Source organism: Rutilus rutilus (assembly GCF_951802725.1).
Source record: "Rutilus rutilus genome assembly, chromosome: 5".
Taxonomy (NCBI): domain Eukaryota; kingdom Metazoa; phylum Chordata; class Actinopteri; order Cypriniformes; family Leuciscidae; genus Rutilus; species Rutilus rutilus.
In genome coordinates, this window is record NC_140213.1 from 10,742,336 (window position 1) to 10,802,034 (window position 59,699).

The 59,699-nt window shown below is 37.9% G+C and overlaps 1 protein-coding gene and 2 long non-coding RNA genes across 4 annotated transcripts in view; 1 reads left to right on the forward strand and 2 right to left on the reverse strand.

The window, feature by feature from the left end:
- The window catches only part of arpp19a (cAMP-regulated phosphoprotein 19a), a 13,336-nt gene extending 12,720 nt beyond the window's left edge, over positions 1–616 (reverse strand). The window contains exon 1 of the mRNA XM_084408544.1: positions 437–616. Coding sequence (XP_084264670.1) covers positions 437–481 — 45 coding nt within the window. The 5' untranslated portion in view covers positions 482–616. The remainder of the gene's footprint in view (positions 1–436) is intronic.
- Positions 617–7,000: 6,384 nt separating this feature from the next.
- LOC311291225 lies at positions 7,001–11,608 on the reverse strand. 2 transcript variants are annotated; one of them, XR_014627519.1, is made up of 5 exons: positions 10,126–11,608; positions 9,738–9,876; positions 9,588–9,633; positions 8,860–8,928; positions 7,002–7,205 (listed from the first exon to the last, which is right to left on the reverse strand). It is a non-coding gene; the product is annotated as an uncharacterized lncRNA (long non-coding RNA). The 2 variants fall into 2 exon arrangements; XR_014627518.1 differs by having other exon boundaries at positions 7,001–7,205; positions 9,588–9,876.
- An 18,757-nt stretch (positions 11,609–30,365) lies between these two features.
- Positions 30,366–35,051, forward strand: LOC311290535. Its single transcript, XR_014627405.1, has 3 exons — positions 30,366–30,498; positions 32,744–32,826; positions 32,955–35,051. It is a non-coding gene; the product is annotated as an uncharacterized lncRNA (long non-coding RNA).
- Positions 35,052–59,699: the final 24,648 nt, after the last annotated feature.

Genomic DNA, 59,699 nt, shown 5'->3' on the forward strand with positions numbered 1-59,699 from the left:
GTTAACTTAGCTTCACATGCTAACCGCTAGCTAACATCATCACAACTCAATCTAGAACAAAACAAACCAACTGCAGCTTTATTATGAATCACATCTCGACATATATATGTATATTTATCTATCGGGTGGTTTAATACCGCTAGTCATTTCAAAGATTCAATCAGAATGTTGGTATTTAATCTTAGAAGGCCTTTATACATCAGTGGAGAGCAGCAGGCTTTAAACAATGTTCAAATACACTAGCTGCTAGCCAGACAGAAAATAAAGCAATCACCACATCTATCAACGATATCACAGTAGGTTTTATGCGCAAATCGCCTTTTATTCGATGTCTCTTTGATTCTACAGGACTCATAGTCTGTAAATACTGTTATTGGAAAGGCTTAAATCTGACTGACTGCAGCGGTTAGATTTCACAATCTTCAAATATACTTACTTTCTGCTCCTCCACATTCGTTTCCTCAGGCTTTGTGTCCTCCATTTACTCTGATATGATCGGTCTGTGATGTTTAAAAATCACAATCTGAGCTCCTGATCTGCGGAGTACTCTAGTGTAGCCCGCTCACGAATGTACCAATCCTACAAAATTGAAGGCGGGATCATGAATATTAACCACGCAACGTGACGTTCGCAAGTTGAAGGCTTATGAATAGTAATTACGTAACGTACAGTTTGCTGGACGAACACACGTGATACAATTGCACAGGAAAGCTGAAAAATTGGTGTTTTAGGCATCCTACAAAATGTAGCTAATGTAGAAATGTAAATATAAATAACTTTGATTTAACCTGCACTGCAGTAAACATGTAATTATTTTGATACAGTGTTGAAACAACATTTCATGTACATTACAACATAGTAAACATCGGATTTCACAGGGCGTTTCTAAGTGTTTTTTTTTCTTTTCTTTTTTTCCTTATACATTTAAGATACAATGTTACATAACATAAAATTATCATTAAAACTGTTCATAGAAAACACAACTTCAAATAATAAGACATATACTTACAAGTTGTGATCCACAAACAACAGATTGTCTCAACAAAGTGGAAACTGCCCCATTTCAGGTGAAGCTGTTGTGCGTATGGCCTTGTATTCTGGTTCTGGAAGCTGTTTTCTGTAAAATGTGCTGCGCACAGATAAACACTGGGATTATAATGTTTAGAAACAGTAATTAAAATAAATTTAAACCACTCTTTTCACTCAAGTTTATCAGCCTTAGGAAGGTCAAACAAATTAGTTTGGGAAAAGGGGTGGACAAAACAGCATCTCTTTGACATAACGACAACACTGTCTTCTTTAATTCAGCTCAACCAGGCCTCACACTTTTTTTTGCGTATTCCGTGTGTGTAATTCATCATTTAAATCAATAACATTGTGACTTAATAAGATCTGGAAAAAAACGTGTTGTAGTTCTTAAAAAGTGAATTCTGTTAAATAAAATATCTCCCTTTGGAGTGGACTTTGAGCTTTGTAACTTTGCAGATCACGTCAAAAAAGTGCAGATATACATTTAGTGGGGGAGGCTGCAGACCTGGAGCTGGTAGATATGCCCCAGGCAGTTTTACGCCCCTGTTGTTCCTGATGCGTCCAGTGGGGGGAGGCTGTACAGCGACACGAATTGAGGTATGCATGTTAAATAATCTGCTAAAGTTGTTGTTTAGCAATGATGCAACATTTATTATTTATAAACGATTAGCTAGATGAAGCTAGGGTAGGCAGATATATCAATTCATTTCTATATCAGTGGATGGGTCTATAATATTTTTCATGAGACAAAAAGTTCTTGACGGTCAGGCTGATTTTCTGTCTGGCTCAAACTTAGCTGACCATGTGTAGGTTTAGCTGTCCCTAGTCTTCTCTACTCACTTTCTAAACTAATTTTCTTTTTAATTTTCTTTTGTTGCCTGTCTTTAGCTTGCGTGAGATGGCCTCTTCTAGTAAGACCCTGTTTATTCCTTGCATTAAAACATACTCCACATGCATGGTTTCTGGGGCAACATTACAGTAGATATTGGAAATATGTTTTGTTTTTTTTCTACGGTGTGAACAAACAAAAGACACATTTATAATAGGCATATATGTATGTAAATCTCTCTCTCTCTGAGTTTAACTGCACACTCACTCAAATATCTGTATTATTTCCAACATCATACATGATAAAACCCACATTAAAAACTTTTCCCATATGGTTTGAATGTAGATTCTGGTTTGAGTTGTTTCTTGCAGATTTATATCTTAATATACATTTTCTTAAAAAAACTTACTGATCTAGACTAAAATGTAGGGTTTTTAATGTGGGTTTTATCATACTCTGTATTTACCAAATTCTCTTTAACTTGCATCTCATAAATGTGTGTGTTTGCTTTAGCTACTTAAGGAAATAACAATCTCTCTCTCTCTCTCTCTCTCTCTCTCTCTCTCTAAACTTATATAAACTTGACATACATGGACATGTGTTTAATGTCATTTTCAATTTTCTCTGCATAGTCATAGTCATCATCAGTGGCCAAAAGAAATCAAAGTGGCTTGACATTTTTTCCAAAAGTGTTCCACCAACAAGTACCTGTGCAGTTGTACTTTGAAGATCAGGAGCAAATTGAGGCAATCCACACTCACCTGACATCGATTCTGGGCAGCACACCCACGCAAACACATAGTGAAAAGATCAAATTCACCATGAATGTCCTTTTTAATTTTTTTAATGTTTAATTTTTTTAGCAGTGAGCATGAGCACTTTGACCGGAGGATAAACAGTTAAACAGTTAGAAAAACAGTTAAAGAAGTGTGGCACGCCATAGGGGAGTCATCTACGGGAGTCATCATAATTTATAAATAGTGTTACTAAATCATTTTTATGTAAAATCATTTTGTGAACAACAAATATTGTCTCTTCTAAATGGCCCTTGGAATTTTAGAAAAAGATAAATTGTGTTTGTCTTCATAAAATGCTATGTAGGACATTGTTTTGTAGCTGTACGACCAATAGAGAATAGTACAGAAGATATTTCATAGAGGATCCATATGATTACACGGTACTATATGTCTAATGGGCTAAATATGGTCGATATCTAAATGTAACTTTATATAAATTCATAACAACATATTTCACTCAGTCTCCTGTATAACCTACGTTGAATATAACTATTCTACAGTAGGTCATATATCATTACTTGTCATCTGATCCAACTATGTATTATACATTTTTTAATTCACAAAAACAAATAGTCTTCTGTAGGCTGAGTGAAGAGAGTGAAGCCCAACTGAATTTCTACAGAATTTTAATCCGTAGCGCAGATCTACACTATAACGTGTATATTTAAATGAACAAAAAACACAAACTTGGTCAAAGTCTATGGACAGGACGGTTATTAATGTGTGCGTTTCGGGCGTCGATTTAATTATGTTATTTCGCAGTACATCCCCCTAATGGACGCATCACGAACAACAGGGGCGTAAAAAATGCCTGTGCCGTATATCTTCCTGCTCCAGGTCTGCAGCCTCCCCATATAGGATACATTGGATGGGTTTAATAAGTGAGACACTCGTGTTCGCTCTGTTAGCTACTCACATGCTTTCTTTCATGACACATCAGCACAGCTAAAAGTATTCGTAATATGTAGGACCTTTTATTGAAAGTAACCTACATTTACCTGTTGAGACATGCCTTCACTATGGAAAGCCAAACAGGTCATATTTCAACATTAACCCAATGCCTGGTGTCCAGAAAATGTTTTACTGTGTTTTAGATGAAAAAAAACCCTAAAAAAATGGCATTCTGTAGGCAATCGTATTGACCGGCGACAACCTATGACGTCACTACTAGTGCGACCCGGAAGAATATAAGGGGCACCTAGAGAGCATGTCATCCACTTTTTCATCATCAGGGACTGTTTTGTCTTTACGTGTCAACCTGAAAACTTCAAAAGGTAATCATGGCTTGTGAAAAACGCTTCAGGAAGTGTGTGGATTCGTGTCTTAGATTTTTTACACCTGATGACACACACAACTTGTGCAAATACAGTTTGGGCTAAGAGCACGCACGATCTACCCTGGTAATCCAGAGTTCTCGCGAGAGCACAAATTGAATTTGCTAAGCGAGTTACTCTGGTGTCGAGCAATGGAGCTCATTAAATATGTCCCTCGATCTGAGCTGCACCAATCACATCGGGTGATTGGTATATAGGTGGGCCAGAGGCGAGCTAAACAGATGGCGACAGCGCTGTGACGTAGAAGTCATTAGTAAACATTGCAAGATGCCTATGGATGAATACCAGTTGTTTGAAACGGCTTTGGCCGCTACAATGAACGAGTTAGACTTGGCTTTTAAAAAAAGAGGAACAGAAGACGGCGCTCGAATCCTTCCTTTGCAAGAAGGACGTTTTGGCTGTTTTGCCGACCGGATACGGTAAGAGTCTAATCTACCAGTTAGCTCCGCTGGTAGCGTATGGGGTTTATTGTTGTGATTGGTTGTAGTGTTATCCAATTGCGTGCAGTGAGATCTTCAAATGCATGCTTGGTGCCGCCCCTTGAGCTGGGTGATTTTCATTAGTCGACGCCAGACCATTAATCTTTTAGATTTAGGTCTGGATTTCCAGGCTACACACGATCAGTCCTTGAGGGAGCTGCTAGTGCCAACTGTGATATTGTCCTTTGAGAAAACTCCGCTCTTGTCTGGCCCTCTTCTCGAGGGAAGAGGGGCAGGCATCTGTGCCAAGTGGTTCAGGTCCCGCTCGCGCCGAGGCAGAACGGAGACTAGAATCGTGGGGTTCTCAGAGGAAGCTCGCTGGGGAGTTTGAGAGAGCTGTTAATCTCTCACGCCCCTCGGAGGCTTGCGAGACTGAGCTGCCGGATGAGAATGTGTTGTCACTAACATCCTCTGATGCGAGAGCTCTGCTGCCCAGCCCAAGAAAGCAGGAGATGGCTGATGGAGGTGAAGAGGATATACAACCTGAACCCTCACAGTGACCCTGCCCCGCGTATGTTGAGTTGTTGAGTGTTATGGAACGCTCTTCAGCGAGGCTGAACACAATGGCTGTGTTGCAAGCATACTAGGCTGATCTGCTGGAAGGTTTGGACCAAGGTCAGGGTCTTTTCCCCTGACACAGTGGACGAGCTGCGCTGCACCACAGATTTAGCTCTCCGGGGCACCAAACAAACAGCAGACGCTCGATGGCGGCCAGGAAGAGGCATCTGTCATTGAACTTGGCTGACATGGGGAGAAAGAAAAAGCTTTTCTTCCCGTTGCACCAGTGTCACCTTTTGAACTGTTCGGCACCTCCGTCAAGGCGGTGGTGGGAAAGTTCAGAGAGGTGAAGGAGCGCTCGGCTGCATTTAAATCTTGCATAACGCTGCGGTCCGAATCTGCGCCTCCCCCACTTCCTGGAAGAAAGAAGAAGCAATCAATTCAATCAAAATCAATTTGGAACCCTTCTGTAAGTCTGGCATCGGGTTTGGTAGTAAGTGCGCTCTTTCAAGCTCTTAATGGTAATGGGCCTCCATTAATGGTAATGGGCCTTCCATCGCTCTATGGGCAGCAGGTTGAGCTCTGTAGGTCTCCTCTCTTTATGAGAGTTTTAGTAAGGTTGAACAGTAGACCTCGGTTCCCTGTTGGGTTGGGTTTTTATAGGATGGTGAAAATAGGGCCCTGAAGTTCCCATATATAGGTAAGCTATGCATACCCTTCCCATAGGCCTCCTCTTATGTTAGAGTCATCGGGCTTATGTAGTGGGTAGTGCCAATCTGTGGTAGTGAACAGATTGGCTTTATTATATGGTAGGGCTGGGCAATATATCGCATGACATTGTTACATCTCCATCTGACAGTGCTTTCAGATGGAGCGGCATTTACAACACAGAGCCGTAGTTAACTGACAAGCTGAGCCATATCGCATTAATTATCGCAGGCGATACGGCCGCGATAATTAATGCGATATGGCTCAGCTTGTTATTATTATTGTTATTTTGGTATCTGTGATCAGGTTAGTGTTTAAATTGCTGAGGCTAAATGCCTAGTAGTGTTAAGGGATGCAAGGGATTAAGTCGGAGGGATGCAAGTCACGGTGGAAACGAAGAGATACCTCCTGAAGATCCGGGTCAAAACCCCAAAAGGCACCTTGAGATCCCATCAACTTGTGTGCTATGGGCACAATTAAGGTATATCAATGCATGTTTCCCACCAGTCCTGTGTAAACTACAACGGCACGCAAGTTTAAAAAAAAAGAACAACGGAGTCTGAAGTACACTGTAAAAAAAAAAATCGTAAAATAACGGTAAAAAGTCTGGCAGCAAAGTTGCCAACCACTTACCGTAAAATTAAAGTAAAATATCTTAATTCCAATAAAGTGCAAAAACTATAATTTTACAGAATTTTTCATTAAAAGTTTTAGAAAAAAATACTGTTATTTTACAGATTCTTCCTTGTTTGAATTAAGGTATTTTACCTTAATTTGACGGTAAGTGGTTGGCAACTTTGCTGCCAGACTTTTTACCGTTATTTTACGATTATTTTTTTACAGTGTAAAACTTTTATTTTATGTTTTTTTCCAATATTATAATGACCAAACACCTTTAATAAAGTTATGGCACTAAAAGTTCTACTGAGAAACACTGTTATTTTACAGGTATTTCCTAAATTATTACAATCAAACTCCTTTAATAAAGTGACGGCACTAAAAGTTCTACTGAGAAACACTGTTATTTTACAGGTATTTCCTAAATTATTACAATTAAACACCTTTAATAAAGTGTCAGCACTAAAAGTTCTACTGAGAAACACTGTTATTTAACAGACCTTTCCTAAATTATAACGATCAAACACATTCAATAAATTGTCAAGACGTGCTCAAGAATGTAATAAAACAGTTTTATTTTAGAAGACAAAATAAGTCTGTAAAAAAACTGTATAAAACTGATTAAAATCATCTCAAACTTTAATTTGCAGCACTTGTGTTTACATATAATTTATTAGTATTTAAACAATGTAAACTTGTTATCTAAATAAAATGGAATTATTCAGACCCCTGGGGGTCACATAGTTCTGCATAGTTCTGATATTAAATATTATATGGTCTTTACATTCAGAATCCTTACTATACAAGTTTATTAATAAGTTAAATCAAAACATACAACAAAAGTGTACCAGAAGTGACAGATACAGCAAATAAACAGCAATCCAGCAAACGGCCAGTAATCAGCTTGGTGCATCTGGGAATAAGAAAAAAAGGACACACTATGATTCTCTCAAAATGATTTAAATTATTTTTGTTTCCTTTAAACAAGCTTAATACATTTTTATTTAAATTGTCTGTTTGTCTTCTGATTTGTCTGGTATCTAAAACTTATGTCCGATTGAAAAATGTGCATCACCAAAAGAAGGAACATGTAGATTCACAACAATGGACATTCTTTTTCATTGCAAGGTAAACGTGTAAAAATGCCAATTTGTATTACAAAATAAAACCAACAATATTTGTATTAAATGGAGGTGTTTTCAGACTGCTGTGATATGGGTAATGAGGGTCTTTCTCTCATTCTTCAGGGAATTAAATATATGATATGTGTTTAAAAAAAAAGAAGGTATATTCTCATTGTGTGAGATTATTAAAGTACTTGAGATAGTTCACCCAAAAATGAAAATTCTGTCATCATTTACTCACCATCATGTCTTTTCAAACCTGAAATGTCTCTCTTTTGTCAAGCATTAAAATTATGTATTTTTGAAGAATGTTGGCAACCAAAAAATGCATAAAGGTTTGGAACAACATGAGGGTGAGTAAATTATTTGGGAGAATTTTCTTGTTTGCCTGACTGTGAACTATCCCTTCAGGTCATGTGTGCCAAACTCCTGGAGGCCAGTGTCCTGCAGAGTGTAGCTCCAAACTGTTTCTGGTTATCCTGAGGATCTTTATTAGCTGGTTCAGGTCAGTTTAATTAGGGTTTGAGCTAAAATCTGCATGATAGTGGGCAAATTCCAATCAAAAGTGAGCATCCCTTTGCCCTGGGTTTTTTAATATATGCTTAGTAAGGGGCCGTTTACACGACTCAGTTTCCAACTAAAATCGTCTCGGTCTAAACTACTGAAATGTGAATCTGTGAAAACGGTAAAGGCATGCATATGCGTATTATGTGTTTGGTCTATATAGGTATGCTCAAAAATTCAAAACTCAAATTATTCTGTTAAATTGAACTCTTCCACAATATCTAGTCTTAAAATGAACCACTGGGACTTGCCATCCTAGGTCACATTACCATAAATATAAAATAAAATTACTATAAGATAAAATTACTTCAGTTAAAGGGATAGTTCACTTTAAAATTAAATTTAAATTAATGGTAAATATATTTGGTAAAATACCAAAATTTAATTTCAAAGTGAACTATCCCTTTAATTTACCATCGCATGTACCCTTTGCTAACACATTTAGGCTACTCTCCCTTATGCTGTCCGAAAGGTATATGATTTTCTTTCTTCAGATGAACACAAATTTTTGAAAAAATAAACTAGACTTTTAGAAAAATTATCCATCTCTTGTGTTCGTGTGTCGAATAATGCAAGTGAATAGACAACAAAATGCTTAAGGTCAAAAAAGTCCAAACACACATCCTGACAATAATCCAAGAGCATTGTAAAGCTCATATGATAAGTGCATAAAACTTCCTGTGTGAACAACACAGCAGGCTATTTGTAGGCTGCATGTAGTTTCTGGAGCATGCACTTGCATTATATTGGCTTACAATAAATGGATCATTTTTCAAAAAATCTCTGTGGAAAGAAAGTCAGATATACATCTGGGATGGCACGAGGGAGAAAAAAAAAGAGATAACTTTTTTTGTTTTATATACTGCAATGGATACTTACTACTGAATGATGGGCTTGTTTCTCTGTTGGTGCTTGGTCTGCTCCGTAAACATTGTTCCAATGCTTGATCTAAAAAATATAACAAAAATATAAAAAAAAACAATTTTTTTTTAAAGTGTGTTAATTATTACATGTGTGTTAACAGACTATTGATCAGGGTGACATAGGACCATTTTTTTATGTGTTCCTTAAGTGTTATATAAATCTGGAGAACCCTTACTAACATTAACCAGAGTTTTGCTATACTAACCAAATGGTAATAAAGTACTGTAATCAATCCACCATAAAAACATGGTTTCTAAACTTTTACTATGATAAAAACCAAGGTTAATTTAACAAAGGACCCTGGGAACATGTCATTAAAAGAACAGCTCATCCAAAAAATAGAGTTCTCTCTTTATTTAGGCCTACTCCATGTTGTTCCAAAACAGTATGAATCTCTTTTGTAGAACCTTAATTAAGATATCTTGAGAAATGCCTTCATTGTTTTGTTTTCCCATACAATGGGTTCCAATGTTGTTTTATTCCCAACATTCTTGTGTTTCACATAAGTCATTCAGGTTTGAAAATACTTTCATTTTGAAAGAACAAATTTTTGGGTCAGCTAGGCCTGTGAACTCAAGAAGATAGATAAAATATTGTCTGGAGGGTTTGAACCAGTGTGCCTTTGAGCAGAGTTTACATGTTCTGCCTCTATTTCACGTGTGTTTTAATATAACAATACTCACCGCATCTGAAGATCATGTGGCTGGATCATATTTATTCCCAAAATTCCTGGATCATGAGGGAAACACACACATACACAGCAATATTAGCTATTTGTATATTAGCATTTTACTAACAGAGACATTTGCGAAAGCTTGCAAAATTGTACTCACCAACTTCAAAACATATTATGATGACTGATCGGTAACGTTAGGCCTAACGTTATAACGTATCCCGCGATCAACAACTATTCAAAAGCCTAGTTTGCATATTCTTCTAGAGTCAAAGAGTGTGGTTCAAGTCCCTCTCCGTCTAAAGAGACAATGTTCTCAGTCATTGCAGTCAAAAACTATGCCGAGTTTTTTTTTTTGTTGTTTTTTTTACTAACGTTAAGTTAACGTTAGCTGACAATATTTACACATGCTAGCAACACATAACATTAGCCTAAACATGTAAGTATATCAATATAGCTCTAATCGCGTTTAGATTCTCAATTTAACACACTATATTTTGATGTAGCAGAATTGTTTTTATTTAAAATATAAAGTTATTTAACATTACCTTCCGCAGATTGCAATATGTCCGTTACACGTTGTTAAAATGCGTTGTCCATATTCCTTGTTTGTTCTTCATTTACATCCCGCAGCTCGCTCAAAATAGAAATGTAGCAGTCCGATGTAAAATAATCCATGTTTTAAACAATATTTGCCACAGAACCGACGTATGCTAGTACTGAAGATCCCGAGCAGCAGCACATATACACACACACACACACACACACACTCCAACAGACATATTCAAACTTGACCAGTAAAAGGCGCGCATAGTTGTCATTGGCCAGATTCCTGGATGACAGTCTGAACAACCAATCATGCTCAAAATAACTCGGAGAGACAGCCAATAGTGTGGTAACATTGCAATTACAGGAAAAGATGACATGTTTTAAAAGAAAGAATATGAAAAAATATACACGTGCTATTTATTTAGCTGTATTTGTAGGCTGGCTGTTATATTTATTCAATTGGTTAAATGGCGTTTTCATTGCAGTGTATGATTAAAAATTAAACTTAAAATAACTTATATAACAACATATATTTACCACTGCTCTGCTAAACAGCAATTTAACAGAGCAAACAGATTATTAAACAGAGCAAACTGCCTATGTATTCATATAAAATTCTGTATACCTACATGAAAAACTAATGGATTGGTATAGCCTACTCTGGGTGACATTATTACATCCATGTGACCCATAATGACCCTTTTGCACTTTAACAAATGATTGACCTTTCCTTTAGAAACACTCTTATGCCTAATAATGTCTTGCTTTTCACCCTGTGTGGCACTGTTACCGTACACAACCTGTTGGTTTAGGGTTAATCCTCTGTCCAACACAACACTTTGCTAACATTGGCATAATTTGCAACATAAAGTTGCAACATATACCCCGGGTTTCACAGGCAAGGCTTAAGCCTGTAGTCCCAGACTAAAATGCACATTTCAGCTGTTTTACCTGAAAGCAACTTGCACTGACTTATCTTAAAATATGTCAGTGCCATTGTTTTGTCTCAAGATGGTGTGTCAGTGAGAAACATTGAGGAATACCACAATACCTATACTGTAGCAGTGACATTGTCAGGCTTTTCTATTTACAATGAAGTAAGCTAATACCTGTACAAAATATGAGCATTATAATATAACAATATAATATGTAATGATACAGTGGCTTCATAAATTAATTTAAAACATAAAAAAAAAAAAATAGTTAAACCTCATGAATACAAACTTCCCAGGAGGACCTAAACGCACCATATGTTCCACCATGAACCCTGTTGGCCTGCTGTCTGACCAGCAAGGTCAATTTAACATGAATTGTGCAGTTTGCTTGTATCCAGAATTACAGAGTTTAAATGTAAAAATACACTTAAATCTAAAACTAATAACATTTACTTAAAAATGACAACACAAGGAAATATGTTAAATTGTTAGTATGGATATAAACCTTTAATATAATGAGCTACATATTTAATTACACAATTTGATTGTAATTTTACACAACTTTGTATGTAATTAAAAAAAAACCCAGAAAAACACTGGTAATACAGTAATTGTCCTGTGAAAAAAATAAGAATCACTGTAATTTGTAATTAATGATATAATCCTTAAATTAACAGTCAATTAATTAATTTACAGATATTGTTTGTAATTTTACAGAGTTTTGAATATAATTTAAAAAAAACAGAAAAATTCTGTATAAATAAAACAGTAATTGTCCTGTGAAAAAAATAAGAATCACTGTAATTTGTAATTAATGATATAATCCTTAAATTAACAGTCAATTAATTAATTTACAGATATTGTTTGTAATTTTACAGAGTTTTGAATAGAATTAAAAAAATACTGAAAAATACTGTATAAATAATACAGTAATTGTCCTGTGAAAAAAATAAGAATCACTGTAATTTGTAATTAATGATATAATCCTTAAATTAACAGTCAATTAATTAATTTACAGATATTGTTTGTAATTTTACAGAGTTTTGAATATAATTTTAAAAAACAGAAAAATACTGTATAAATAATACAGTAATTGTCCTGTGAAAAAAATAAGAATCACTGTAATTTGTAATTAATGGTAGAATCCTTAAATTAACAGTCAATTAATTAATTTACAGATATTGTTTGTAATTTTACAGAGTTTTGAATATAATTTAAAATAACAGAAAAATACTCTAAAAAAAATACAAAAATTTAGAGTTATTCTCTGTAAAATTAGGATTTTTTTTTACAGTGTAGCTGCTCGCTTAAAGGATCTTGCTCGCCTCTCAATCGTCCAATTTCAAAACGGTTTTCACAAGATGAATTTTGAGTTTGTAAGCTTTCGAATGATACCTAATCTATGATGATTACTAAAATATGTGATATGATATAAGGCAATTAAAAAAAGAAAGCCAATCGTCCCGCTAGCAGGTTAATTAAACCTGTTTTTCTCAAAATTCCGTTCCTGAAAATCATCGAGATCAACTTTTATTAGTTATGGTAATAACAAAACCATAATAATAGGTCAAATTTGACCATGTAAGGTTTTCACATCACATATTAATCTTTTACATTGTAATCCTTTTATTTTTAATAGTTGTTATGTTTGTGTGCTGCACCTGCCTATAGGCGAATATTACTAACGCGTTCTGTAAATAACAAAAAAAATAATACTGCGCCATTGACTTTAGACCAGGTTTTTGCTGGTTAATGCAGTCTATTTCAGTTGCCTCAAAATAGCAACACGGCAACAATGCGTCTGAACAAACCTCGTTTTCAGACCAGCATGCCCATAGGCACACAAATGGGCGCAAATGCATTTGCTATTTAAACAACATGGCGCAGGATGTGAAAATGATAACTGCGTCAGGCTGAAACTAGCAAAAAACACTTGCGTTGGCATTGCGATGGCACAAAAGCCTGGCATTGTGCCGAGTGTATGATAGGGCCCATCGTCAGTCAAGCATATATGAAGATCCCATAGAAGCCTATGGAGGAGTGAGACAGCTCTCAGATTTCATCAAAAATATCTTAATTTTTGTTCCGAAGATGAACGAAAGCCTTACGGGGTTGGAACAACATGAGGGTGAGTAATTACTGACAGAATTTTCATTTTTGGGTTAACTATCCCTTTAAGAAACAAACTCAATTCAACTATTAAGCTGCCCTACAGATGGCAATAGTGTCATTATTCAGCACAAATCAGCAGTTCAATAACAGTGCAAATGTCATCAATAATGAAACAAGTTCAGTTCAGCTGTAAAGCAGCTCTACAGAAGGACAATAGTGTCATTATTCAGCTCAAGTCAGTTGTGAAAAACTACAAAGTTCTTTAATTTTGAATCAAAATTGATTTAGCTATAAAGCAGCAGCACAGAAGACTGTCATTGGACATTTTGTCTCAAGTTTTGTAACACGGTTCAGGTCTGTATTTTCATTGCTGTTGTCTTCCTATTTGTCGTTTTGTGGGCATGACCGACTTGTTCTCTTTGTGCTTTGATTTAATTACAAGTTGGATTCCCTGTGGATCACAAACCAGCCTGGATTATACAGATTGGACTGAATTCCTCCTGTTCAAGTTTCATCGTCTTACTCCATTCAGTCTCTTCATCTGTTATTTGGATTTATTCATCATCCTTTATGACAATTGTGATTTGTGTTCTCTGTTGACTTAATAAACTCTTTAATTACATTCAGCGTTTGGGTTCTGTCTCTTTACAGTGTGACTCTATCGATCTGAAGTATGCTTATTTCATTTCTAGATTGTCTAGAAACATAATAATTTCCTCAGATTTGCTTTTGGGAAAGCTTACCAATATAAGGTTATTCCTAGTGTCATAGCCTTGGTGCCTTGGTATGTTCACAAAATGATCTTCACTGGAATGACTGGGCCACCCTGCCCCTCAGAAGACGAGCTGCTTTGGAGAAGTTGCCACCCCTTGTACCAGACTGAAAAGGGGAGTGGTTGCAGCCACCTTTCCTTCCCTCCACGCCCTTACAATGTGTCTGTCTTGCTCATCCAACCACAATACGTAACCGAAACATTCTTCATGGCGGTAGTCTAGACCAGTGGTTTCCAACCCTGGTCCTGGATTATCTCCAATAGTACACATTTTGGACATATCTCTTATCTTGTCATGCTTGCACTGCTATGTCCTGCTCTAACTTGGGAGACTTTTTCCCTACAGAACGGTGTTTTCCCCTACAGAATAGTTTCGGTCTGTTTTTGTTTTGAGATTTAAATATAGGCCCATTACAGCTGCATTTGAGTCCTCACCAGATGGATAAACTTAAAGTCTCCCTGTGTTGAAAATAAAGCTTTTAATGTTGTTAAATGTCTATGTGGTGTTTTTAATATGCTATAAGACAAACGCGTGCAAATTCATAAATCAACACCAATGCTGGGTATTTTCTCCTTAAAACCGCAGTGTACCAAAGACAGTCTCAAAAACGTGGTTTGAAATCGCTGGTGTTTCTGACGTCACAAACTAGCTTGTAACCAATCATGTTAACATGTGACCATCAAAGAGAGGATCTGGTGTGAGTGGAGGCGGGGCTAATTTTTCATATTCACAGAACTCCTTATACTAAATGAGTCAAGGGTGTAAAGTTACATTCAAGCTTTGTTAGGATTTTTTTTATTTTAAATATGTCATTTTTAGGGATGTCCCGATCCGATCCACGGCATCGGTATCGTGCCGATACTGGCCCAGAACGCTAGATCGGATATCGGAGGGGAGAAAAAAAAATATCCGATACCTATGATCTGATACCTATTAGGGGTGGAACAGTACGTGTATTTGTATTGAACGTACGTTCGGTACGTGCGTCACGGTTCGGTGCATGGATTTACAGGGAGAATACACGGTATAAAAATAAATAAAACTCGCGTGCACATTAATTAATGTAATGCGGAACTACCAAGGGCGTAACTTTGGGTCTACCATTGGGGGGGTTAAACTCGCGGCATATTTATTTATTTATTTATTTATTGAATAATTTTCTTGTGTAAAAGGTAACATGCTAATTTGCCGTTCCTGTATTAGAAATACATTGTGATACTTTTACTGATTTAGGCTACTTAACGTAAATGCAGCTGTTCACTTGACTATTTATGCCATAATGACACAGTAGTTAAATTAAGTGTTTAAGCACAAATTCAGAAACTGAGAAAATACAAGTGTGGACTAACGTTAGTTGTGCTTTGATTCATTTTATCACTTTGCAAACTCCATGCAAAAAAATAAAAATAATAATAATAATCTCAAATTGAGCCGGAGGTGGTAAATTCCTAATAATGTACGTATTTTTTTAGGTATTTTAATAAGATACCTAAAATACGTTGCGCATACAGCTCAACTAACGCGATCGTTATAAAGGTGTTTGAACAACAAGACACATCCACTTGCACATATTTGACAATCGGAATATCAGATATATCCTGCTATAGCTAACAAATTTGTGAAATTTTGAATAAAAAAGGAAATAAAAGCAGATATATTAGCTGGATCTGATTTTTGAGGGGGTCATGACCCCCGTAACCCCCGTGCAAATTACGCGCATGGGAACTACTGTTAGATACGCGCATAGACATATGCGGGTTCTTTAGGGACACCTAATCTGTAGCCCCACCTTAGCTCTGAACTCGCGTCTATTTCCCTTCAAACGCTCGCTTTATCATTATACGCGCAAATGGATTCAAACTGTTCAAGCATCGAACTAGACGCGATAGATGCTAATTTGACGCTCTATTCGCGTTTGGTGTGAACGCAGCAAAATGAACAGGCTGCGATGTCAAGATTGCAATGCTGGAATGTGTGTGTGTGTGTGTGTGTGTGTCAGAGAGAAAGAGAGAGGCACGGGCGCGATCGAACAGTGGAAACATAAAAAAATACTCCGTCATTTTGTTCATACAGGACCTCATTAAAACTGCAAAAAGTGTTTAGCCTACTTATATTTGTGTAAAAGAACACAACATTGTGCTTTTATCAAACTGTAAACTCGTCAAACTGTAACCTACAACTGTCACCCAACCAAAATCACACACACACACACACACACACACACACGCTGTTTAAAAGCAAAAATTATCTCATCTTTTGGACATTCATCATATTACATTGGTTTTCATTTCTTGTCCTAAAACAGAGCATTAATCTGTTATTTTGAAGTTACACATTCTACATTGATTAAAAAAGAAAATCAAATGTGTTTTTAATGGTAGTATTATTTTATACAGAAATAAATTATTTATAATTCAGATGAGAATAACGTTAAAGTTAATTACAATTTTAAGGAAACAAATATATTGATTTGAAATATAGCAAATTAATTTTAAATTCATTCAGGTACAATTACCAAACATATCTCAAGGTCTTTTGAATAAAGGGTGGCAGTATTTCATTATCAACTGTTGTTGTGGACTATATACTGGAGAAGTATTTGTTCTCCATTTGAGTGAGATGTTTTTATGTGGCTAATTAAGCAAAGTGCTTCCAGATATTTTATTATTCGTAGTATTAGTTCAAGAATAAAATAAAAATATCGGATTGATATCGGTATCGGCAAATAGCCAAATCTGCGGCATCGGTATTGTGGGATTCCAAATTTATTAAAAGGTTTAATTTAGGTTTACATTGAATTTAGATTATTAGCAGAGTTTTCTAGCAAAAGACTCCGGTCAGTCTTGTTTTACTGAAACTCTTAATGACTCTCGGATTTTGTGTTTTAACAAGAGAGTCCTGCCAGTCCTGTACTCAGGTCTCAGCAGTTGAATAGATATGCTGAGTGAATTAGGGTGGGCATCACTCTCAGTCTAGAACAGGTTCCGAGACCTGTCTCATTTTGGTTCCTGCCCCTAAATGTATATAAACTGTAAGTGAAATACATTTAGTCAGACTTGGTGACTGCAGCTACCGACAGCTCGTGTTCTCAATAAAGAATCCTGCTGAAGAAACAACCAAGTCTCCTGGTCTTTCGATTCTAAGTTCACAACAGTATCGTATCGGAAGTGAAAAAGTGGTATCGGGACATCCCTAGTCATTTTTGTGATCAAAGATGAGTTTTAAAGAAACACTCCACTTTTTTTTTTTTTGGAAATAGGCTCATTTTCCAACTCCCCTAGAGTTAAACAGTGGAGTTTTACCGTTTTCAAATCCATTCAGCCGATCTCCGGGTCTGGCGGTAGCACTTTTAGCATAGCTTAGATCATTGAATCTGATTAGACCGTTAGCATCTCTCTCAAAAAAATGACCAAAGAGTTTAGATATTTTTCCTATTTAAAACTTGACTCTTCTGTAGTTACATCGTGTACTAAGACCGAAGGAAAATGAAAAGTTGCGATTTTCTAGGCCGATATGGCTAGGAACTACTCTCATTCCCACTACTTAATTTGCTGGCTGCAACAACTCAATCTTAGTGCCGGTCACGTTGGAAGTTACCTAGCTGGGGACTATTTTCAGGCACTGCGTAATATCATTGTGCCTGCTGCACCCATGGTACGGCAGCAAAATTCCTTAATCATTATGCATAATCAAGCTGAATGAGAGCATATTAAACTCTAGGGGAGTTGGAAAATGAGCCTATTTAAAAAAAAAAAAAAAGTGGAGTGTTCCTTTAAGGGAAGAAATTATTGACTACAGGGGGACTTAAAGATTGTAGTAGGTCAACTCAGCAGTAAAAAAAATAAATATGAATAACCGTTGTCCATAGAAATGCTTTATTACTGATTGCTAATCCAGAAAAAAAAAAGACTAAGACAAGAACTGAGCATCAACAAAGGAAATGTAAGTCTATAAAAAACGTATGATGATGAACTAAACTAGACACAGGTGATGAATAATCAAACACTGTGGCAACAGATCAAACCAGGAAGTAAACAATGAAAGTGAAGACAGACACAACGGAGAAACACTATAAGAATTAATGAAGAATTTAAAAATGTTAATAATGTTACACCTCAGATGTGCATTCATTTTCAACAATGTCAAATGGACAAAATGAGTCAAATGGAAAATATTGGCTACAATATTGGCTGTAATTTTTTTCCAGCTGTTTTATTTCAAGACATTTATCAGGTTTTTGTAATTAAAATGCTCTTGTGTGTGAACTACTTTTACACATCTAATCCTAAGCATCCTTTCTGTAACGAACACACCAAACGGGAAGATAGCGTTAGGGCCCAAGTGCAGAAGTTTATTAATAGCAGTGCAACCAGACAGGTAAATATGCAGGTGAGTATACTGTACAGTTGATAACACCGGAGAGTTACATGGGTAACAAGAGAGTAACACAGGTAAGTGTCTGGCAGACTGGATGTAGGATAAGAAACAGGTGAGTATCACCTGTATTGAGTATTAGAGGCATGAAATCGTTACTAAAATCGCTTGCTGTGTGGTCTCGTGGTCTATCCGAATCGTCTAGTCCAGTGGATCCCAACCTTTTTCAACTCATGGCCCACACAATCAAACACATATGTTTCCGTTGCCCAATGCAAAAAAATTGGGTTAATAACGGAGTACTCAGAAGCTAGATTGTTAACTGTCTTTATTGAATAAACTGGCATTGTACAGAAAATGTAGATAACAGGTCACCAAACCTTGAGAGTCTCGCCTGGCACTGCTCAGGAAAATGGGAAAACGTCTCTGTAACTAACGTGACCTCGGTTCCCTGAGATAACAAGAACGAGTATTGCATTGCATTGAACAATACAAATTGTTCTCTGATTATTGAACCCTTTTATTCAATAACGCAGTGCTACTGCACAGCCAAAACAGTGCAGGGATCTTATTGGCTGAGCAGTGGGAACTGCATAAACCTGTGGCGATGCGGCGTATCAGTGTGAGCCAATCGGGGCACACCCTGCCGAACCGAGCGCAGACCCTGCCAAAGAGGGCAGGGCATCTGCTTATATAAGCATCTCATCTCGCCATAAGATTTATGTTATTTTTCGACTAAAGCGACGAATGCCAAGTCGTGTGCGCCATAGCATGGCTCGTTATCTCAGGGAACCGGGGTGGTCTGTGATACCCCTTTTCCACCAACAAGAACTGGGTGCTGGTTCAGAGCCAGAGCCAAAGCTGGTTCAGAGTTGGTTCGACTGACGAGCTTACTAAGAACCGGTTTGCCTTTCCACCGGCTAGAGAGCCACAACAGAGCCAGATCTTACGTCACTGTATACGTCTCATGTTGCCCAGCAACCGCTAGTGCGGTAGCGCCAAACACAAACACGCCAGGCTTGTTCGAGATGCATCGGCTTCTCGCAGACCGATCGCCGTATGACATCAAAGCACTGCGATAGCGATCTAAAAGCACAAGGAGTCGTATGCTCTCCAAACACTCCCGCAGCTCCGATCGGTCCTCGCCGCTCCGATGCATCTCGAACAAGCCATCAACACTATACAATACTATGGATGCTCATGGGTTTGCAAAAATACATCGGAATCCAACGCGTTCGTGCAGCTCGCCGTAACTTACATAGACGGATATTATAATCGAGCTGCTATTAGCTCGACTAGCTGCTATTTAAAAATGGCGGTCACAAGTTTCTCTTCAGTCTTGTTGGCCACGGTAACCCCGCCCCCAGCCCCTGACGCAAGCGGTTCTTTCTTGGCTCCGTTCTAGACCCTGCAATGATTTGGTGCTACTTAAGAACCAGTTTTACTGGTTCGGAGCTGGTGCTTTGGCGGAGGAAAAACAAAGAACCGATTTGAAACTAGGCTCTGGCTCCGAACCAGCACCAGCTCTGCCTTGGTGGAAAAGGGGTATATGTGAATTGAAGTAAGTAACCTTATGTCACTGTGTTCAGAACCCATTTTGACATGCTGGGGATGGGGATGCTGACGTCTGTATAATTGGGAAGAGAAAAAGTTCTCATTTGTCACTTTAACAGGCCTATAGTTTTCAATTGCAACATCTACTCCAACAACTGGAACTGAACAGGGTGTTAGGAGAAACACTCAAGTCTGTTTGCAGGCTGGTCCGGCCGCAGCGAGACTTAACCCTCCCTTCTTCCTTCCTGGAGGATCAGGACTGCTTTTGCGGCGCAGGGTCCAGAGTTATCTTAGGCCGGGGTCCCTCACGCTTAGGAAAGAAGTGCTTAGACTGGTGAGGGCACTGTCGATGCTCAGGTGCTGGCTTTGGCTGAGCGGTCGCAGGTGCTGCTTGGCTGGCTGCTAAGACGGCACAGTTTTCGGGCGACTTGGTGCTGCAAAGCTGTAGCACTTGGGAAGGAAGAGACTTGCGAAGACTTTTGTGCCACCGTGAAGCCCTCAGCGAAGCCATCTACCACGGGGCGGAAGAGACCCCTGGTATAGACTGGTGAGTTGAGGAAGGCAGTTCTATCTGCGTCCTTTATCTCAGTCAAACTGAGACACAAGTGGCGCTCCAGTAGCCATGGCTCTGGTCCAGACTTGTCCATAGACTGGAGGAGTTTGGCCTGAAACACCTGGAGGACCACCATGGTGTGGAGGGTGGAACACGTATACTCGGAGAGAGTATGAATCCAAAAATCTGTCAAAGACTTTTGAGAAAACATTCATTTTAAAGCACTGTCACAAGATAAGTCAATAAGGCTGTTGTGCTCTTTTGCACTCTGTTGCGATGCCCTACAATCGCTCAGGCTCCGTCTGTGCTCAGACCCACGCATTTAGACTAATCTATTCCATTTTAAACAATAAATGCACTATCTACCTGCGAAATTTAGAGCCACTTGCTGCAACCGGCTGCAACGCATCATCGTATTCGTCATCTTGAGTAAACATGGCTGAAAAAGATTGGTGCAACATCCATTATTTGGACTTGATTCGGATTTAAGCCGTTCGACATCCTGCAGCAAACTATACTCTGTAGAGTGTGTGGGGCAACAGTTCCGTCTAAGAGAGGTAACACGACTAATCTGTTCTACCACCTCAAAACGAAACATGTCACTGAATACCAGCATTGCCAAGGCAATGTACATTGCCCATCATTGCCAGGCAAAATGTTCTTTATTCAAAAAACTTGTTGTGCTTTCATTTTGCACTTTATTATGTTTTCATTTGAAGTATCTATGCACTACACTTGGAATAATTTTCTTTATTTAAAATAGCCATGCCTAATACTGGAAGTATTTCCCTAATTCACAGTATCTGTTCCTTTATTAACAAGACACCAGTTTTCATTTCATTAAGAGAACAAAATGTTTAAACCCAAATGCGTTACATTAGGCTGCAGGTTTGAAATATGTTTTTATTTAAAGTATCTGTGCATTACACAAAATAATTTTCTGATACTTAAAGTATTTTAATCACAGTGTCTGTTCCTTAACTAAAAAGACGCCCGTTTTTCCTGTTCTCTGCATCTTGGGTGGCCTTTAAGAACCAAGGACTTAAACTACCTATAGTGCCTTTTAGAATAGTTTGCACTACAGGAAAGAAACCCAATACTTTAAGCTTTTTCTTTGTTAAAGTCTCTGCAGCTAGTGTACTTGAATTTTATTTATCTGCAACATTATGTTGTATAATTACAGTATTGCATAATAAATGTTCTCAAAACTGCATACAAAGTTTCTTTCTTTCTTTAAAAAAAATACCAAAATTATTTTGCTTGGGCAGCCATGTTGCCTCTGTAGAAGGTGTATGTAGGGACATTTCTCATACTCCTTCATTTTAAGTGTGGTCCCTAAAAATCTTCGTTTGAAGGGCTATCTGGCCCCTTCCCCTACCCCTCCCCCTCCAACCAAAAGAGAATCGAGACAACCCTAACCTTTGAAGTGAACCAAGCGGCAACCTCCCTGTCTCTCTCTTGAAACCAACATGGAAGTGAATTCAACGGCAATTCATCGACTGGCCGCTTGAGGCTGGATGCAGAAGTGAGTCAAATCTGTATCTCCCCCATGTTAAAATACCCAACATTACAGCAGAAAAAAAAAAAAAAACACGTTTACAGCCTGGTGCAAAAAGTGGCTTTGGTCTATATAGCTTATTTTTCCCTTCATGACAACTTTGAGGGGGATGAATTTTTTATAACTCATCCGTTTAAATTATATTAAAGGTCCCATGACATGCTACTTTTTGGCTTTAATATAGGCCTAAGTGGTCCCTAGTAGGGATGGGCATTATTAATCGACGATCGATAATTGATCGTTAAGAATTTCGTCGATCACGTTTGTTATCGATTAAACTAATGCAGGTTGCTTTACGTAGTGTGAGTCTTGAAGCAATGGAATTCATTTTAGCACGGAGGTACCTGTGCATCCCGGCAACGTCAGTCCCCTCAGAGCGGGTGTTTTCGGCGGCTGGACTGGCTGTCACCAGGTTGCGGTCACATCTGATCCCAGATCATGTCAACATGCTTATCTTTCTCAACAGAAATCAGTAGACTGGTGCAGAAGTTCTATGGGAACTTCATGCGTTTTCTCAGATCGGATAGCTATCTGATTTATCAAAACGATTCCATTTACACCTGGTCACATAAATGTGTTTTTGCAAAACGGATATAATCCGTCATATCTGGCTATAACATGACATATAGCCTATAACACGCTCTCACACGTTTATTTCGTAGCATTTTTGGGATAAGTCAAATTTACATATGTGGTTTCAACAACCAGATGCATTTACTCTTGTCCAGTTTCGTCTGGAATGCATCTCAGATCTCCTCCTGAAGTGGTTTGAGCGATCAGGTTTAAATCCGTCTCGAATGTGTTTCGGAGGGCATTTACATTTGGTCTTTTCACGATCGGATAGCTATCCGATCACAGAAAACGGATGAAGTGGCCATGGGTCTCTGTTTAAGAACGCCGGCTCGCAGCTGCAGGTTCCGCTGTTTTAGAGCACCGCAGGGCATATCTTCAAGTCTACCGAACGTCCAGTTTCACTGCCACAAGTTTCACAAGTGCCACAAGAACTCAGTGGCTCCAGCAGGACGTTTCCGAATGGTTAGTTTAAAATATTATGTCTGAATACAGTACTTTATTCGGCTGGTTTACAGTTATTATCATGTAGCTAACGCTAACCTACTGTTGCCTTTTCATGTTGCTCTGATTTGCTATTGTTTTAAAGCTGTATTAGCATCTATATCAGTAATATTTCTAGTTTAGAGAAGACTGTAATGTGGCATATTTTTTAATGACAAGTTATGTTACACAACCAATGATTTACTCCTCAAGAGTTAACTCCACTCAACACCTGCATATATATATATATATATATATATATACAGTGAGGAAAATAAGTATTTGAACACCCTGCTATTTTGCAAGTTCTCCCACTTGGAAATCATGGAGGGGTCTGAAATTGTCATCGTAGGTGCATGTCCACTGTGAGAGACATAATCTAAAAAAAAAATCCGGAAATCACAATATATGATTTTTTAACTATTTATTTGTATGATACAGCTGCAAATAAGTATTTGAACACCTGTCTATCAGCTAGAATTCTGACCCTCAAAGACCTGTTAGTCTGCCTTTAAAATGTCCACCTCCACTCCATTTATTATCCTAAATTAGATGCACCTGTTTGAGGTCGTTAGCTGCATAAAGACACCTGTCCACCCCATACAATCAGTAAGAATCCAACTACTAACATGGCCAAGACCAAAGAGCTGTCCAAAGACACTAGAGACAAAATTGTACACCTCCACAAGGCTGGAAAGGGCTACGGGGAAATTGCCAAGCAGCTTGGTGAAAAAAGGTCCACTGTTGGAGCAATCATTAGAAAATGGAAGAAGCTAAACATGACTGTCAATCTCCCTCGGACTGGGGCTCCATGCAAGATCTCACCTCGTGGGGTCTCAATGATCCTAAGAAAGGTGAGAAATCAGCCCAGAACTACACGGGAGGAGCTGGTCAATGACCTGAAAAGAGCTGGGACCACCGTTTCCAAGGTTACTGTTGGTAATACACTAAGACGTCATGGTTTGAAATCATGCATGGCACGGAAGGTTCCCCTGCTTAAACCAGCACATGTCAAGGCCCGTCTTAAGTTTGCCAATGTCCATTTGGATGATCCAGAGGAGTCATGGGAGAAAGTCATGTGGTCAGATGAGACCAAAATAGAACTTTTTGGTCATAATTCCACTAAACGTGTTTGGAGGAAGAAGAATGATGAGTACCATCCCAAGAACACCATCCCTACTGTGAAGCATGGGGGTGGTAGCATCATGCTTTGGGGGTGTTTTTCTGCACATGGGACAGGGCGACTGCACTGTATTAAGGAGAGGATGACCGGGGCCATGTATTGCGAGATTTTGGGGAACAACCTCCTTCCCTCAGTTAGAGCATTGAAGATGGGTCGAGGCTGGGTCTTCCAACATGACAATGACCCGAAGCACACAGCCAGGATAACCAAGGAGTGGCTCTGTAAGAAGCATATCAAGGTTCTGGCGTGGCCTAGCCAGTCTCCAGACCTAAACCCAATAGAGAATCTTTGGAGGGAGCTCAAACTCCGTGTTTCTCAGCGACAGCCCAGAAACCTGACTGATCTAGAGAAGATCTGTGTGGAGGAGTGGGCCAAAATCCCTCCTGCAGTGTGTGCAAACCTGGTGAAAAACTACAGGAAACGTTTGACCTCTGTAATTGCAAACAAAGGCTACTGTACCAAATATTAACATTGATTTTCTCAGGTGTTCAAATACTTATATGCAGCTGTATCATACAAATAAATAGTTAAAAAATCATACATTGTGATTTCTGGATTTTTTTTTTTAGATTATGTCTCTCACAGTGGACATGCACCTACGATGACAATTTCAGACCCCTCCATGATTTCTAAGTGGGAGAACTTGCAAAATAGCAGGGTGTTCAAATACTTATTTTCCTCACTGTATATATATATATATATATATATATATATATATATATATATATATATATATATATATATATATATATATATATATATATATATATATATATATTTTTTTTTTTTTTATTAAAACTAACATCATAAAGTATGATTTTTTTTACTTTGAGCAATTCTGGAGCTATAATTGACTTCTTAGGAGCATATAAAACAAAACAGCATATTGAAATGAAATGTTGAAATGTAATATTGAAATACACATGAAACACATGAAATACAACATCACACATGAATTGTTATATTGTAGTAGTTATGAACAAAGGTTTATTTTAGTTCAGATTAACATTTGAGGGCAGCAATTGTATTCATAATGTCAAAATAAAACCGACGTAATGTTACTTGAAGGCATTATAGCCTAATGTTACTATTCCTGCCAAACTTCCATGGTTGCAGTTAGTGTTAACCTTACAGTAAATCCATGGTGAATGTTGCAGATCTGTGGACACTGGATAGTTCATTCATGGCACAATGTTTCAATGTTCCAGGTTTCCACGTCAGCGCTGTTTGATCCGTTAATAACGGAGAAATGTGAATGTTTCTCACTAGATCTCGCAGCGATGTTATACTTCTGTGGAGAATTCAAATGCTTTCTTTACTGGATCTCTTATTAGCGCTGTGTAGTAACAGTGTCGCATGATCACTTGGGGACCATATACAGGCTAACTCATATTAATGTTAAAAAACCTCAGAAAGTGAAAATTTCATGTCATGGGACCTTTAAGCCTTAAAGTTCTGCATAATTAAGGGTGTCCACTTTTGAGTGGCAGGTGGATTCCTGCTGCTGTGGTCATTAGTCATCAATCGTGTAATCTGACACAGTGACTATCGTAACAGACAAAAAAATCGTGTAACCTGAGTTACCTCAGGATTTTTTGTTGTTTTATTAGCTCAAGCCAAATACAGTATTATTTATTTGGATGTTTAACAATCTTTGTTGCACACTGCACAGTGACTTTTCAGTTAGAGAAAGGGTTTGCCTTTGCAATTTTGTTTATGTTGTTGATGCACTTTAATTAAATACAATAAATATATATTTTTAAAATATATTTACAGTTCGCAGTTATTTTGTTTTAAATGGGGGGGAAAAAATCGAATTGAATCGTAAATCGAGTTTTTTCAAAAAAAAATCTCAGATTTGTTTAGGGGGAAAAATTGCCCAGCTCTATGCTGGATATCATCAGCTTGAACTAAATCCTGATTCCAGGTACATAACAACATTCACGACTCATGCAGTCTGGAGGTACACTCGTTTGAATTTTGGAATTAGTTCAGCTGCCGAGGTGTTTCAAAACACAATTCAACAGGTCCTTCATGGCATCGCAAACGTCAAAAACATGAGTGACAACATCTTAGTTTTTGGTAAATCGCGAGACGAGCACAACGCCCTTCTGCAAGCTGTATTCAAGAGAATTTGAGAGAAAAACCTCACCCTCAACAAAGACAAGTGTGAGTAGAGCAAGATGAAACTAGACCTGACTGGATATGTGTTTTCAGACAAAGGAATTTCTGCAGATCAGAAGAAGATAATAGCCATTAAGAACCTCCCAGCCCCAAAGAGAGTGTCCGAATTACGCAGTCTGCTCGGAATGTCAACATACTGTTCACGTTTCATTCAAGATTACGCAACAACCACACAGCCACTGCGTGAACTCATTTGGAAAGACCACTCATGGAATTGGGGGCCGGAACATCAAGCAGCACTTGACAAGCTAAAATCTCAACTAATTCTGAATGCTACAATGGCATACTTCGATCAAAAGAAGAAGTCCACACTACTTGTTGATGCAAGCCCTGTTGGTCTTGGTGCGATACTAAGTCAGCCAAACACAGATAGTTCTGGTAACAAAGCAATTGCGTATGCCAGTAGAGCGCTCACAGCTGTAGAACAACGCTACTCGCAAACAGAGAGGGAAGCTCTAGCAATATTCTGGACATGTGAACATTTCCACTTATATCTGTATGGTTCACACTTTACAGTAATTTTGGATCACAAACCACTAGAGCTCATTTTCAATAACCCTCGAGCAGGATCACCAGCCAGACTTGATCGCCGGAGACTGAGATTGCAACAATACACGTTCACAGTCCAATACACACCTGGGAAAGACAATCCTGCCGATTACATGTCAAGGCATCCTGTGGATGGACAACACACTGACAACTGTTCAGAAAACGCAGAAAGACACATCAACTTAATAATTGACAACACAGTCCCAAAAGCGATGACTTTATATGAAGTACGACACGAAACAACGAAAGACTCTATCCTACAAACAGTGATAAAAAAATTGAAAGGTAAAGCCTGGACACACTTGAAGTAGACCATGGCAGGCGCATGCCACGCAAAACTGAAGGATTTTCATAAGCTAAGACATGAGCACACAGTTAACTCACAAAGCCTCAGAAGGAATAGACTTGTTTTACCTGACTCTTTGTATCAAAAAGCCATCCAGCTTGCACATGTAGGACACATGGGCATTGTGAAGACTAAACAGCTGGTAAGAGAAAAGGTATGGTTCCCTGGTATCGATGCAGAAGTGGAAAAAGCTGTGCAAGGATGCATTCCATGTCAAGCAGCCACGCTCCAGCATCACTCGGAACACCTCAAAATGTCTGATCTGCCAATAGAACCATAGTCAGAAGTGTCTGTGGATTTTACTGGTCTGTTTCCTTCTGGTGATTACTTGCTGGTAGTAGTTGACGACCATTCCAAATATCCAGAAGTGGAAATAGTCAAGTCTACAGCATCCACTGCTGTGTTTACCAAACTGGACAAGATATTCTCAACTTTTGGCATACTCAGCACAGTCAAAACTGATAATGGCCCACCATTCAATAGTCACTGTTTTGCGGATTTCAGTTCATAACCCCGTACTGGCCTAAAGCGAACGGAGAAGTAAAACGGATCATGAGAATGCTTAAAAAGACAGTCATGACCACCAATGTAGAAGGTAAACCATGGAAGCAGTGCCTGTATAGTTTCCTGAGAAATTACAGAGCAACACCACATGGGACCACCCAAAAACCACCAGCAGAACTACTGTTCGGAAGAAAGATTAACACCACATTACCTTCAAATCCACAGGACATTCCAAAAACTGACCTCAGAGACATTGATCATGTTGCAAAGCAACAAATGAAAAGGTATGCAGATCTTCGTAACAGAGCAAAAGAATCCAGTATCAAGGCTGGTGACATTGTACTCTGCTGACAACCCTAGACAGGAAAGTTGACGACTCCATATGAGATAAAACCCTACAAAGTAATCAAGGTCACAGGGTCAATGGTGACAGCAAGTCGTTCAGGCAGATGCATTACAAGAAATTCCTCATTTTTCAAAACACTCGAAATGAATGAATGAAACCTCTGATGACGAAGATGATGTCAGAGGACAAGCTCCAAATTCAGAGGTGTTTCAGGACAATACATGGCATCAATGTTATTTTCGTAAACGGAAACTGAAATTAAGACAAACTATTGACAACACTTACTTGAAAAATTAACTGAAACAAAATAAAAATTAGCAAAAATAAATAATCGTTTTCGTAATTAATAAGCTCTTAACTTTGGCGAAAATCTGACCTGTGGCTGTTTAGGGAAATGCCTGTAGCTATATGGCGCTTCATGTGCGTTAAGTTATTGAGGCGATTAACCCATAGACATAATAAATACATAGACGCCCTATTGACCGCTGGATCTTACGTCAATGGCGCCGCCATATTGCGGAGGGCAACTTTCACATACCTCTCATTACTGAAAAATGCCTGCTTCGTGTGCTGCTTGGGGCTGTACAAATCGCCACACAATTGAAAACAGGTCTCTGGGAATTACCTTTCACAAGCAAGACTGAACATCTGTTTCTGGTTGTATTTGGTCATGATATAATTAGTAATATTAGGCCTAACGTTAGATGGTCACCTGAGTCAGTCAGACTTAAATAGCTAGCGATGTCGCTAGTTAACTTAGCTGTGAAAGTTGAAACATGAGTTGACATGATTTATATTATAGTTTTAGCTTACATTATATTTATATTATAAAGTAAAATTCTGAAATCTAAATATTCATCTATATTTTCTTAAAACCAACGTTTATGATAAGTACTCGTTTCGGGTAGGTACTAGTCACTATTTCATGTAGGCCTACTATTTTTATTTTCAGAGGAGAAAGGCCGCGAAATTTTAAAATACTACTGTTATTGTGTCACGAAATGTAGTTTTAAGAATTTTTCAGTCGACAGAGCAGTTGTTTAAAGCTCAAATCTGTGGTTTATCTATAAAGATAGTGCCTATTTAAAAATTTGATCTGAAGTTTTCATAGTTGTGAGATCCAGGCGATCACCGGGTGCTCAGCGCTTATGTACCCAGCCTGGAACAGCCTTACCTCGGCTTGGCTAGTGCTTCTGACGTTTGCCGCTGGCTCTGATGTCTCTAGTCTAGTGGTTAAACATGAGATATAATTCATCTTGTGTCTATCTAACGGGCGATCTTTGGTCTCGTTAATCTATAATTTGTTCCCTGGCAAATCGTTTTGGCTGAGGGCAAAGGGAAGTTTCATAACTTTTTATATTTAGGCTATTTATATTATATGTTGTAGCCTGCTGTATGTTTGACTGAATGTTTGACTGAATTGTTTACTTTATTTTTCGACTTGTATAGCTTCTTATACCTTTTACTTATACTGTTAGAATGGCTATTATTGATCAATAAAACTGAAATTTAACAAAAAGAGACAGGGTTGTGTCATTTTATTATATATAACGTTAGCCTATGTAAGAATATTTTAAAATATATACATTATTTTATATACATTATCTTCACTGTATGTAGGCCTACATAAAATAAAATGACACAAATCTCTTTTTGTTAAATGTCAGTGAAATGATCAATATTATAACATTTCATATTTTTTTTCATATTGTCTATATTATTCTGCAATTGATATTGCATTGTATTTGCTGTTCTTCTTCTTCTTATTATTATTGCAGGTATTGAATATGACATATCAATTACAGAATATAGACAATAAAAAATAATAAGTTAAATAGTGAATAATACAATAATTTAACAGCATAACTATAATAGATTATTATTACCTAATACCTGCAGCCTAATGTAAAGCATTTGGTTTAAAACATTTTGTTATCTTAATGAAATGAAAACAGGTAGAAAACTAAAGCAAATTCCTCCAAGTGTAGTGCACAGATACTTCAGATGAAAACATAATAACGAGCAAAATGAAAGCACAATCTTTTTTTGGAATAAAGAAAACTTTGCCTGGCAATGGTGGGCAAAATGTACATTGCCTGGTAGTAATAGGCACTTCAAAGCACTTTCAATTGCATGCGTCACATTTTCACCTTCCTGCAGTTTCCTAAATGTCATGTGATTTACTGAAAAGCAGCAGCCTTCAGATCACATTTAGATTGGCTGAATTTTGGATCCTGGGTACATATATTTAAGACCACAGCACATGGTGCATCCTTCTTTTACACATTTGTTGTATGATATTCATCAGAGAGCTTTCATTTGCTGTTTGGAATCCTGATTCATTTCAGGTTTGTAAGATTTGACTTTATTACAGTTAGGAGAGGGTGTGGAGCTTTGTAAGAGGCAGAAGTGAATAAATATGTTACCCATAATTATGCAATGTTCATGTTAGGTCATAAACTAACTAATGATAATATTTAATGTATTAGTATTTGTTGAAATTAACATTCATTATCCTTAATAGATTATGTTTGTTAATATTAACTGATGTTGTACTGGGGTACAGCTGAGATATTGCTGCACATTATTTTAAGATATTTGTTTAAATGATCAGCCCCTGGTGGCCCCCTCGATGTATATTGTTTATAAGTTCATACTTATAGTCCCTAATTTAACTGAAGCTAGTTGTTTTATGTTTTATCAGGCATAGAAAATATATATTTTATATATATATATATATATATATATATATATATATATATATATGTATATCTTGTTTTGAGTTTTATTTCATGTTCATGTAGTTTTGGTTTTTGAGACTGTGTGTGGGGGCCATCAATGCATCGGGATTAAAGTAGCTTAATGGACTATAGCCTACAGTGAAATAGGCTAAAAGACCAAACTCTCACACCTTATTGAGGGTGCAGGCTATACTATAGGCTACAGGCAAGCAGACTTAGAATATGAACCTAATGTGCAAAATTTCATGTTAAGCGTTTCCCAGTGAAATACTGGCAGGCTTGACATTGAACGTTTGATATTTGCAAGTTAAGGGACCTTTTCTAAAGTTACATACAACATTGGTATACATGTTTCTAACTTTAATAGCATTTGAAGAGAATGTCTTACAGTCATAAAAACCAACTGTTAAGTGTTCATGTAAATGCACACCTTTTAGATTGTTGATATTAAAATAAATATGAGCTCATGCAGAAGTCAAAAATAGCAATAATTACACATTATTTGACTGTTTATTTAGTTAAATATTCATATTCTTTGTCTGCTTGCCATTACAGCATACATCCCCAATAAGGTGTGAGTTTGGGGATGTAGGTATGAAGTTTCCTTTGTGTCTTTTTTTATTCAATCATCAATTGAGAGTAAAACTAATTCTTTTGTAATAAAAAAAATATATATATTGCAAAAAGGTCTTCTTAAGGCTCAAAAAAAAAAAAAAGTTGATAAAATTATTTGTAGGTCATGTAAATGTTTGAAAAACATTTTTTTTTTTGTGCATTTCAAACACTTTTTTTTGTGTGTGTTTTTTTTTTTTTTTTTGCTCTCTTTTGTGCTGTCTTTTTTGCGGGTCTAAATCTTTTGTTTGCGAGTTGAAATGTTTTGCTTGCAATTTGAAAACTTTTGCTTGCGAGTTGAAAAGTTTTTATTGCGAATGAAGTTGTGTCTTAGTGGGCGGAAGTAACAGGTTGACTGCGCCCACTAAAAAACGAAATAGGAACTGTTTTCTCAATACTTTCAATATTAAATAAAAATAAACGACGGAACAACACGAATTGATGTACATGCACTGCAAATAATTTTGTTATTAACTTCTTGATTTTTGAGCCTTAAGACAACTTTTTTTGCAATCTTTTAAGGTAATTTGCTGTCTAATTTGAACCACTGAATTTGTGGAAGCAAATTTTTGTGAGGCCAAATAAAATGGACTGAAAATTGCCTGTCAAATATTATAGGTTGTATTTTAAACAGAATTAACATTTTAGAAGTGAAATCTGAAAGGTGATTATGGATTATTGAATTTTTAATAATGATAATGTGTGTGAAATGTTTTAAATTGAAATATTCACAGCTTAAATATTCAACCATGTTGAATTTCAGCCTATAAAAATGCAAACCCTAAAAATACAATGCATTAAAATGCAAGCATGGTTAAATGCAAAGCAAAAAAATGTTTTTCAATTAGTCCAATTCAACACGTTTTTTTGTTTCAGAAACATTTGTCATTATTTTACTTCCATAGACAACCACCCCTACATTGTGGTGTGCAAATCCTACCTTCTTCGTGTCCACATGATTTGGTCAAAATAATCTCAAATCGCTTGAGCAAAAGAAAACAAAATCTTATAAATATTCAGAACAGAGAGAAAGACTGGGAGAAGTGTGTGTGTGTTTGTGCTATTTTATATATAAACACACACACACAAATATATATATATATATATATATATATATATATATATATATATATATACAAACAAGGGTAAAGAGAAAGTTATTCTGATAAATATGCAGTGATTTCAAGTTTTAGTTTTAGCAGTTTTAGATAGCATATTTTGTAACTTTGTCTCTTTAAAGGAGGGCAATTGGCTTGAAAGAAGAACCCTGAAAGAAAAATCTGAAAAGCTGGTAATTTTAGAAGACCTGCATGAGCAACATGGGTAAGAAATGAAACTTATAATACGATAACATACAATATCCAACACTAGTAGCCTATATTTTATTTTTATAATGTGACATTTGATGCTAAAAACATTTTTAAATTGTTTTTTAATTGTTGCATTGGCAGGAAAAGCAGCAGCTGGAGAAGAACCGAGGGCAACTCTACAATCACCTCTAATATTGACAGTTGCAACAGTAGTAGTAGTAGGTTATGCATTAATGTCAACAGTATGTGAAGTAGTAGTAGGAGCAGCAGCAGGGGCAGCAGCTGGAGTGTGCATTTTAAAATATCTGTGGGAAGAAGAAGAAAGAAAAGGACCAGTAGGAGTAGCAGTAACAGCAATAGCAGGAGGCGTAGCAGGAGCAGCAGCAGCAAAGTTGCGATCAATGGTAGGAGCACAGTCACTAATAGGATCAGCAATAGTTGGAGCGATAGCAGGAGCTGCAATAGTAGCAATAGCAAGAAAATGTTTACAATGGGCTATAAATGCAATACAGTGGTTAAAAGATAACTTTAAGTCATGTGTAGTAATAGCTCTAGTGGCAACGGGAGGAATGCTATTAACATGGGTAAAAAATACAATAAAGTGGATAACAGATCAAATAAAGTGGGCAGTAGCCAAAGTAAAATCAGCATTACAATGGATTAAAGAAGCTGCAAACAAATTATTCAACACATCAGGATCAATGGCATCAGGATTACCAGCAATTGCAGCAGCAGCAGCATTAGGATTAGCAGCATTAGCATCAGCTTCAGGATTAGCATCAATAGGAACAGCAGTATCAGGATTAGCATCTGGATTATTTGGAGGGTTACTGGTACTCGCGGTAGTAGTTGCATTAGGAGCAGCAATTTTTGGATTGCACACGAGTGAACAGTCACAAGCAAAAGATGTGGTGTTACCAATTGCTGTTCTTTTGCTTATTGTTTTATTTTGTTTTCTTGTTACCTCTGTGGGTGTGTTTCGATTTTGCTGTTTGTTGTTTCTCTCGCTTTTCCTATGGTTTCTGCTGCGCTACCACACTGACAGAAACTGATCATTTTCACTAAGACAGGCCAGCATGCATCAGAAAAAAAGATGAGAGACATATCTCCCCACAGGGATGCTTTTCTCCATGTTCTCACCGTATTTACGATTCTTTACAGCTTTTAGCCACTGTCTACAATGCTGTGGATCCTTCTCTGGAAACCGAAAATATCTTACTCCAGCTTAACATTTACTCTTTAAATTCTTGTACCCGGGAACTTTAACCGGGAAAGTTTACTAAGAAGTATTTATTTTTTCTTCTTCTACTTCTACTTCTTTCTAGGTTTATTGGTGGTTGGCAAACAGCGAATTAGTGTATTGCCGCCACCTACTGGTGTGGAGTGAATGTCTGTCATCTACAATATGTTAAAAAAAAATCCTTATTTCCTTTTACTCAAATTAGTTTCTCTATTGAAATAAGAAATTATAACACTTATCTTTTGACTCCTTTCACAGAATATCTATTAAATCAAAGTGTTATTTTAGCTCTCTCAAGTTTTGGGTCAAATGTCTTCTTTCTCTTTCATATTTCCAACAGTATAGCATAACATGTTCTATTCCTTTTCTTCCTGCTTACAGAAATCACATTTCACTGTTATGTTTACCTATTTTGAACAGCAATCCATTTAGCCCAGTGTATCCAAATTTAAGTCTCGATATTATTATCCTGTCCCTCTTATTCCTTCCTGCATACCTCATTTCTCCCTCTTTCCTTTGGATACTGTAAAACCATTGCCCTTTTCTCACGTCCTCCCTTTGCCACCTTTCCTTTAATCTCTTCTATAATTATGCTCTTAACTTCTGCCCTGCTGATGTTTACTGTCAAATCATTGTGATTACTTTCAGTGACTTCCTTTGCTACCTTATCTGCCATTTCATTTACTTTTACCCAAATTTGTGCTGGTATTCACAATAATCTACTGTAAACCCCATCATATGTATTCTGTATAATGTTTCTCACATCTCTAACAACATGTATGGTCTGCTTCTAAATGACTGCACTGTAAACTGGTTAATGACGAGCTTGAGTCTGAACAAATGATTGCTCTTAGTAATCTTATATCCTCTATCTACTGTACCATAATGCTAACATTACTGTGTAAAATGATAATAATAAATTATCCCTAAATTATCCTTTTCTCCACTCTGATACGAAATTCTGGAACAATAAATGCTGAATACTTTGATGCATCTGTATATAACCGTGTCCGTGGTAATTATCAACTCAGCGATAGCTGTGTCCTTCTTATAGTGGTATTACTGACTTTAATGCCTGATATTGTGTCATATCTTATTTTCTGAGAGATGTGTCTGTCACAGTATTTCAGATACATGTATTTAAAATGTATTTGAAATACAAAATATTATTTTGTATTTTGTATTTTAAAGCCTTTGGAAAAAAATCTAATGTAATTTGTATTTAAATACTTTTAAGATGAGTATTTATTTTATTTTATTTTTTTAAATACATAAAATACTTTTTGCCAGGTACTTACTTTATCAGGGTACTGATTTTGTGCATCAACTAGTTCAGACATTGACTAGCTCAGCGTTGGATCAGTGATTTAAAAAAAAACAAATAAGGTGAGAATGTCATGATCAATTCTACTTGTTGATTAAAGTTAAAATAGTGCATTATTCACTTCAGTTAACATCAAAGAATGAAAGAGCACAGACAAGTGGGAAAATAGTGTTAGCCAATCAGTCTTGACTGGTTGTTGATTTTTATCAACTAGCTTGTCAAATGTGTTTAAAGCATTACTGCATGTTAGGGCTGGGTGATATGACACTACATATCATAGTGATGATATAAAGTGTGAATTGATGGAACTTTTTCTAAATCGTTTACATAGATCGCAGTGATGCGCGGGTTGATCCAAAATGAGCAGGTGCCTGCGGTCACCCGCGGTTACCCGCGGTTACGAGTCATCCAAAAATATTTTTAATGATATTCGGGTCGCGGTCGGTCGGGTCGTTTGAAATAAAGATGCCAATTAAACCTTTGTAATTTATATAGTAGGCCTACTAGACACAATTTTCTATGAAATACATAGGCCTACACTTTATTGGCTGAATAACTGGCGCGAAGATGACGCACGAGCTCAGTCTGCAGGTAGAGATGGAGGCGGCAAGAGAAAAGGTGAAGACTGGGGAGTGGAAGCTCCGCAAATACACAAATAGAAAGAGCAAAGTGTGGGAGACATTTGCCGAAATAATGAAAGATGATGACCAAAGTGCTTGGTTTGTCATGTGTACTTCTTGCGATGCTATTTACACATTTAATAGCCACAAAACTGGCACGACCAACCAGGCATGGCGCCAGGATTCCAGTTTTGGATGGGCCAGACCAATTGTGGGTGGGTCTTAAATTAAAAACGTTAAATAAAAATAAAAAAAACGTTATCCAATCACTGCTTAACCTAATAAAAAAATATTGACTAATACAGCCTACTGTTATATTATCTGTGCATACATAATATAGATTTTAATAGCTTGATGCTCTTTAAATATTTTGTTGCATTGTTAAAAGTTTCGGTGCATAGGACAGACCTATCCGCGATCACTCTCCATGGTTCTGACCAAAGAAGAGCGCTTTGGAATCTCCATTACACATCATACGCATCATACCTGGGCTGCATTTTCCGATAACGTTGTCTCTTAGCGCGCTACGAAGACTCTTAAGGTATAACTTAACTAAAGGTATACTACCACTAAAAGGTATATCATTGCTAGGCGTCTTCAGGGCTATCATCCACTCGCGAGGCAGAGGCGCTGAAAGGCAGAGGCGCTGGCGCCCTCCTATCAACGGCGCTGTTTTTGGTAAAACATGATTTTGACCACTTCATTAAGTTTTGTTTTATAGAAAACTCTTTTTAAAAGATTTTCGTTTTGTATAAATTGTATCTTAATTTTGATCAATGTTTTATCAATCAATTGCCCGTATTTAATAAATAAGCAAATATATATTAGACAATGTAATAAGGCGCCGGCACGATCACTTGCATTGCATGTGAACTGGAGGGCACCGAAACTCAGCTTGTGCCTCACAGATTTGAGAAATATAGGCTAGATATTACAGAAAGCTTGAAATGTCTACTTTTAAACGAAAATATTCAAACCAAAATAAATAGGCTACTCTCTGATTATGTAATCTCTCTGGCATTCATGGCGAGTCCGCATCGTCAACTTCATCTTTGCAGCGACACAGAAAACACCAGTTTATTACTAAACAATTAAATGTCTCCTTGCTAATTTAGACACATTCATAATCATGACTTTAACCGGTTCTTTGTGGCAAGCTTTATGCGTGCGGTCATAACGCTCATTATCCTGTAGGCTATAGCCTATTTAAGTAATTAAATTAATATAAAGGGGCGATTTGTCCACGAATGGCTTAAATGAACAACTACTAGTCGACTAGAAAAAAAAATTAGTCGGAGGTAGCCCTTATTCCACATATTTTCAAACCAGCAGGCCATTCTGGGTTGAGCGAGCGACCCTACGGAATGAGTGAGCGGAGCGGAATATTCAGAGATGCGCTCTCTGCTCACGAGCTCTGATCGGAACAAACCCGAACCTCACTGTCTGCTGAACTTGCGCAGAAACATCAAAATAGACATAGCCAGCTTTTTAAAATAGTTTTTAAAACTAAACATTTAGACTATTTTAGTACAAATTATGAGCTTATTGGCTAAATTATTTTTTTATAATTCTTGACAAAATTAGAAAAATGCTTTTAAAAAATGCGGGTCAGGAAGCGGGTCGGGTACAATATTTTCTTTTTCTTTTTTTGCGGTCCGAGTTGCGGGCGGGTTAGTTGAAAACGTTGGTCGGGTGCGGGTTGTTTATACATTGACCCGCGCATCACTGGTTAGCTGCATAAAGACACGTGTCCACCCCATACAATCAGTAAGAATCCAACTACTAACATGGCCAAGACCAAAGAGCTGTCCAAAGACACTAGAGACAAAATTGTACACCTCCACAAGGCTGGAAAGGGCTACGGGGAAATTGCCAAGCAGCTTGGTGAAAAAAGGTCCACTGTTGGAGCAATCATTAGAAAATGGAAGAAGCTAAACATGACTGTCAATCTCCCTCGGACTGGGGCTCCATGCAAGATCTCACCTCGTGGGGTCTCAATGATCCTAAGAAAGGTGAGAAATCAGCCCAGAACTACACGGGAGGAGCTGGTCAATGACCTGAAAAGAGCTGGGACCACCGTTTCCAAGGTTACTGTTGGTAATACACTAAGACGTCATGGTTTGAAATCATGCATGGCACGGAAGGTTCCCCTGCTTAAACCAGCACATGTCAAGGCCCGTCTTAAGTTTGCCAATGACCATTTGGATGATCCAGAGGAGTCATGGGAGAAAGTCATGTGGTCAGATGAGACCAAAATAGAACTTTTTGGACATAATTCCACTAAACGTGTTTGGAGGAAGAAGAATGATGAGTACCATCCCAAGAACACCATCCCTACTGTGAAGCATGGGGGTGGTAGCATCATGTTTTGGGGGTGTTTTTCTGCACATGGGACAGGGCGACTGCACTGTATTAAGGAGAGGATGACCGGGGCCATGTATTGCGAGATTTTGGGGAACAACCTCCTTCCCTCAGTTAAAGCATTGAAGATGGGTCGAGGCTGGGTCTTCCAACATGACAATGACCCGAAGCACACAGCCAGGATAACCAAGGAGTGGCTCTGTAAGAAGCATATCAAGGTTCTGGCGTGGCCTAGCCAGTCTCCAGACCTAAACCCAATAGAGAATCTTTGGAGGGAGCTCAAACTCCGTGTTTCTCAGCGACAGCCCAGAAACCTGACTGATCTAGAGAAGATCTGTGTGGAGGAGTGGGCCAAAATCCCTCCTGCAGTGTGTGCAAACCTGGTGAAAAACTACAGGAAACGTTTGACCTCTGTAATTGCAAACAAAGGCTACTGTACCAAATATTAACATTGATTTTCTCAGGTGTTCAAATGCTTATTTGCAGCTGTATCATACAAATAAATAGTTAAAAAATCATAGATTGTGATTTCTGGATTTTTTTTTTTAGATTATGTCTCTCACAGTGGACATGCACCTACCATGACAATTTCAGACCCCTCCATGATTTCAAAGTGGGAGAACTTGCAAAATAGCAGGGTGTTCAAATACTTATTTTCCTCACTGTATATATATACACTCACCTAAAGGATTATTAGGAACACCATACTAATACTGTGTTTGACCCCCTTTTGCCTTCAGAACTGCCTTAATTCTACGTGGCATTGATTCAACAAGGTGCTGAAAGCATTCTTTAGAAATGTTGGCCCATATTGATAGGATAGCATCTTGCAGTTGATGGAGATTTGTGGGATGCACATCCAGGGCATGAAGCTCCCGTTCCACCACATCCCAAAGATGCTTTATTGGGTTGAGATCTGGTGACTGTGGGGGCCATTTTAGTACAGTGAACTCATTGTCATGTTCAAGAAACTAATTTGAAATTATTTGAGCTTTGTGACATGGTGCATTATCCTGCTGGAAGTAGCCATCAGAGGATGGGTACATGGTGGTCATAAAGGGATGGACATGGTCAGAAACAATGCTCAGGTAGGTCGTGGCATTTAAACGATGCCCAATTGGCACTAAGGGGCCTAAAGTGTGCCAAGAAAACATCCCCCACACCATTACACCACCACCACCAGCCTGCACAGTGGTAACAAGGCATGATGGATCCATGTTCTCATTCTGTTTACGCCAAATTCTGACTCTACCATCTGAATGTCTCAACAGAAATCGAGAATTACAGTCTTCAACTGTCCAATTTTGTCTCGTATTCTTCGCTCCTCAGGTCAAAATCTTCTGATGGTACCTAAAACCCGCCTTAAAACTCAGGGAGATCGCTCCTTCCAGGCGACTGCTCCAAAAATGTGGAATGCCTTGCCCTTGTCATTGCGTGTGGCCGATTCTATTGTTTCTTTTAAAAAACAGCTGAAGACACTGCTATTTAGACAAGCTTTTAGTTGATTGTTTTTATGTTTTATGTTTTTATGTTTGTATGATGCTTTTTAAATTGTATACTTGCTACTTGTAAAGCACTCTGTGATTCTTTCTGTGATGGGTGCTATATAAATAAAGTTTACTTACTTACTTACTTACTTACTAGTGGAGATGAGTGGTACCCGGTGGGGTCTTCTGCTGTTGTAGCCCATCCGCCTCAAGGTTGTGCGTGTTGTGGCTTCACAAATGCTTTGCTGCATACTTCGGTTGTAACGAGTGGTTATTTCAGTCAAAGTTGCTCTTCTATCAGCTTGAATCAGTCGGTCCATTCTCCTCTGACCTCTAGCATCAACAACGCATTTTCGCCCACAGGACTGCCGCATACTGGATGTTTTTCCCTTTTCACACCATTCTTTGTAAACCCTAGAAATGGTTGCGCGTGAAAATCCCAGTAACTGAGCAGATTGTGAAATACTCAGACCGGCCCGTCTGGCACCAACAACCATGCCACGCTCAAAATCACCTTTCTTTCCCATTCTGACATTCAGTTTGGAGTTCAGGAGATTGTCTTGACCAGGACCACACCCCTAAATGCATTGAAGCAACTGCCATGTGATTGGTTGATTAGATAATTGCATTGAGAAATTGAACAGGTGTTCCTAATAATCCTTTAGGTGAGTGTATATATATATATATATATTATTTTTTTTTTTTTTTTTTTTGTTACATTTATATATATATATATATATATATATATATAAATATAGCTGCGAGCAGTGATGGAGTGCCCAAGCCGGTGGCACCGCCACCCTGGTGCCTTTAGTTACACTGTAGTGTAACTAAAGGCACCAGGGTGGCGGTGCCACCGGCTTGGGCCCGCAATCGCTGCTCGCAGCTATATTTAACTTTGAGCTCCACTTTTCAAGGCTCAGCTGACTAGCTGGGTAACATAGCTTGTGTTGCATGGGTAACGCTGAAGCTTCACTTAATAGAGACAAAAGGCATTGATTCAATGCGTGACTGCGAGTTCCCCGCGACCGCGAGTTCCTCGTGCTGTGGATGCTGACCAGCGCTGTCGCTGATGCCATTCATGGTAAATACCCTTTATTTTAAACGTTAAAAGGATGACAGGACAAATGTTTAACTTTCCTTGGACACGGCAACCTTTTTACGCAGCCTATATGACTTGACCTCAAAGACAGACGCAGGTAATCGCACGCGCTCAGTCGATCTCTCTCATTCACTGTCTGTTTAGGCTTAAGTGCAAATCCACGAAGCCCCTGTACAAATCACCATGATAAAACCATGATCACCACGTCTTATTATCATTATTAACTTATTTAAAGGAAAACTCCGACTTTTTGGGACTTTAGCTTATTCACAGTATCCCCCAGAGTTAGATAAGTCCATACATACCTTTTTCATTTCTGTGCGTTCTGTAAGTGTTATTTGACGCACCCACCGCTAGCCTAGCTTAGCACAAAGACTGGATGTAAATGGATAATGGTAGCATACTAATCCCAATAAGTGACAAAATAATGCAAACATTTTCCTATTTACATGTTGTGATCTGTATAGTCACAGCGTGTACAAATAACAAGGCTATATGAGACAGAGACCATTTTTAATCGTATAAATACTGGGAACTATATTCTCACTATATAGGCGTAGGAGCACAGCTAACGTTACTTGGGCGGAGTGATTAGCGCATATACACTCGCTAAAACAGAAACTTGCCTTTTCAGGATACTGCAATTAATTAAGGATAATTTTCAAAAATTATTTGAAGTACATTTATAGATCTCTTTTGGTAAAATGTTTAAACAATATTTGGCTTTTGAAACGACTTAGAAACAATTAATAAAAATGCAACTGTGGAACAGTTAGGGATAGTTCACTCCAAAATGAAAGTTCTGTCATGATTTCCTAATCATCATGTTGTTACAAACCATTCATATATTCCTTTGTGTTCGGCAGAATAAAGAAATGTGTACTGGTTTGGAACAATTTATGGCTGAGGCATGACCGAACTTCCATTTTGGGGTGAATCCCTTTAAGACACTACCAGTTATAACTTAAAGGGATACTTCAGCCAAAAATGGAAGTTCGGTCATGATTTACTCACCCTCAAGCCATGGGTGTATATGACATTCTTCTTTCAGACGAATACAATCGGAGTTATATTAAAAAATGTCCTGGCTCTTCCAAGGGTTGTAGCGAGAGTCAATGGGTATATTTTTTTGGAGGTATATCAAATATCATCCATCCATGATAAAAGTGTTTTCGAAACTGCTCTGGGGGTTAATAAAGGCCTTCTGAAGCAAAGCGAGGAGTTTGTATAAGAAAAATATTAATATTTAAAACTTTATAGACTAAAATAACTAGCTTCCGTCGTGAGAAAGTGATTAAATCTGATTAAATATGAATCTTTTTCTTACACAAACGCATTGCTTAACTTCAGAAGGCCTTTATTACTTTATTATATTAGAAAAAATGTAAATTTCTTTTTTGGCTGAGTTTATATTTCTTGTTCACAGCATTGTCGACAATTTTAGTAGTTTGCTTGTATTTAAGGCAGCATACTGCACATGTGAATGTTTAATATGTTAACATTACAAACATAGTTGTGCATGTAACCATACCATTTCTGCTGGCGGTGATCCAACTTCTGTATGTTGCACTTGACTTGATGAGGCTGGAGCCACCATCATGGTCGCCACTATATCTTTTAGTGTTTTTACTACCTTTGGCAACTCTAGTGATACAAACATGGTGAACATTATATTGGTTTTAAACTCATGTGCTTCGTCAACTATAAAACTAACTACTCTTCATCTTAAAATACCTTTCAATGCACTGACAATTTCATCGTCAAGCTTTGGTTTCTTTTTTGGGCGCTGTGATGGGCTATCATCCTCACTTTCTGATTCAAGCTGTAAGAGAAAAATATTTAAGCATTTTGTTTAATCAAAATAAAAAACATTTAATCTTTATCATTGTGACGTAATCCTGTGATATAAGTCTCATGCATTCAGCTTGTGAAATTAAGTTTAAAAATAATAATAATAATAATTACAGCTCTTGTTAAAGGGTAACTAAACCCTAAACCAACTTTTTTTAGTTTAGTTTTTTTAGTTTTTTAGTAATGATCTGTAAGAATGGGGCTCTATTAGTGCTGTTCATTGATTCGAGTAACTTTTTTGACATTTGGGTATAAAGTGTTTTAATTCTACAATATATGCTTTGGTATAGGGGTTGAATCCGTCAGTTCAAGAGCCTGTAAAAAATAATAATAACATATATATATATATATATATATATATACATACATACAGTATATATATATATATATATATATATAAAAAAAAAACATTTTAAAAGGATGTTGCCTTAGATGGATTTATATATATATATTTTAGATGACTAGAGAGGTACCCAGTAGCGGTATTAAAATTAAATGACGTTGCATCTGACGCACAGAAGCCAAGGTTGCCATGCTTAATGACACATCCAGAAGTCATTGGCATGTGCCACTGACATTGTCGCGACACACTGACATGACACCTGACTGACACTGAGTCGTGTAACATGTCCCGTGTGTTGTGACACCTCCAGTAGTGACTGACAGATGAGTTGAGCAGCTTTACTGACATAGGTAAAGAAACAAGATGGCGGTAAACAAACAGGATGGCTGCTTCTGTTCTATACACAGTACACAACGCACAAATCTGTACATAAGTCTTCTATTTCAAATGTATACCACAATATCATTATTATTGTTTTTACTTTATTTATTTGTTTTTTCCTTAATCTCATTTAAATGCCTGTTCCCATGTCATATATGTATGTATGTACCAAGAGCTCTTCTAAAAACCACAACAAATTCCTTGTGTGTTTGCGCACACTTGGCGAATAAAGCTTATTCTGATTCTGATAATTGACACAATTTTGTAATTAATATTGTTTACTGTACATGGCAATTGATCCACTAAGCATAGCAACATGTGCCATTGGCTTCTGTGCGTCAGATGCCACGTCACTTAATGTATCTAATTAAACTGTTTTCCTACAGATTTGACTCATTTAGTAGGGTGAACTTCTAAGATTGCTAGTAGTAATAGTTTCTGATGACCAATTAAAGGAGCCGTATGTAAGATTGTGGCCAAAACTGGTACTGCAATCACTTTCAAATTACTGTAGAGCGGTGTATCCCCTCCCCCTCCCCCCTGACTCGAGGTTGCCAGATAGGCTGCAGGATCCAGCAGGAACGTAGGCTGCTACGTAGCTGTGGTAACTAGAGCAGAGCTGGCAACCCCGATGCCGAAACACTACTGACTTCGTGATTGGTAGATAGGTGGAGGGTGGAGCATCAGGCCAAAACACAAGATGACAACATCAACATCAGTTGAGGGCTGTAACTTCATTTTTTAAATGACAATATCCTGGCCGTACTACTGTTGTCAGTGATATATGTATTTGAAATGAACATGATTTCTTAATGTCTAGTGACATATCAGGGCCATTTTATGATTAATTGAAATACATTTCTTACATACAGCTCCTTTAAGAAAATGTAGATTTGCAAATCTTTACAATTCGGCAATGCCAGATTGTTTTAGAATAATGTTTTTATTTCACATGAACTTTATGCACAAATGCACATACCTTTGCAGTTTTCTTTGGATTAGCTCGTAATCCAGGGGCTTCCATGCGTGAAGTTTTGAAGAGAACCTTTAGAATTAAAAGCAGAGGACAAGTAAACAGTGTACTGAAATCACACAGTTGGAACAGTTTTGGATTACTGAATTACTAGGGCACTTAACATTATTTATTCAATTATTTCATGACATTTAACATCTGTATGTTCCTTGTAAGTAGGGATAAAACAAAGTCTGTCTGCAGAGTTAAAAAGTGTATACTGACAATTTGTATTAATTACTATAAAAACACTTTGCTCTGCACTATTAAAAAATGGGCCTATTAGTTTATTTTTTTACTACAAAATATTACTATAACATCAAAAACCCTAAAGGAATTTCTTTTCAGCGTCAGTCAAATTAATTATATAACTGTTACTCCATGATGTAGATGGTAGCCTACACATTTTAAAACAGAAACACTACTTACATTTTAGCACTTAGAAAAACGTTTTAAATTTACAGTTTTCAACTGTACTTTAATACTAGAATATGTTTTTTGGCCAAGTTCAGATGTCATTTTACATAAAATAGTTACACATAACGTTACTTCATTACACGGATAAATGGGGAGAAGGGGGTGGGGTGCAAAAAAAAAAAAAAAAAAGTCATATTAAAGCATTTGACAAACCTTTCCTTTCCTCTGAGTCATCTCCAGTCAATCCTTTGAATCGGTTAACATACACAATAAATGTAACAAGTTGCTGGAAATCAAGTCGAAGTAGTTCTAGTAAAATAAAGTGCAAATTACAACTCAACAGAAAGCGAAGAATGTGTGGACGTCTTTTTATTTTACATTTATCGTTTTATCAAAACGTATGTAAATATTTTTTTGTAATATTTACCTAAATGCGTCAGGATGCAAATGCACACAATCTTCAACTCGCTAGTTAATGGTTTCGTTCGTTGTTCTGTGACTCTCAGCTTGACCAATTACGTGACGTTCGCTCATGCGCCTTCACGTCATTGGCTGGTTTGTATTCAAATTTGGCCCGGGAAATTTGGGCCAATGTTACAGATGTATAAGTTTCAATTGTTAAAGGTGCATTGCGCGAGAGTCTGAGTTTTCGCAGAACTACGCCCCCTCTGGCGGCAAGCGAAACTGCAACCAGAGGTGTGCACGCTCACGGACCACACGCACACGCACGCTTGCACGAGCTCGAGCTGGTCATAATAACCCAAGGAGCATCAGCCGCACAAATCTTTTGTTTACAATCATAATGTCTTCAGAGGTAATAAAGTTTTAAATCTGCAAGTAATTTAAAATATGTGAAAGGAAAGGCAATTGAGTAAATAACACACTTATGTGTGAGGGAAAAAATGGGGGTAGTAGAAAACTTCGTTTTTTATTCCCATCTATCTCCATGTTGAACTGTGTTATGTGTTTACTGTATCCACTTATGACTATTATTATGGAAACACGTTCATGAACAATATAAGTTATAACTTTGTAAAAGCTCAAAATTGTAATCATGATACCATACCATACACAGTCGGTCAACAAAGTACACCCAAATGTCTCAAGGTAATAAACAATCAAGTGGCACTATGACGTTACCATAAAAGCCAAACAGGCTAATCCGCCGAAGATTTGCGGGGGTTTAGCCTGTTTTATTGATCAGCTAAGTAGCATATTCCAATAGCAATACATCGTAATTAAGCAGTAATTTGCTCAAAATTTGTGTCTAAGTATCTAACTTATATATCAGCATTTTATATCACAATCATTCTGAACCTGATCACTGACAATGGTAAGTTAGTAAAACCTATTCCGATTGTACATTTATCTAGCTTACGCTAAAGCATTACACATTTTATGGATCGTCATTTATTGTCATTATTGGCCGTATCAGACATTAGAGAATGGGATATATCTTACCTTTTTATCAAGAAAAAAGCCAACTGAGGATCCCGTTTGAGCCCTAGAGCAGACCGGAGATCTCTCCATTTGTTGAAAGCCTTCCCTATGTTTACTCTCGTCTTACCCCGACGCCTGTCTGACTCCAATTTGGACCTTTTGGTTGCACTAGACAAAAGTTCTCTTTTTTTTTTATCTTACGTGGAGTTTGCGTTGGTGTTTGAAATGAACTACAAGCCGGTCTCTTAGAATCCATTTTCTACGGAGAATGGCGGCGTCGGCGCATACACAATCACAAACCTGCCAGACATATGAGCGTGCCGTGAACGCGCATGACGTCACGCCCAGTCTCAGATTCCGACCCGAATCCCTCTTATTTATTTTACTGTACAGGATTATAGAGGCAATCGCAGTGATCAGAGAAGGGCTCAGTCAGCCCATCAGGCAATTGTTTAAGCATGTATGGGTTAGAAAACGGGTATTTTTAACATGAAAAGTTGCGCAATGCACCTTTAAGCTTTCACGCAGTCCACTCCATTATGAATTGCAAAAGGAAGTAGCATATATAAGTCAAGATGATCCTGAACCAAGGCAAAGCAAGTATAGGAAAAATAAGGTAATTAATTGTTGTTATTATTATTACTATTATTATTATTATTGATGTTGTTGATGGAAATGATTATGAAGTTGTTATTTTTTAGTTCTATTATTGTTAGCATTTAGAAGGCTAAATGATTAGTTAATATTAAAGGAGCTAGGCTATACTGTAACTCTGACACATATCTCATTTAATATGACAGGTTTCAAATAGAACGACCAGAAAAAGAGACCATATGTCCAGACCTTTTCTGCACACAGTCAAAGGTAAGAATTTGTCTCTTTTTTGATATGCCCACTTTTGATGTTATTGTTTCATAAACATTTTTAAGCAATTAGTACAATGCAACTGTTACTTTAAATTATAAAATACAATAAAATGAATTTATAGATGCACATAAACACACAACAGTTTTAAATTTAACTTATAAATTTAATAATTAATAATAACTAAATAATGATGTTATAATGTAATAATGTTTTTAATTTTTTGTCTGAGGTCATAAATCAATCACTTCATAATGAGGCTACCCTTACCTCATGTAGAAAGCCAGTGCTACAGGTGAGTATGCTTCCAATTTTAAAAATCCATAGAATGGTTTGGAATGAGTTCTTGCATTCATTGTCTTTACAAAATGGATCTTTAGTTTATCTTTGTGAAGTTAGATGTGTTAACGTCAGTAGCAATTTACTGTAATTTTTTTGCTTGGATTTTTACCCTGTGCAGAAGAACACAGGAGAGAGAAACAAGCATATATTATCAGGGTGGACACCACCATTAATTACATTTTATACTTTTCCATATATACAATCATACAGACAACCTTACATGATGCACGGTAAGAGGACAATTTCTCCGAGACTGATCCTATCCAGGAGCAGCCCGAGCCTTTGGAAAGTAACAAATCACAGGTAATGTTACACACATGTGATGGACCACATCGGTTTACAATGACACAAATACATATCACATCACTTTTTTTTAAAGTTGTGCATCAATTCACACTACATTGATGTCATTGAATGCTGCTGTGGTCTTGTAGATTATGCTTAGTATTTCCTAGGTGTTTTAATTTTAATGCAAAATATATAACAGACATTTGTTTTATTTGTTATTTATCATACAGACAACCTTAACTGAGCTTCACTATGATGAGACCCTATCTGATGCCACCCAGAGACTACCAGATAGAGTTGTAGAGTCTCAAAGCAGCAAATCACAGGTAAATGCATGGATTATGGATTCACTGTAAAAAAATCTCCACTCTAAATCAGATACTGAGAATGTCTTATTGGCTATTTTAAGGTACTGGATGAAAAAATCCATAATTGCTGTAACTATATTTCAAATCAACAAACCAGTCTGCCCTAGCCTGGAAATCCAGACCATAAATCTGAAAAGATTAATGGTCTGGCATCGACTAATGAAAATCGGCCAGCTCGAGGGGCGGCACCAAGCATGCATTTGAAAATCTCGCTGCACGCAATTGGATAACACTACGACCAATCACAACAAGCTATCGCTTAGCTACCAGCAGGGCTAACTTTAGACTCTTACCGTATCCGGTCGGCAAAACAGCAAAAACGCCCTTCTTGCAAAGGAACGATTCGAGCGCCGTCTTCTGTTCCTCTTTTAGATAAAAGGTCTAAATCTTTAATTGTAGCGGCCAAAGCCGTTTCAAACAACTGCTGTTCATCCATAGCCATTTTACAATGTTTACTAATGACTTCGACGTCACAGCGCTGTCGTCATCTCTGGCCCGCCTATATCAGATAATCCGATGTGATTGTGGATACAAGGGCATATTTAATTAGCATCATTACTCTACGCCAGAGTAACTCGCTGAGGAAATTCAAATTGTGCTCTCGCGAGAACTCTGGATTACCAGGGAAAGTCTGCACCACAGCATGTTAAAAAATCAAAATAAGCATTAAAGGGGTCATATAATGCCATTTTTGTACAAGCTAATATGATTCTTTAGGGTCTAAAATAAAAGTTTGTAATATACTTTAATTTAAAATTCTCATTAGTATTGTAAGAAAACATTCATTTTACCTGGTCAAAAACAGCTCTGTTTTCAGCACGCCGTTTAAGTGCATGTGTCTTTAAATGATAATGAGCTTTGCTCACCCCGCCCCTCTGTTCTGTGCGTACACCGTTTGTAACACAATGACACAATAACCATAACACGTTGTTCATTATAAACGTGGGAACATAGAAAACATAGAAAACATGCCATAATGTACCCTGAGTGTAAAAATAGCCGCATTCATCGTGAAGCGTGCAGCAAGCGATTTGCAAAGATTAATATTAATATTAATATAAAGGTTAATAAAACGTTACACTCACTTCTTCTGGAGGTTCAGCAGGAACACGAATAGTTGGTACCGATCCTTTTTTCAGGAGCAGAAAGCTGTCTGGTGTGAAATGATTCATGGAAACATGAAAGCATGGAGGTTGGGTGGTGGGGAATCCCCGCGTGACTGTGTCAATGCTTTGGGAATATTCCCTTCGAAAACAAAACTCTGCATCTTCAGCGGTTCGGATTTAGGAACATCAAAATGACTGCTGTGTTCCTTATTGCACAAGAACAGAACAGCACAATCACTTAGACGCCATTCTGCTCCAGCAAATGCACTGTCTATGATGACAGACAGCTCGCTCACGAGCCAGGGCGGGTCTGTGTTGAAACGGGTCTGTCAATCACCATTGTGGGAAGGGCGTCGATTTTGTGACGTCACAAAATCGAACAGCTTGATTTCAGAGAGGGTCAAACATATAAGGAGATTTAAAAAAAAAACACTGGATGGATTTTTATCATTTTATGATGGTTGTGTACAGGCACTGCCAACACACATTTCAGTACAATCAACTTGTAAAAGTGCATGTACCATTATATGACCTCTTTAAAAATGTTAAGCAAGAAAAAAAATAACACACACACACACACATATATATATATATATAGTGATATTTCTTTCATGAAATCATTTACCTAAAAATAAGTATTGACTAATCTAATGCATGCTATTAATATAAACATGGAAAAAATAACTACGTACAATTCTCTGTGCATGTCCTTTTTAGGAGCCGTATAACGGTGATGAGTTGCTGTATCCTGGATCATCTCTTACCAAAGGCCAGAGTTTGCTACTGTTGATGTCATATGTGTTACAACATAATCTAACAGGAGTTGCCTTAGAACATCTTCTAAAAAATTTTAATGAACATTTTCCAGGATTGGTACCAGAAACCATATACCAGTTTAACAAATCATATGGTGAGTTTGGTCATTATGAACCTAATTTTTACTGTGTGTCATGTTGTAACTACTTAGGAACAAGAGAGAAAAGCCCAATGCATTGTGCTGTCTGTAAGACAGCATTTGATGCAGATGCTAATCTGAAAAATGGCTCTTTTTTTCTAGTATTGAGCTTGTCATCACAGCTCAAAGACATTCTCGAAAATCCAAGTTTAACTTTGTCAAGGCACACTACAGCTGAGAAAGAGGTACTAAATGACATACAGTGTGGAGCGGAATATAGAAAATTGAGAGAAAATGGCCAATTAGGTGATTGTGACATAAGTTTACTGTGGAATTGTGATGGAATTCCCATTTTCAGAAGCTCAAATTACCAGGTGTGGCCCATTCAATGTCAGGTCATAGAACTACGGCCAGCAGACAGAAAAAACAACATCTGTGTGCCATGTATTTGGTTTGGTGAAAAGAAACCTGTCATGTCTGCTCTGCTAAGCCCTTTTGTGAATGAGCTGTGTTCTCTTGAGAGGGAAGGGTTAATCTGGAAAGACTCACAAAATGTAGAGCATATTTCCAAGGTGTATGCACTAATATGTAGCTCTGACTCAGTTGCCCGACCACTCCTAAGAAACACGAAACAATTCAATGGACAATATGGGTGTGATTTCTGCTATCACATAGGTGGAGGTCCTTATCCATATAGAACACCTGAGCCTCTTCTCAGATCTGAAACAGAACATTATGACCATGCTATGGCAGCTACAGTACAACTGCCAGTCAAGGGTGTAAAAGGCCCAACGGAATTGATGAGATTACAAAAGTTTCAGATAATTAATGGTTTTGTCCCAGAATATCAGCACAGTGTTTGTCTTGGTGTCACTTGACAACTGGCAGCTCTGTGGCTTGACTCCAACAATCACAACGAAGAGTGGTACATAGGCACAAAAGCAGACATAATTGACCAAAAACTGCTGGCTATAAAACCTCCAGTAGAGATAACAAGAACGCCCAGGTCAATACAAGACAGGAAATACTGGAAAGCCTCAGAATGGAGGTCATTTCTTCTTTTCTATTCTTTGCTAATTCTAAATGGTGTTCTAAAGAAGTATTGGAACCACCTGTTTCTTTTAGTTTTTGCTTTGCATATACTTCTTCAACAGCAGTTCAAACGCTGTGAAGTCAGAGTAGCGGAAATAGCACTGAAGAAGTTTGTGATTCAGTTTGAGGTGCTGTATGGTATTAAGAATGTGTCATTCAATGTATACCTGTTGACACACCTTGCAGACAGTGTTAAGGACTGGGGTCCTTTGTGGGCAACATCAACGTTTTCATTTGAATCTTTCAATGGTACTTTATTAAAGTACTTCAATGGGACTACTCATGTCCCTGTGCAAATTGTGTAGACCTTAAGTGGAAGAGTCTGCGAAAAAGGGTGGAAAAATGCTTGGTCAACACAGACGATACACTAAAAGACCTCTTCTCCCAACTTCAAAATAGTAATTCCATGAGTTGTAAAGCCAAAAATCTGACTGGAAATGTCACTGTGTTTGGTCATCATTCTGACACTGTAAGTGCATCACACGTCTTTTCCATCGAAGAATTGAATGGTGGTATAGTGTGTAACTGTACATCCTACACTCGTTTCCTAATCGGTGAGACACTGTATCATGCAGAAGATAACACCAGATTAAAGAAAAGAAATAATTCTATTGCAGAATTAAAAGATGGCACATTGTGTAAAGTCTTGAGCTTAGTTTCTTACGAAACTGTCACCAGTGCTTCAGACATTGATGTTGGAAAAAAATGCTGTGTGGTCGTGCAGAATCTTGAAAAGTCAAGAAGGGCATTGTGTAGGGACATTCAATTGAATATCTCATCTAAGTTTGTGTATGAGGTGTCTGAAAACAGTTGTGTGTATGCTGTGAACACTGACTCATTTAAAAGAAAATGTGTAATGGTAAGATTACAGGACAGCACATTTGTCATACCTCTCCCAAATAATGTAGAAAGGGACTGAAGGGTCTGTACAGTATAGATGAATTGGGTGAGAATACCATAGAAACTATATTTACACCATCAGAAACATGATTTTCTTGAAAATGAAGAGTTGACGTTAAGCTTGAAGATAAATGGTTTCTTTGACTGAATAGAAATGTTATAACAATCCTTTGTAAAATTGTGCTGTATATACTCAATGTAACCAATAAATGAATAAGTGTGTATTATAGCACATGTAAGTACTGAGATCATTAAAGGTGCCCTAGAATGGATTGTTTTATTATTTTATAATGTTTCCTGGGGTGCCCTTATAATGTTAGTATGGTTTTTAGATCAAAATTTGTTATAATTTAGAAATAAAAGGCATATTTCCTTGCCTGATTTTACCCTCTGATTTGAACACTCTGTTTGAAGGGGCGTGTCTGCTGTGAGACTGCAGTGTTGTTGCCCACTGCTGTGATTGGCTGACATGCTTGCATATGAAATATCTGGCATTACATCTGGAAAACTTTTACTATTGCAGCTTTTATACGTTTTTACTATTACAGCTATCGGGATTAACGAATCGTGAGAAGTTTTTTTTTAAGTATTTAGATCTATTCCCATCACATAAAAGGTTGCAGTGATGAGCATTGAGCAGATGACAGCCTGTTGATCGCGTGAAAAAAATATCTTATTGCAACGCAGTTTCTGCACTCTCACTAATGATTTCACCAATGCAAACATGAGGTAAGTACAGTAAGAGCTTCGTTGTGCAGTGAAACAGCGTCATTTCATAACGAGTTTTGGCAAGTGTCCAGATAAACTCATGCTGTGTGATTGGAAAGGGATTGTTCTTTGATCGCTTTCTGTATGTATATTAATCACAGTTTAAGTAAGATTATTTTCATCCTACTAAGAGAAACGATGTGAAGTTGATAGCTACTTCCGTAGTAAATCACTACTTACCGCTTGCTGGAATAAAGTTGAAATTGCCCCCTTCGTCAGTATGAGACGCTGAAGCCTGCTTGATATTGTCCCAGGTTAGAAAAACAGTCCGTGGTGAAATGGGCAGAGCAAACTAACAACTTCGATTTAAACTGTTGCGGTATCCGATTATAGATAAACATCAACCACGCCTGTTGACATTTATTTTCTGTGGGAAGGGTATGAAAAGTCCTCGCATCCTCTGCACAGCCTTTCATTGAACATGGGCTGGCATATGCACATGGAGGCGTACATATTAATGATCCCGACTGTTGCGTCACAGTCGGTGTTATGTGGAGATTCGCCTATTTTTCAGGGGTGTTTTTCAAAAACGAGATTTAAACAAGAAGGATAAAACAATGGTGTTTGAGACTCATTGTATGTCATGTCCATGTACTGAACTCTAGTTATTTAACAAATCCTAGGGCACCTTTAAAATAATCTACACATCAATCAGCTATGCTGTGTGCTTTATGATTTAGAAATTATTTTGTTTACAGATACACAACAAATTACTATTACTACTTATACTGTAGCATACTCCACTCTCATAAATGAAACTCCATGTAAAAAAAAAAAATACTGTAGGCCTACTGAGACTCTTGTAGATGATTTTGTATGGCAGGAGCTAGAGATGATAATCTCAACAATAATTCAAATTAAGCACATTCAAAGTTTAATACCTTAACTTATTTATTATCTCTAAGTTTCTGTCTCAATACAATACAATTTTAACCAACCTGTACTAGAGTATTCTGTAAGCAAGTATATTTAAGTTACACTATGTAACACAATTTTTGTTTCTGGGTAGTGTTGTTTCCTAATTGCTTATGCCTCAAAACTGTGGAAAATGGCTATTATTCCCCACAAACTTTGTTTTTTACTTTCACTTTCTATAGGCTATAGTGACTTATTCAAAGTAAAAACATTTAAAATTTATTGAATGTAATTCTAGTCCACAGACTAGGTTGTCATTATAATCACTTTTTTTTTTTTTTTTTTTTTTTACATGTGTATTAAATTAGTATATTAATCAATATGTCAATATATGTGTACTTAGTGAAGTACTACAAAAACATAATGATTTAAAATAGTTTATAACCAAAGTAGACATTATTATGAAGTGCATTTTTGCACATAAGTCTGTTTAGAAATATTGTAATGGAAGTGTACTTTCTTTAAGTAGAACTTAAGTACACGTTATTTTGAAGTGCATTTCTAATAAGTGCACTTAAGTATGTTTAAAAATATTGTCATGAAAGTGTATTTCTTTAAGTAAAATTTAATTATACATTATTATGAAGTGAATTTTCAAAAAGTGACCTTAAGTATGTTTAAAAATATTGTCATGAAAGTGTACTTTATTGAAGTAAAACTAAATTCAACATTATTATAAAGTTATGTTTTAAAAAGAACAATTAAGTGTGTTACGAAATATTGTCATTAAAGTGTATTGTAATTAAGTATAATTAAGTGGCCTTTAATTTTAATTATATTATATGCAAGTACACTTTTTAAAAATTATACTTTTAATATTTTAAGTACATAAAAAGTTCACTTTCAATACAATTAAGCACACTTCTTTTTCACAAGGGAAAGCAAGTGTCTAAAATGCACGCACACAAATCAGTTAAGTGGTAAAGCTTGACCTCTTTAACAATGCAGTTAAACTAAATGTTCGAAACAAACTTTGTACGAAGCTGAAATAACCTCAACATTAGAAACAGTGAAATAAGATTGCATGAATTATCTCTCAATCAGATGCACGTAAAAGTGTAGCTCATTGATGTTGATGGACCGGCTTTCTTCTGGCTCCTGCTTTGGGATGTGGCCGGATAGCTTCTGGTGAGAAGTCTTCTGTACCCATCCCAGATGTTGATGGTCTTGAGGGAGATGCACAGAAGGAAGGTGGCCCTGTCAGAGGAGGTGGCCCTGTTGGAATAGGCACAGCAGGAGGAGGCCCTGTTGGAGGAGGTACAGTGGAAGGTGGCCCTGTCGGATGAGGCACAGCGGAAGGTGGAAGAGGACGATCAGTGACCAGGGACAGTGCAAATTCACATTCCTGGAATATCTCCCTATAAAGCAGGACAATGCCATGGCTGCGGCAGAAGTTGATGCCTTCCACAGACAGGTGCGAGGGGTGGTTGTCAAGAATTAAAAGAACTTTAGACTCTGAGGAGCTCTTCGTATGAAACTGGAAGTGCTTCAAGTATACCAAGAAATCAGCCTCTTGCATCCACCCTGATGCGTTGGCTGTCCCAATCCAGCCAGGTGGGCTTCCAGGATGAAGGCTTGAGGTTTAAAGTGGACTCGTGGGAAAATAAACATCGGTGGTATGGTTTTCCCAAGTGCATTGATTCCACAGGCTAGTGTGCCTCTTTCTGCCGAGGTGGGTGCACCAACTTGCCGTTCACCACGTCTTGCCACAACCCTTTTGGGATTTTGGACCGTTGGACCGTTATCCCTGTTTTGTCCATGTTCCACATGTTTTGTGGTTCAAACTTCCAAATTGTCAAAGAAGTTGTTAACATTCGTTCGATTAAAGCTGGTTGCCCTCAAAAGGCTCGGAATCCCCGGGTCCCAATTTGAATTGGGTAAGTGAACATGCGTATTGCGTGCAAAACAGTAAAAACGTTGAACTTGAGATAGACAATATCGATATGGAGTCGTCGTCAAATTACAAACACAAAAGTGCTTTCAAAAGCGAAAAACAAAAAGAGGAATTCGAGAAATGAATGAGTAAATTACCAAAAATTGGAAGCTTCTTTAAAAAGATAGCACAGGAGGGGGAGGTCGAGATTGAGCTGGAGCAAGAGAGTGAAGCACTTGAAGCGACCGTAGGCAGTAGCAGCTCCCTGGCTAATGCTAGCACCAGTGGATCAAGCAACATCGATGTAGAAGGTGAAAATGTTGAGGAGGAAGGGAGTGAGGCACCCGCCGCCAGCTCGGTGGCCTGTGCTAACACCAGCGGGTCATCCAACAGCATCGAGGAGAATGAGGTAGATTCTATGCCCATCACTGCTAATATATCCTCTTTGCATGAGTATCCAACCGACATGGGTAATTTTCCTGAGTATCTAGACTCAAATGTCAAACGTTATATTGTATCTACGGGGTCATGCAAACCTACTGGCCCTTTCCCATGGGATCCCACAAAGGATAACCGCTCCTTTACTATGGCATATTACGTTTGCAAAACCAAGTCTTGTTTGGACTAGATGTAGCCTACTGCGAGCCCTGTTGGCTTTTTGTCAAGTCAACATGGAAAACAAGTACCTGGCGTAATTTATCAAAGAAAATTCAACAACACGAGTCATCCACTCTACATTAAGCTGCATGTGTGATATGCGACCTTTGGCGTCAGAATAGAACTATGGATAAGGATATGGAGAGGGAGATACTTCATGAGGCCAGCTTTTGGAGACAGGTACTACACCGTGTGATTAATGTTATGCTCACTTTAGCTATGAACAACTTTCCGTTTAGAGGACATAGGGAAAAAATAGGGGAAATGACCAATGGTAATTTCCTTTCTGTCATTGAGCTCCTGGCAATGTACGACCCAGTGCTTAAAGATCTGATTAGCCACCCTGCTCGCTCGATCAAGTACCTAAGCCCACTGATACAAAATGAGCTAATAAAAATTCCTGCAAAACATACTCAGAAAGACATTCTAGACGAAATACGATCAGCTCCATTTTTCTGTGGTTATGGACACAAACACATGATGTGGCTAAAGTTGATCAGATGAGCCAGATCTTTAGATATGTCATAGTTGAGCGAGATGCTCTCGTGTTGCCACTGATGTGATGATCAAAGAGTCCTTCATTGGATTTCGTGAAGTTAACGACTCAACGGCCAGCAAGCTTACTAGAGAGATTGTTGCGTCTGTGGAGAACAGCGGCTTAGACCTTTCCAAGTGCAGAGGGCAAGGGTACGACGGTGCCGCAAATATGCACGGCATATACAGTGTCCAAGCAAGGATAGCTGCCAAGGAGCCAACTGCCGTGTATGTACACTGTGCCTCACACAATTTGAATCTCATTCTTGATGCGGTGAAGATACAAGAAGTAAGACAGTTCTTTGACATTGTTGAGCGCATTTATGTATTCTTTGGGCACAGCATAAAGAGATGGGCAATGCTCTCAAATAAAACACACAATTAGGGCTGCACGATTAATCGCAATTTCCATGTAATCGCACTTAAATCGAGATCGCTTATCGCGATTTTAAAATCGCAAAGGCTGCGATTATTTTTTTTATGCGCAGTTTGTCATTGATGTACGGCTCTGTAAACGCTGCTCCATCTGAAAGCACTGTGAGTTTGAGTCACTTATAACGTGCATTTGAAAAAAACAACACGAGTCAAATATCTTTCCAAACACGAGAATCATTTATGAACCTCGTTTTAATAACATGCAACATTTAATAACATGCATTTACTCCAAACTCACTTCATAAGGACAGTTGAGCTCCTCCTTCTGTGAGATGATGAGCTTCTGACACAGAATAAGGCAGTCGTGCATTTATAAGTCATGTTTAATTTAAGCGTTTCAATCTTCTGACTATTCAGCTACAGCGACAGGGATTTCCTGGAATGATGCGCCGTTATTGTACTTCTGCGGCGGGGCATATTTAGGCTCAATCCCAATTCACCCCTTGCCCCTACCCCTTGGCCCTACCCCTCTGTTTTGCGCGTTCCCGTGAAGGGGTAGGGTTGTCTCAATTCTCTTTTGGTTGGAGGGGTAGGGGTAAGGGGAAGGGCCAGATAGCCCTTGAAACGAAGATTTTTCGGGACCACACTTCAAACGAAGGGGTATGAAAAATGTACCTGCATACACCGGCTACAGAGGCAACATGACTGCCAATAATCATTTTCTTTGTCACATTCAATCTTGTGTTCATATTTACGGTCATGTTCTTCAAAGAAACGGTTGCAAAAAAACGCTAAAGTTCGTTAACAATATGACGCGTGTAAAAAGCAGTTTGAAGCGAAGTGGACGCGCGAATGAGGCGAATTCGCGTCCACCGCGCCGCGCTAAACGTCTTATTCGCGCCGCAAGACCTCCAGACGCGCTTAAACGCGTCTTAACATTGAAATCACTCGCGCCAGACGCTCTATTCACGTTTGGTGTGAACGCGGCAGCATTAGGCGTCGAAGATATCGTCATCTCCGTTGTTTTCTGCGAACTTCAGAAGAAAAATGCAAAAAATAGCTGTAACTCACGCAAGACTACAGCTGACGACGGCATCTTGGAAGTTTGTGATAAACATTGCCGCATTTCCTGTGACGTAGGCGCTATATATAGCGACGACGTATAATGAAACGGTGTAGTAGTGGTGTCCCATTTCTTAGGGGAATATTTTCACCCCTACGCCTTGGCACTCTGTTTCAAGGGGCAAGGGTTAGGGGTAGGCGAAGGGTTAGGGGTAGGTGAAGGGGTATAAAATAGAATTGGGATTGGGCCTTAGCGTGTTTGCGTGAGAGCGCCCTCTGGTGTTCAAATGGGGCAGTGTTTACTACCGATCAGCCGCACTCCACTGACAAGCTGCGCTTAAAATAATCGCAGCCTTTGCCAAATCGCGTGCGGTTTTATTGCGATTAATCGTGCAGCCCTACACACAATGCATAACTTTTTCATTGTAATGCTGGAGTCATTGTTTGTGTCGTAACACTGAAAAAGTTATGCCCGACTAGATGGTCCTCACGTTACAAAGCAGTAACCGCTCTGAGATATTGGTACAATGATGTGATGAAGGCATTGGCAAAACTTTCACTGACATGCAGAAAGAAAGATGAACGGGATGAGGCTGCATCGTTGAAACATTTGTTTGTCTTGTTGTCCTTTAAAGCAAAATCCTGGAGCGAACTAATGTGATATCAAAACTTATACAATCCCAAGACATGAATCTGGCAACAGCAGTCCAGCTACTGGAACTAACCGCGTTCTGAGAACATTTTGAAGATGCCAAACAAACAACGAATGCTGACCTGGCGATCTTGTTGATGGACTAGTAAGTAAATCTCTTATTTGTAAACGACGCTGTTGACATTGATTACTGCGATTATCATGAGAACAGTTGTCAACATCTCACATAATTATCAGGACATAAATAAGCCTAGAGGTTGTAAACAGTGTAAACGAGCACAATTTGCAAACTATTATGATAAATTGCAATAATCATGTCTAATGACATCATAACGGCCAATGTTATGAAATAATGCAACGTACATTTAACTGTATTTATGTCATCTGGCATTTTGTAATGTTTACATTACAATCAAAAAACACAAATTAAATTATACAGTAGGCCTAGACTATAGGCTATTTACTTGTGATTTAGCTGCAATCATGTAAAAACGTTATAAGCCAGCTAGCAAACGCGGTAGGCTACTTTATTATTATAAAGTAGTCTAACACTTGACATAAACTTATTATTATCCTATTACCATCATCAGTAGTTCAGTAGACTATGCAGTAGCCTA